Here is a 72,089-nt window from a genome sequence, read left to right as displayed (position 1 = left end):
CAACACTAGACGAACCTGGTAGGTGCATTATTACAGTTACTCCTGAAGAGAGTAAGTTTCATTCTCAAATAGTAATGCAGTTTCTCCACAAAATTTTAAAATTCACTTTCACTGACCATTTTCAAAATTTTTCATAATTCTTGAACAACGGCATCTTTTTTTAAGTAAATCTAAGTTTAGAATGAAAGTAATTTTATTATACAACGGTAAGAAACTACGATATCAATATTCAAAACAATAAAATACAAAGAAGTATTATATATAATGTAACGAACCGGAAGTTATTGCGTTACTCTTTGGTTTACGAAAGAACCGGTCATTGTGGCAAACATTAATTAAGATCGAGTTATTTAACATAAAACCTTGGATTTGTAAAAAGGAAATAGACAAAGATGGAACAGGAAAGACAAGATGATAGTGATTCCCGAAGGATGAACAGGGAATAAAGATTTATTTTAAAATTCTATTAATATATAAATTTATTTGAAATAATCGTACATCGATAAATTGTAACAAATTCTGATAAGAATTTTGACATTCATCATCTCAAAATTAGTTATAAAAATCACAATTTACAATTCGACGTACATAAAAAAATATATTTTTTGTTAATTACGCAGTAAGTAGATCTTAACTTTACATCCACAATTTTTATTATTATAATTTTTTTTAATATAAAAATATTACAGTTAATAAATTTTACTTGCCAAATCGGTGTAAAGTAATGAGATTGGTTTTTTTTTTTGGCAGCAAAATTGGCAAAACTGCAAATGAACAGCCGATGATTTAAATTAGGTATTAATATTTTTTTTTTGTCAGTCTATTGTTGCTAAAATGATTTGCAAAGAAATTTTTTTATGAAACAAGTTTTTCGTTGTTCGTTAACAAAAATGAGTGATATTCTAATTATGAGAAACGTGTTTTACAATCAAATTTTTTGGGTTAAACTCCATGAAAAATGCTATTGAAACTTTATCAAAATTGAAACAGTGAGGGGGTGAGAAAGAGTGTGTGAAAGAAGACACAACAGAGAGAGATTGAGACAGACAGACGGATTGAAAGAGAGAGGGTGAGAGACAGACGGACTGACAGAGAGAGGGATTGAGACTGACGGACAGAGAGAGAGAGAGAGAGAGAGAGAGACACACATACACACACACACACACACAGAGAGAGAGTGACAGAGTGAGAGAGAGTGAGTGTATGAAAGAGATACGACAGAGAGAGTTAGAGAGAGACAGACAGACGGACTGAGAGAGAGAGAGGGTGAGAGAGATAGACACACACACACACACAGAGATAGAGAGAGTGTGTGGGAGACAGACACACACAGAGAGAGAGAGAGAGAGAGCGAGAGAGAGAGAGACAAATATGTAGATGATGCTCTGTCACGAACCCAAGTTTGTAGGCGTTTTAAATAACTTTCAGATGATCGGGAATCAATTGCAGACGTTCCACGCTCTGGAAAAATTTATCTTAATAACTGATGACAATGCTAAGCGAATCAGAAACTTGATGTGATATGACCGGCCGGCAATTAAATGGCAAAATGATTGAAGAAAAATTGAATTGGAACACCGTATTTACTATACACAGTCCATCAAATTTTGACAAATAAATCGGATATGAAAAACGTTTGTACACAAATTTTATCCTAAAAAAATCTTACTGTTGAATAAAAAGATAACAGGATGGAAAAAGTGTACCGTGATCTTCCAGGGAAAATTGGTACTGATCTTGACTTTTTTTTTAAATTTTTTTACTGGGGATGAATGTTGGATATTTTATATGACCCAGATTAGTACAGTCAATTTGTATTTTTATTTGAAAATCCTTACCCTAACGATTTGTCCATGCGTTAGGGGTGATGAGGGAAACTTAAATCCAAATTTTTAACATCCCCCTTCCTATAGATTTTTGAAAAACTAAAAAAGTTTTTTTGAAATGCGTTTTTCTCTGAATCTATGCATTTTAGAGAAAAGTTATTCAAACAAAAAAAAATGTAGAGAACATTCTCCTGTACGTATTAATGTCTTTGAAGTTATGCCATATAATTTGAAATTGAAATACTAGTCCATAAGAAGTTTTCTCCTATAGGACAGACTGTAAATCGATATATTTAACCAGAAATTTTTGCGGGAAAGAATTCCCGGCCTGAGATTCGTCATCAAAGACAATGATTATTGCATCATGACAATGCACTCTCCATTTAAAAATTTATCGGTAAAGAAATTCATTCCTGTACATCCTGAACCACCTTATTCACCTGTCTTGTCCCTTCAATATTTTCCAGTTCCCGAAATAAAAAAAAAACCTCAAATAACACAATTTTAGAATAGTAGAAAATGTATACAACCATATGAACGATATTCCAGTTTCTAAGTTCCAACACTTCTATGAAGAATGGGAAAACCGTTTTTGGAAGCGTCCCGTTTCTTCCCGAGGGAATTATTTCATAACTGATACGAGTCCGTTGTATAATTGGATTATATATAAATAAAAAGATTTTCTGAACGCCAAGTCTCATTACTTTATTTACTTACTGGCATCGTATTCGATAACTGAAATAGCTGAAATTTCATACTAAAGCGTAAAAAAAAATTGATCGATTTAAATCATAAATATAGTTTAAATCGATTCAAAAATCGACTAAGCATTAGAAAAACAGCAAATTCAAATTCGGGTATAATGTGATCAGTTAATGCATCCATTTAATAATGTCTTTAGACAAAAATACCGTTGTAAAATTATTACAAAATTATTCTCGTGCATATGAAAACAGTTCATGGATAAGCCGAGATACTGCTGATTACCGGGCACACTAAAAAAAAAATGCATGTAGATTTTTCACATAGCAAAAACCTACGAGAAAAAATTAACAAAAGACCTAACTTTAACAAAAAAAATATATATATACGACGTGCGACAATAAAGAAATAAAACTGATTTTTCGTTCCAAGATGTGGCAACCCTGCAGCTTTCGTAGGCACACCATCTTTGACCTTGCGTTTATAAGCTACTTCTAGTCCAAGCGGCACATTGATGCAACAGCTCGGTCGTGAGTTGTGCTGTAATAAGTGAACACGTGTTTGTGTCTCTCGGCACAGAAATGAAACCGCAAAATATTGCGCGACGGTATGCCATTTCTTTTTGTGTTAAATCGGGTGAAAACGGGACGACAACTTACGGTAAGCTTCAGAAGGCTTTTGGTGAGGAGGTTATGTCAAGAGCTCAAAGGTTTTCGGTGGCATAAAATTTTTAGTTAAGGCAGAACCAATGTTGAAGATGAAAACCGCAGTGGACGACCATCAACCTCACGGACAGATGTCAACTTGACCAGGGTGCGTGAAATCGTACGATCTGATCGAAGATTATCCGTGAAAATGATCGCAGAAGAACTCAACATCGATCGAGAAACGGTTCGTCTAATATTAACAGAAAATCTTGATACGAGAAAGATTTGTGTAAAAATTGTCCCCAAAAATCTCAAACAACAACAGCGAGAAACACCCCGACGGGGAGTCTTATTCTTTAAGACTTTGGGGGTTGGCGTCCCCACGGGCCTAGCCTCTGCAGCTATTCTTCCCACTATACAGTGAGCTGCAGAACACTTTACATTATACACATATACTACACCAAGAACACTACATAAATTACAACATACACACTTACACAATTACACAACAACATCCTACACTGATATTTCTTACATTAACACTCGGTGGTGTTGCGACATCTTACGAAACGCAACCGTAACTCAAGGTGGGAACAAATCGTGCCGATGGGTGAATGGCTCTACGTAGTGAGTCCCGAACGATGTCCTCTGGGCACCAGGGCGAACCCAGTTGTATTTAGCTCTAACTCCAGTACGCGTGCGCTCTGCTGGAGTGGTCCATTTTTCGCCGGTACTCGTGGGACCAAAATTTCAGTTCCAACAATTAACACAATGATGGTTGGTGGTCCATCTGAAAAAACCACCAATTCAAGTCTTGCGAAGAGACCTCGATCAGCTTCGTCTGACGAGGATAAAAGTCCTACAAAAGAGAAAGAATCAAAATATAAAAATATTAGATTCGTTGTTCTCAGAAATAGTCAGGAAGGTGGCTCCCTTCAAAAGGTCTCACCGTTTTTAATAAACAAAACCATAACAGGTGCAAGTGGCTCCCCGAAGAATATCAAGAAATTACGCGACGGATCGATTCTGGTTGAAACATTCAACGATGAGCAGAGTCGATCTATCTTACGTCTCCGTAGTATGGGTGGCATAAATATAAGCGCAGAATGCCACAAAAAGCTAAATACGAGCCGGGGTGTAATTTTTTGTAGAGACCTTCTGGATATAGATATCTCTGAAATAGTTGACGAGCTGTGCCACCAAGATGTTGTTGAGGTGAAACGTATAATGAAACGGCAGAACGGAACAGAAGAACCGACACCGTCTCTTATATTAACATTCAGTCTCCCTGTTCCACCAGAAAAGATCAAAGTGGGTTACCTCTCGGTTCGGGTACGACCATTCATACCCAACCCACGGCGATGTTTCAGATGCCAAGGTTTTGGTCATACTACAACATCTTGCACGAAAACTGAGATCTGTGCTCGATGTGGTAAAGAAGGTCACAACGACACTAACTGCGAAGAAAGTGAAAAATGTGCAAACTGCAGTGGTCCACATACAGCCCGCTCCCGAGATTGCCCAACTTTTAAAGAAGAAAAGGCAATTCTCAAAATCTGTACGGAGCAAAAACTATCTTTTCCGGCTGCACGTAGAGAATATAAAAAGATAAACAACTCACGGAACCTGGTTAAACCAGACGTATCTTTTGCCACCGCTACAACTAAACAAATTCCTACAAATGCTAATAATCAGCAGTGCGGATCCTGCAATGAGCTTAAAAAACTTGTTCAGATGCTATCTGATCAAGTAGCTTCACTTACAGCCACTATCTCAGAGCTGACAAAAATGAATAAAAAGTCCTCCATCGCAGCTAGTGAATCAAACAGTATGATACATACGAAAGTTCCTATTCCCAAAATCGTACCGCCACGAATAGCGACTATCACAGCTGGCAGTAAGCCACCTAATAAGCTCCCCATAAAGGGAACCCACGTAACTATCTCTTCTGGGATGTCAACTACAGCATCCCATTCAAATAAATCTCCTCCACCATCTCCTCATATACTGGAGGATATGGTTGAAGAACCACCCGACCCTAGGGCATCGGAGTTCTTTAAAATAAAAAATTCAAAAAAGAAAAACCGAATCACGTACAACTAATTTTTATTTAGTTTCCGAAATTTATTTTTTTATTTGCTTTTTACACTTATGAACATTATTCAGTGGAATGTTAGAGGTATTCGGTCCCGCATTGAAGATATTAGAGTACTGCGCACACACATGATCCACTAATCATGTGTTTCCAGGAAACTCACCTCCTACAACATGACCGAATTACATTTAGAGGATACTTCTGCGAGAGATACGACTGCCTAGTAGACAGTAGGGAGAGTGGTGGAGTAGCGATTTTCATGAAGAATGGGGTGTCAGCTACAAGAATTCAACTAACCACTGTCATTCCTGCTATTGCAGTAAAGGTCACTATTCCCTTCAAATTGCATATCTGCAATCTGTATCTCTCACCGAACACTGTGCCAGGCGCCTCGCTTCGCCTGGTATGAGTTGGCGGGCACACGCCCGCTCATCGCGCTGTACTCGCTGCACACGCCCGCTCGCCGCGCTGTACTCGCTGCACACGCCCGCTCGCCGCGCTGTACTCGCTGCACACGCCCGCTCGCCCGCTCGCCGCACTGCACTCGTCAGCTCGCCTCGTTGCGTTGGCCAGCTCGCCTCGTTGCGTTGGCCAGCTCGCCTCGTTGCGTTGGCCAGCTCGCCTCGTTGCGTTGGCCAGCTCGGCTCGTTGCGTTGGCCAGCTCGCCTCGTTGCGTTGGCCAGCTCGCCTCGTTGCGTTGGCCAGCTCTCCTCGTTGCGTTGGCCAGCTCGCCTCGTTGCGTTGGCCAGCTCGCCTCGTTGCGTTGGCCAGCTCGCCTCGTTGCGTTGGCCAGCTCGCCTCGTTGCGTTGGCCAGCTCGCCTCGTTGCGTTGGCCAGCTCGCCTCGTTGCGTTGGCCAGCTCGCCTCGTTGCGTTGGCCAGCTCGCCTCGTAGCGTTGGCCAGCTCGCCTCGTTGCGTTGGCCAGCTCGCCTCGTTGCGTTGGCCAGCTCGCCTCGTTGCGTTGGCCAGCTCGCCTCGTTGCGTTGGCCAGCTCGCCTCGTTGCGTTGGCTAGCTCGCCGTTCAGCTCGCTGCACACGCCCGCTCGCCGCACTGTACTCGCTGCACACGCCCGCTCGCCGCGCTGTACTCGTTGCACACGCCCGCTCGCCGCGCTGTACTCGTTGCACACGCCCGCTCGCCGCGCTGCACTCGCTGCACACGCCCGTTCGCCCGCTCGCCGCACTGCACTCGCCATCTCGCCTCGCTTCGTTGGCCAGCTCGCCTCGCTTCGTTGGCCAGCTCGCCTCGCTTCGTTGGCCAGCCCGCCTCGCTTCGTTGGCCAGCTCGCCTCGCTTCGTTGTTTCACAATTGTTTCTTATGGTTTTTGAGCTGGGAAATTAAAAAAAATTGGTCCCAGAACGGTATATCTGTTAGTTTCTAAGATATACCATGTAAAACGCCTAAAATAGCGTGAACATATATATACATATATATATATATGTATATATATATATATATGTATATGTATATACATATATATATATATATATATATATATATATATATATATATATATGTATATATATATATATATATATATATACATATATATATATGTATATGTATATATATATGTGTATATGTATGTATATGTATATATGTATATATATATATATATATATATATATATATATATGTATATATATATATATATATATATATACATATATATATATGTATATGTATATATGCAGGGTGATTCAGAAGGATAGGGCAACAATACTTTGACAACTCATTCTAGAGGCAAAAAATTAGTAAAATGCTCAAAATAAAAAACGATTCGTTATCGAGTTATACAGAGTGAAAGATTTCGCCAGGGTTTCAGTTCCTCCGGGTAAATTAAGGGTTTCTGAAATTCTGGGAAACTCAATTAAGGGGCAAATTCAATTGTTTGTTATGGTTTTTGAGCTGGGAAATAGAACAAAATAGGTCCTAGAACTGTATTTTTCTTAGTTTGTAAGATATCCCATGTAAAACGACAAAAATATGGTAAAAAAACACACTTTTTTACGTTTGACATACAATAACATTGTTAAATATGCAATAAATCATACATTTTTTAAGCATATAACGGAGAGAGATCTAGGGATCTCAGTAGCCAATTAACCCTTTCATGGCTAAATTTGTGTAACCAAGTTACAAAACTGAAAGTCAGTGACATTTACAAATTTGGACCATAAAACATATTTATGAATGTAAAAAAAAATTTCTCACTGCAATTTTCCTGGAAAAAACCGTCGGGACCTTATGGTCACACTAGTCGAGTGGTTATTTATATATTTGTAGATCCACAAATGGGTCCTATAGTTCCTGGTGGGCTGCTGGATATGTAATGGCTTTATAAAATAAATAGTTAAATGAACATTTTAATAATTATTTATCTCTTAATTATTTTTTAAAACAAATATCCATACAAAGGGGCACTTTGCATATAATACGAATAAATATTGTTCTTATTTCTTTTTTTTTTTTTTTGTATTGCAAACACGGCACCGTTTTTTGGTATTTTCCTTTTTTGGCATAGCTTTTGCCGACACTTTGAAGACGCACATTATCTGGTACTCGTACAATTCCTTTCTTGCAGATGAGGTATGGGTATGGAGAGTTCTTTTTCCTGTTTAGCCTCCGGTAATTACCGTTTTAGATAATACTTCAGAGGATGATATGTATAAGAGTGTAAATGAAGTGTAGTCTTGTACATTCTCAGTTCGACCATTTCTGAGATTTGTGGTTAATTGAAACCCAACCACCAAAGAATACCGGTATCCACAATCTAGTTTTCAAATCCGTATAAAAATAATTGACTTTACTAGGATTTGAACGCTGGAACTCTCGACTTCCAAATCAGCTGATGTGGAAAGACGCGTTCACCACTAGACCAACCCGGTGGGATGAGGTATGGAGCTGGCTTTCCTTTCCATTTTCTACTTGTATATCCAGCGATCAGGTGTTCTGCTAGTCGTAACCTAAAGTCTTAATTGATCTCGATTTGGTTCGATTAGTTTTTTGTTTTTTTTTAATAAAACCATTTACAGTACAGACATCTAAAAACCAGTACAATAATCGGTGCCTCCATTTTAACAATCTTCTCCCAATATGTATCTTTCTTTGAGCTTTTTTTTTTTTTGACTCCTCCCCTGAGCCGGTCCGACTGGTTGGTATTGCGCCACCCAGGGAAGTGCCTGTTGTACTCAAATGGGCCTTCCCACCTACCGGCTGTATGTCCAGCATGGCAGGTCGGCCCACAGGTCAGTTCTTTTGAGTCTATTAATATGCCCATCTATATATATCGCTACGCTATACCATCCATGATTGTGTTGACGTGACGATTGGGTCTTTTCTTTGATCTTTCCTATCAAGAAAACCGTTGGAGTCCCCAGTGGCTCATCGAAACTGGCACACCTCAGCATGCCAGTCCTCACCACTGCAACTATCCGCCCATCCCTATACTAAGATCAGAACCCCAATCTCCTCTCTTCCAGGCATCTTCACTCTGCAACATGTGATTAATTAATCTGCCGTTACCATCAGATGATAGAACGATGTCTACTAATTCTTCTCTCCATTTATGGCAGTCAGTAAATGTGTGCTCAACATCATCTTTGGGATCGCAATACATACATTCCGTCGATGCTCTTCTACCGATTCTGTCCAAGTAAAAATTAAAGTTGTCATGCCCTGTAAAGTATTGTGACAGATGAAAATTCACTTCCCCATTCTTCCTATATATCCAGTTTTTAATATCGGGGATGAGTCTCTTTGTTCTACCTCCAGGACCATTCTCATTCCACTTGTCCTGCCACTTTGCCATTAGTCGCTGCCTGTTGTGAATTCCAACTCCCTGGTATCTTTTAACTCTTAAAAGTCCCAATTAATCAATCGGTGGGACTCCAGCGAGCACACACAAAGCCTCATAGGAGACCGTCCTATATCCAGAAATCACTCCCTCCTATGGGTCCTGATAATTCGTGCCAGGTTTTTCTTTACTTGCACTGAAATCCACCAAACCGGTACCGCATAAAGCATGGACGATATTACCGAAGATTCTTTGACGCCTTAGGCGCTCTTTGGTTCGTCATAATGATATTTAAAGATATTATCATTCTGTCAGCCCTGTTACAAACTTCGTTTATATGTTCAGTGAAGGAACCGTTCCTCTGAAAGGTAACGCCTAGGTACTTAAGCTTATCAGTTTCTGCTATTGCTTCACCATTGATTCTGATATCCAGCCGATCAATGATCCTTCTTCCAGTGAAAGTGATAAATTTGCATTTATCAATGTTCAGCACTAAATTTTTATTACATAGCCAGTTTTCTATCATCTATAGTGCCAAATTGGCCTTATTTTATACTTCCAGTGCATGACTATCACTCGCAAGGATCACCAGGTCATGTGTATAGGCAATGACCTCGACTCCTGCAGGATAATCCAAATTCAGGATTCCTTCAAAAGTTAAAACCCATAATAACAGAGCCCTGGGGAACTCCACCGTGTATGTTGACTTCCAAATCTCCACTTTGTGTTGCAATTCTGCACGATCTGTCAAGAGAGGTATCTCTTCACCTGTCTCCCTAAGATATGGGCTTACGTTCTTAGCCAATAATGCACTGTGAATATGGCTCCATTTGATGGAGCCATCTTTCTCTGAGCTGATCAAAATGATCAACACCTCCCATTATTTCATGTAGGTTTTAATTTCTATGGGACAAAACAAGTCAATTTGTGATTTATTTATCTTTGAGTCTTCTTTTTATTTCAGTCACATCCGTTGGACTATGAATTGAGGATAAAACCGTCACTGGTTTATTGTCCTTCCACTTTACGGCAGAAATGCCATTTTTTCACTAAAAACTTAAACTCTCCTCTTTTCAGTTCTGATTTTTCTTTTATAATGTCTGGGAGACCCTTTTTATTTTCTTTGAATGTTCCTACAGGATAAAAATTTAGCACTTTTAACGTTTCAAAGTTGTATAAAAATTGTTAAAAGCTACAAGATAAGGGACTTAATCCAATATTATCACACAAATTCATAACTATGTGCTCATACAATGAAACAGTTCTTGGCACATTCGAATTTTGATTTACTGACATATGTATCAAATTTCAAAATAAATCAAGATTTTGAGTCTGTAAGCACTCCCATATTTTATAATATCCTCTTTTGACTGGTTTTAATGGTTGGTATTGCTTTATAGAAGATCGCCCTTTGAATCCCATCATAGATTTATTAACAGATAATTTGGTTTGATGACACATAGTTGCAGTTAAATTTTGCATTCAAATGCCTAATAATTGGTCGTAGTTTATCATAGCCAGAAGAATTTTTATGCTGAGCAGTTTGATTGTCATTACAGTGAATATTTTCAATTATCTTTTTCAACCTAATTTTTGTAAAAATATTTGAAATAGTAGCCACACCTAAAACTGAATCAGTCGACCAATAATTATCTAGTCTGGGTCTGGATAATTGATGTATTTTCATCAATATTAGGACACCAATAAATTCCTTGTAATTCCTTGATATCGATATCAGTTCACTTTTCTTTCTTCTTCTTTTCTTTTTTTTCCCCTTCTCCACCAGACTGGTTATCCATTTAAATATACTCGGTCTGGAAGAGTGTCGTTATACCCTAAGAGGGCCTTCCCATCCACCGGCTATAATTCCGGAACGGCAGATCGGATCTTTTGTTACTTTAATTATTTGCCTGCCTCAAATCCCCCAGGTACGAATCCAGGTCCAGCAAAGCTGTCCCCAGCCCCACCCCAGGGACCGGGTCTGACTTTTTTATGCCTGCCTCAAACCTCGCAGCCCCGGCTATGCCATTACGGACCCCAACTACAAGGCCGGGTCTCGGTCTTAACTTTATTATTCTCCATAATTCTGATGTCCTATCCCGTTGAAGTCACAAATTGCTAGTATCCTATTCTACTACCTCCGGATATCCTCTTTCAGTTTCTCCGGGTAAATTAAGCCTTTTTGAAATTCTGGAAAAGTCAATTAAAGGGCAAATACAATTGTTTCTTATGGTTTTTGAGCTGGGAAATTGAAAAAAATAGGTCCCAGAACGGTATATCTGTTAGTTTCTAAGATATACCATGTAAAACGCCTAAAATAGCGTGAATATATAAATATATCCTGTACATATTAACGCTATTTTTGGCGTTTTACACGGTATATTTTAGAAACTAAGAGAGATACAGTTCTGGGACCTATTTTTTTCAATTTCCCAGCTCAAAAACCATAAGAAACAATTGTATTTGCCCCTTAATTGACCTTCTCAAAATTTCAGAAACCCGTAATTTACCCCGTGGAACTGAAACTCGGGCGAAATCTTCCAACCTGTATAACTCACTAACGAAACGTTTTTTTCGGATTTATGTTTATATGAACTTTTTTCTTATTTTTAGCCTCTAGAATGAGTTGTCCAAGTATTGCCCTATTCTTCTGAAATCTTCTGTATATATTAACGCTATTTTTGGCGTTTTACACGGTATATTTTAGAAACTAAGAGAGATACAGTTCTGGGACCAATTTTTTTCGATTTCCCAGCTCAAAACCCATAAGAAACAGTTGAATTTGCCCCTTTATTGATCTTCCCAGAAGTTCAGAAAACCTTAATTTACCCGGTGGAACTGAAACTCGGGCGAAATCTTCCATCCTGTATAACTCGCTAACGAAACGTTTTTTCGGATTTATGTTTATATGAATTTTTTCTTATTTTTAGCCTCTAGAATGAGTTGTCAAAGTAAATTGCCTTATCCTCCTGAATCACTTTGTATATAACCGATTTCTAAAATTAGGAAATGTTTTTTTTAAGTAAAATTACAATTATTTTACCGTTAGTATAATATTTGTTTCCTGTTTATCCTACAGGAATTACAATCAGATGATTATATATGTATGAGTGTAAATGTAATGTAGGAAGAAGTAAAACTTTCAGGTCGACTATTTCTAATATGTGTATCTTAATTGAAAAATCCAACCGTTAAAGAATATCACAATTTATTATTCAAATCCTGATTAAAAAAAATGGTTTTACAAAGATTTGATAACGTTGGAATTATCAACTTCAAAATCAGCTGATTTACGAAGACATTGGTCAACACTAGACGAACCTGGTAGGTGCATTATTACAGTTACTCCTGAAGAGAGTAAGTTTCATTCTCAAATAGTAATGCAGTTTCTCCACAAAATTTTAAAATTCACTTTCACTGACCATTTTCAAAATTTTTCATAATTCTTGAACAACGGCATCTTTTTTTAAGTAAATCTAAGTTTAGAATGAAAGTAATTTTATTATACAACGGTAAGAAACTACGATATCAATATTCAAAACAATAAAATACAAAGAAGTATTATATATAATGTAACGAACCGGAAGTTATTGCGTTACTCTTTGGTTTACGAAAGAACCGGTCATTGTGGCAAACATTAATTAAGATCGAGTTATTTAACATAAAACCTTGGATTTGTAAAAAGGAAATAGACAAAGATGGAACAGGAAAGACAAGATGATAGTGATTCCCGAAGGATGAACAGGGAATAAAGATTTATTTTAAAATTCTATTAATATATAAATTTATTTGAAATAATCGTACATCGATAAATTGTAACAAATTCTGATAAGAATTTTGACATTCATCATCTCAAAATTAGTTATAAAAATCACAATTTACAATTCGACGTACATAAAAAAATATATTTTTTGTTAATTACGCAGTAAGTAGATCTTAACTTTACATCCACAATTTTTATTATTATAATTTTTTTTAATATAAAAATATTACAGTTAATAAATTTTACTTGCCAAATCGGTGTAAAGTAATGAGATTGGTTTTTTTTTTTGGCAGCAAAATTGGCAAAACTGCAAATGAACAGCCGATGATTTAAATTAGGTATTAATATTTTTTTTTGTCAGTCTATTGTTGCTAAAATGATTTGCAAAGAAATTTTTTTATGAAACAAGTTTTTCGTTGTTCGTTAAAAAAAATGAGTGATATTCTAATTATGAGAAACGTGTTTTACAATCAAATTTTTTGGGTTAAACTCCATGAAAAATGCTATTGAAACTTTATCAAAATTGAAACAGTGAGGGGGTGAGAAAGAGTGTGTGAAAGAAGACACAACAGAGAGAGATTGAGACAGACAGACGGATTGAAAGAGAGAGGGTGAGAGACAGACGGACTGACAGAGAGAGGGATTGAGACTGACGGACAGAGAGAGAGAGAGAGAGAGAGAGAGACACACATACACACACACACACACACAGAGAGAGAGTGACAGAGTGAGAGAGAGTGAGTGTATGAAAGAGATACGACAGAGAGAGTTAGAGAGAGACAGACAGACGGACTGAGAGAGAATGAGGGTGAGAGAGATAGACACACACACACACACAGAGATAGAGTGAGTGTGTGGGAGACAGACACACACACAGAGAGAGAGAGAGAGCGAGAGAGAGAGACAAATATGGAGATGATGCTCTGTCACGAACCCAAGTTTGTAGGCGTTTTAAATAACTTTCAGATGATCGGGAATCAATTGCAGACGTTCCACGCTCTGGAAAAATTTATCTTAATAACTGATGACAATGCTAAGCGAATCAGAAACTTGATGTGATATGACCGGCCGGCAATTAAATGGCAAAATGATTGAAGAAAAATTGAATTGGAACACCGTATTTACTATACACAGTCCATCAAATTTTGACAAATAAATCGGATATGAAAAACGTTTGTACACAAATTTTATCCTAAAAAAATCTTACTGTTGAATAAAAAGATAACAGGATGGAAAAAGTGTACCGTGATCTTCCAGGGAAAATTGGTACTGATCTTGACTTTTTTTTTAAATTTTTTTACTGGGGATGAATGTTGGATATTTTATATGACCCAGATTAGTACAGTCAATTTGTATTTTTATTTGAAAATCCTTACCCTAACGATTTGTCCATGCGTTAGGGGTGATGAGGGAAACTTAAATCCAAATTTTTAACATCCCCCTTCCTATAGATTTTTGAAAAACTAAAAAAGTTTTTTTGAAATGCGTTTTTCTCTGAATCTATGCATTTTAGAGAAAAGTTATTCAAACAAAAAAAAATGTAGAGAACATTCTCCTGTACGTATTAATGTCTTTGAAGTTATGCCATATAATTTGAAATTGAAATACTAGTCCATAAGAAGTTTTCTCCTATAGGACAGACTGTAAATCGATATATTTAACCAGAAATTTTTGCGGGAAAGAATTCCCGGCCTGAGATTCGTCATCAAAGACAATGATTATTGCATCATGACAATGCACTCTCCATTTAAAAATTTATCGGTAAAGAAATTCATTCCTGTACATCCTGAACCACCTTATTCACCTGTCTTGTCCCTTCAATATTTTCCAGTTCCCGAAATAAAAAAAAAACCTCAAATAACACAATTTTAGAATAGTAGAAAATGTATACAACCATATGAACGATATTCCAGTTTCTAAGTTCCAACACTTCTATGAAGAATGGGAAAACCGTTTTTGGAAGCGTCCCGTTTCTTCCCGAGGGAATTATTTCATAACTGATACGAGTCCGTTGTATAATTGGATTATATATAAATAAAAAGATTTTCTGAACGCCAAGTCTCATTACTTTATTTACTTACTGGCATCGTATTCGATAACTGAAATAGCTGAAATTTCATACTAAAGCGTAAAAAAAAATTGATCGATTTAAATCATAAATATAGTTTAAATCGATTCAAAAATCGACTAAGCATTAGAAAAACAGCAAATTCAAATTCGGGTATAATGTGATCAGTTAATGCATCCATTTAATAATGTCTTTAGACAAAAATACCGTTGTAAAATTATTACAAAATTATTCTCGTGCATATGAAAACAGTTCATGGATAAGCCGAGATACTGCTGATTACCGGGCACACTAAAAAAAAATGCATGTAGATTTTTCACATAGCAAAAACCTACGAGAAAAAATTAACAAAAGACCTAACTTTAACAAAAAAAATATATATATACGACGTGCGACAATAAAGAAATAAAACTGATTTTTCGTTCCAAGATGTGGCAACCCTGCAGCTTTCGTAGGCACACCATCTTTGACCTTGCGTTTATAAGCTACTTCTAGTCCAAGCGGCACATTGATGCAACAGCTCGGTCGTGAGTTGTGCTGTAATAAGTGAACACGTGTTTGTGTCTCTCGGCACAGAAATGAAACCGCAAAATATTGCGCGACGGTATGCCATTTCTTTTTGTGTTAAATCGGGTGAAAACGGGACGACAACTTACGGTAAGCTTCAGAAGGCTTTTGGTGAGGAGGTTATGTCAAGAGCTCAAAGGTTTTCGGTGGCATAAAATTTTTAGTTAAGGCAGAACCAATGTAGAAGATGAAAACCGCAGTGGACGACCATCAACCTCACGGACAGATGTCAACTTGACCAGGGTGCGTGAAATCGTACGATCTGATCGAAGATTATCCGTGAAAATGATCGCAGAAGAACTCAACATCGATCGAGAAACGGTTCGTCTAATATTAACAGAAAATCTTGATACGAGAAAGATTTGTGTAAAAATTGTCCCCAAAAATCTCAAACAACAACAGCGAGAAACACCCCGACGGGGAGTCTTATTCTTTAAGACTTTGGGGGTTGGCGTCCCCACGGGCCTAGCCTCTGCAGCTATTCTTCCCACTATACAGTGAGCTGCAGAACACTTTACATTATACACATATACTACACCAAGAACACTACATAAATTACAACATACACACTTACACAATTACACAACAACATCCTACACTGATATTTCTTACATTAACACTCGGTGGTGTTGCGACATCTTACGAAACGCAACCGTAACCCAAGGTGGGAACAAATCGTGCCGATGGGTGAATGGCTCTACGTAGTGAGTCCCGAACGATGTCCTCTGGGCACCAGGGCGAACCCAGTTGTATTTAGCTCTAACTCCAGTACGCGTGCGCTCTGCTGGAGTGGTCCATTTTTCGCCGGTACTCGTGGGACCAAAATTTCAGTTCCAACAATTAACACAATGATGGTTGGTGGTCCATCTGAAAAAACCACCAATTCAAGTCTTGCGAAGAGACCTCGATCAGCTTCGTCTGACGAGGATAAAAGTCCTACAAAAGAGAAAGAATCAAAATATAAAAATATTAGATTCGTTGTTCTCAGAAATAGTCAGGAAGGTGGCTCCCTTCAAAAGGTCTCACCGTTTTTAATAAACAAAACCATAACAGGTGCAAGTGGCTCCCCGAAGAATATCAAGAAATTACGCGACGGATCGATTCTGGTTGAAACATTCAACGATGAGCAGAGTCGATCTATCTTACGTCTCCGTAATATGGGTGGTATAAATATAAGTACAGAATGCCACAAAACGTTAAATACGAGCCGGGGTGTAATTTTTTGTAGAGACCTTCTAGACATAGATATCTCGGAAATAGTTGATGAGCTTTGCCACCAAGATGTTGTTGAAGTGAAACGTATAATGAAACGGCAGAACGGAACAGAAGAACCGACACCGTCTCTTATATTAACATTCAATCTCCCTGTTCCACCAGAAAAGATCAAAGTGGGTTACCTCTCGGTTCGGGTACGACCATTCATACCCAACCCACGGCGATGTTTCAGATGCCAAGGTTTTGGTCATACTACAGGTAGGGTCATACTCGTAGACAGTAGGGAGAGTGGTGGAGTAGCGATTTTCATGAAGAATGGGGTGTCAGCTACAAGAATTCAACTAACCACTGTCATTCCTGCTATTGCAGTAAAGGTCACTATTCCCTTCAAATTGCATATCTGCAATCTGTATCTCTCACCGAACACTGTGTTCAGTGCTTTAGATGTCTCAAATCTCCTTACACAAATACCATCTCCATCGTTAATAGTAGGAGACTTCAATGCCCATCATATTTCCTGGGGCTCAACCTTCTGCTCCACTCGAGGAAATATGATAAACAGATTGAGACAAGATTTTGACCTTTGCCTACTGAATAATGGATCACACACATTTATGTCCTTATCAACTGGTGCTGCATCTAACCTTGATCTTTCCATATGCTCACCGAATGTACTCCCTCATTTTAATTGGTCGATTTGTGATGACTATCACGGCAGTGATCATAGACCAATTATTATTAGTTTCGGTGTAGACTGCGAGATTAAAAGAATGCCACGGAGATGGATTGTTGAAAAGGCAGATTGGAACGGATACTGTAAAGCATTCCAATCTCAGTATGACGATGGAGCGAACATCCTCGACCAATATTCTTCTTTTACGTCCATGATACTTAAGAATGCCAACAGGTATATCCCACAAACATCGGGTAATCCTAGACGTCCTTTCGTTCCATGGTGGAACGATCAATGCAAAATTGCTATTAGGAATCGACGGCAGGCACTACGTAAATTTAATCGTAGGCCCACAACAGAACATCTAAATTTATACCGCAGGGCTAGAGCGGTGTGCCGTCGAGTATTCTTGGACGCTAAGAGGAATTCATGGACGAAATACGTGAGCACTATCTCGCGCACTACTTCCACGTCTACTGTATGGAAGAAAATTCGTGCAATCTTCGGATCACCGAAACAATCTATTCTTGGTCTTATTGATGAAGGAGAACTCCTTTCATCATCCTCGGAAGTGGCAAATAGTCTAGCAAAATCTTTCCGCTCGGTGTCTCTCACCTCATCATATAATTACGATTTTCAACGGTACAAGATACAAATGGAGGTGTTGTCGTTAAACATTGGTGATTCGGTTGGTGAATTAAACACTCCATTCGTATTTAAAGAATTGTTACATGCACTTAAAAATTCACGGGACACTTCCCCTGGACCGGACAACATTCGCCTTTCCATGCTTTCACACCTTCCTAATTCGGCACTACAACAACTTTTGAATATTTTCAACGGTTTATTCTCCGAACAAGTCTTCCCACCCGGCTGGTCAGAAGCATTTATTATACCAGTACCAAAACCTGGTAAAGACCAGACGAACCCCTCAAGCTATCGCCCTATTTCATTAACAAGCGTTTTGTGTAAAATAATGGAGAGAATGGTAAATCGCAGACTTACATGGTACTTGGAGAAACATGGCTTTCTATCTCCAGAACAGTGTGGTTTTCGACAAGGACGATCTTCTATTGACCATTTAGTGTCACTAGAAACAGCCATACAAAACGCTTTCCTCAATCGGCAACACCTCGTCGCTATCTTCTTTGATATAAAAAAGGCGTATGACACAGCCTGGCGACGTGGTATTCTTAACACTCTCAAAAAATGGGGAATCAAGGGCAATATGCTTGCTTTTATCCGGGCATTCTTAAATCACCGAACGGCTCGTGTTCGTGTGGATGATTCGCTCTCAGATAGTGTCATCTTGGAGAATGGAGTGCCCCAAGGTAGTGTATTAAGTGCCACCTTATTTTCTGTAGCCATAAATGATATTACCAATTGTGTTCAGGCTCCTGTCTCATGCTCTGTATTTGCTGACGACTTTGCTATCTACATTGCAAGCCGTTCAGCACCTACAGCAGAGAGACTACTGCAGAACACTATATATCACCTTGAAGCTTGGTCCAGGATTACTGGTTTCACATTTTCATCCGAAAAAACAAAATGTGTAATTTTTTCTCGGCTACGAAACCCTTCTATTCCGCAAATTTTTCTAAACGGTGAGACTATTACTATCTCTAATTACGTTAAGTTTTTAGGTTTAATTTTTGATAGCCGTCTTACTTGGGTCAAACATTTAAAAGAATTGAAAACAAAATGTTCCAAAATTCTAGATATGATGCGAGTCCTTACTAACACCAACTGGGGAGCCGATAGATCATGTATGATACGTTTTTACTATTCCTTTGTTCGCTCCCGTTTAGATTACGGTTGTGTGGCCTACTCATCAGCTCGTCAAACCGTGCTTAAAATGCTGGATAGTGTACATCATGCTTTCCTTCGGCTTGCCACAGGCGCGTTTAGATCTAGTCCTGTCGCAAGCTTACTGGTAGACTGTGGTGAACCATCACTTTGGGATAGACGAGACCAGCTTTTATTATCGTATTTTGCTCGTCTCAGAGGACAACCGAATCACCCGGCTCTTGAGTCGGTCTTTGGAAATCCTAATCTAAGAAAGTATGATGACCATCCACGTCGTACGGCACCGGTAGGTATCCGTACCTGGCGTCTGCTGCAGCATATAAATGTTGACAAACCGTCATTCTTTCCTATATATCCTTGCTCATATCCTCCGTGGAGAATAAGCCTTATAAATTTTAATTTTGACCTGACCACTTACAATAAACAATCAACACCATCTATTGTCTTTCAGCAAATGTTTCAGTGTGTTCTCTCCAAGATGAAACCGGACGCGGTTGTTTACACTGATGGATCGAAACAAAACGATACGGTTGGGTGTGCTTTTGTTGTCAATGAGAGAACTTATATGTTTGGTCTCCCCAGTATTACGAGTGTGTTTACCGCTGAACTATATGCTATAAATAAGGCTCTAAACATCATTAACCCTAAATATAGAAAAATTCTTATTTGCAGTGACTCGTGTAGTGCTCTCCAAGCCTTAAAGAACTTTTATTCCAAACATCCTATCGTCATTGAAATTTACAACGCAATCGCTGAGTTGAATAATCGCAACACAGAATTATTTTAAGAACAAGGTGGCAAGGTGATTGGACAGCTACTGTCGATAATAAACTCCGTCAGATTAAAGATTCTGTGTTACCATGGAACTCCTCATACAGAAAACCCCGGCGTGAGGAAGTAGTTCTCTGTCGATTGCGGATAGGACACACGAGAGTCACACACGAGTACCTGTTTACAAGAGGACAACCACCTCTATGCGCAAGATGCAACTGCCGCGTGACTGTGCGCCACATACTCGTGGACTGCATATGTTATGCGGCATTGCGTCGTAAATTTAAATTACCTAGTAACATCCGTGGTATCTTGCGTGACGATAAGGAGGTTTTAAACCGGATGTTTATATTTTTACATAGTATAGGGTTAATGCAAAAAATTTAATAAGTATGTGTTCTTTCGTAATTGTATGTATTGTCCTATGTATTGTTTTTGTTATCCGAGTAGGGAGCCTTTTACACTCCCTATCGGATTTTTTTGTTTTTTTTTTGTATGTTTTTTAAATTCGTCTGTGATATTAGTTATAAGATTTTTGTGATATTAGTTTTAAGTTTTATCTCCTTTTTTAGTTTTAAGTTTTATTTATTTTTAATGTGATAGTTTTTAACAGAGTTTTAAGTTACATATTAGTGTTTTTGTTATCCGAGAATGGGCCTTTTACACCCATTCCGGATTTTGTTTCTGTGATAGTAGTTTTAAGTTTTAATTTTATCTAAAAACCTAAAATTATTTTTATTTATTTATTTATTTATCTATTTATTTATTTTCCGGGCGATGATAACGTTCAACCGTTTTTCGCCCTTAAAAAAAAAAAAAAAAAAAAAAAAAAAAAAAAAAATCTTGTGTTGTTTGAAAATGGTGTCCCTTGACCGCCATTTTGATTCTTGGAAATAGAAATAAGTCGCACGGAGCGATATCTGGTAAATAAGGTGGCTGTGGTAGTACTGAAATTTGTTTCCAAGTTAAAAATTGCTGTACTGACAGAGCAGTATGGGATGGCGCATTATCGTGATGCAGAATCCAATTATCAGCAAAGTTGGCACGGACACGAAGAACTCGTTTACCAAGTCTTTCTAAAATTTCTTTGTAGAAATATCGGTTAACTGTTTGTCCAGGAGGCACCCGCTCTATAGGAACAATTCCCTTGGAATCGAAGAAGCACACAAGCGTGCATTTCACTTCTGACATTGACATGCGAGCATTTTTTGGTCTGACCTTTGAGCACCGTTGCGAACTTTGGCGTTTTGTCTCTGGATCGTATTGAAAAAACCAACTTTCATCACACGGCTCAACAAATCTGGATTGATTTCCGTTTGCTCTAACAGATCGGCTGCCACATTTTTCCGTGTTTCTCGCTGTTGTGTGAGATTTTTGGGGACAATTTTTGCACAAATCTTTCTCGTACCAAGATCTTCAGTTAATATTAGACGAACCGTTCTCTATCGATGTTGAGTTCTTCTACAATCATTTTAACGGATAATCTTCGATCAGATCGTACGATTTCACGCACCCTGGTCAAGTTGACATCTGTCCGTGAGGTTGATGGTCGTCCACTTCGGTCTTCATCTTCAACATTGGTTCTGCCTTCACTAAAAATTTTATGCCACCGAAAAACTTGAGCTCTTGACATAACCTCCTATCCAAAAGCCTTCTGAAGCTTACCGTAAGTTGTCGTCGCGTTTTCACCCGATTTAACGCAAAAAGAAATGGCATACCGTTGCGCAATATTCATTTCTGTGACGAGACACACAAACACGTGTTCACTTTTTTTCTTTTTTTTTTTTCTACTCTCCCCGACCGGATATCCAATTAAGTATACTCAGTCGGGGAGAGTGTCCTTTTACTCTCAAAGGAGGCGTCCCCCACCCGCCGGCTATACGTCCGGCACGGCAGGTTGGCCTCCCCGGTCTCGGATCTTTTGTTTTACATTGCCTGCCTCTAATCCCCCGCTTTAGAGCCAAGGTCCGGCTATGCCGTCCCCCAGCGCCTCAGCAGGGAACCGGGACTCGGTCTTTACGCCTTTGGCCTCTAATCGACAGCGCAGACCCCACAAAGAGCCTAGACTCCCGCAGGGACGACCCCGCCGACCGGGACTTGGTCTTTTATTTTAACCCAAACTCAAACTCCCCTGGAGTTCACCCCCTTCTCAGGTACCCGCACACCAAGGCGTACAGGCCCTCCATGGAGTGACTGTCCGCCCTACCCTACTGTTTAAAAACAGTTCTTCTCCCGTTCTTCTGTCTTCATCCTCTTTGGCCCGCAGGACCTCCCCGGCGAACCTGCGGAACCATTCCCGGTTCTCATTGTTGTACCCCGACCAGTTTATGAGATTTTCTGGTGTAAGACCATTAATTACTATTTGACCTCCGTTAACGGCCCATCTTGGACATATGAACAACGTATGTTCGGCATCGTCGTTCTCTGGACAATAGATGCACTGCGGGGTGGCTCTCTTCCCGATCCTATACAGATACTGACCGAAAGAGCCGTGCCCCGACAGTAATTGTGTCATGTAAAAATTGACATCTCCGAGTCTATTGTTATTCCAGGTTTTAATATTAGGGATTAGGCGTCTGGTCCATTCTCCCACTCTGGACCCTGCCCGCTCTTCTTGCCATTCTTGTTCTATAATCCCTTCCATCTCTTCTTTCAACATACCGCTGTGTTTGATGGTTCTGGCTTTTATCTGAAGGTCTATGGGTAGGACCCCGGTCAGTACGCACAGCGCGTAATACGATACCGTACAGTAACTAGCAGCTACACGCAGCAATGCCAGTCAATGGACACTTCTCAACTTCTTTTTATTTCGCTGTATGTTCATTGCCGCCCCCCATATGGGAGCCGCATACAGTACCGCCGAAGTGATAGCCGCGGTTATCAATCTTCGAATACCCATTTTAGGTGTGCCGTGGTTTTGAAATAATCCTTTGTTCACTTATTAAAGCACAAACTCACGACCGAGCAGTTGCATTAATGTGCCGCTTGGACTAGAAGTAGCTTATAGACCAAGGTCAAAGATAGTGTGCCTACGCAAGGTTGCCACATCTTGCAAAGAAAAATCAGTTTCATTACTTTATTGTCGCACCTGGTGTATATATATATATATATATATTCACGCTATTTTTGGCGTTTTACATGGGATATCTTAGAAACTAACAGAGATAAAGTTCTGGGACCTATTTTTTTCGTTTTCCCAGCTCAAAAACAATAAGAAACAATTGAATTTGCCCCTTAATTGACCTTCCCAGAATTTCAAAAAGCCTTAATTTACCCGGAGGAACTAAAACTCGGGCGAAATCTTTCACCCTGTATAACTCACTAACGAATCGTTTTTTTCGAACCTATATTTATATGACCTTTTTTCTTATTTTTAGCCTCTAGAATGAGTTGTCAAAGTATTGCGCTATCCTTCTGAATCACTCTGTACATATATATATATATATTCACGCTATTATTATATAAAATCTAAATTTCAGTGCTTGGTTTTGCGTCCATGAAAACTATTACATATTACGCTACAATTGTAATTATAGAAGGTAAGAAATATTAACCTAAAAGTTAAATGTATAAATCAATATTTTCTATTATTATATACACTAACCTCTAAAAGTTCAAAATCAGATGGATTTGAAGTTTTTCCTTGCCCATTGCCCATATCTTTGACAATTTGACATGCTTTTTCACTGACTTCATGCATTACATTAAAAATATGATTAACAATTGCAGGATTATTAGATTTCAATTTAACGACTTTATTCACCAATTCTGCCGTATTCCTTAAAACACCTGTAATACGAATAAATAAAAATTAGAATGTATTTAAAATTATTGAATGCGTAGTGCGATGTCGCACCGTCATGTTGTAGCCGGCAGTGTCTGTCTTCCTCTTCCAAGACTGCGATGAACCGAAATAAAATATCCTGATATCGTTCTCCATTAATGGTGTACTCGAAAAAAATAGGACCGATTATTTTATTCCGCGATATCGCGCACCACACGCCCGACTTCTGCGGGTGTAATTGTTTTTCATGATAAACGCGGAGATTTTCAGCGCTCCAAATTCTACTGTTTTGGCTGTTTACGTAGCCGTTCAAATGAAACCGTGCTTCATCTGTGAAAAATAACGAATCCATAACGTTAACTCCCTCGCGCAGAAATCGAGGGAACCGTTGACAATATTGTAGCCGTTTTTCTTTGTCGGGCTCGAGAAGTCGATGAACCGTTTGAATGCGATAAGGTCGTAATTGTAATCGTTTGATCGCCCGATGAACAGTCGATTTAGACAAATTAATTTCAGCAGACAAACGTCTGATCGATTTATTTGGCGAGGCGAGTAATCGATCTTTGATTTCAGCGACTGTATTCAACACCGACGCAGATCTTTGTGTTTTGTGTTGTTGTTATTAATAGAACCGGTTTCTCTAAATTGTGCGACTAACCTTAATACTGATGTTTTGTTAGGAGCCGGTTTATCTGGGTACTTATGGCGAAACAAATCTTGCACTGCAACCGCTGATTTCGTACTGAAGTACGACTCGACAATGAAAACACGTTCATCTACCGAAAACACCATCTTGTTTCTAGCGATACACTGAACGTTATGATTGCATTGTTGTTACTATCGGTAGTTAATTTAAACAAACCCACCGGGTTAGCCTAGTGGTAAACGCGTCTTCCCAAATCAGCTGATTTGGAAGTCGTGAGTTCTAGCGTTCAAGTCCTAGTAAAGCCAGTTATTTTTACACGGATTTGAATATCAGATCGTGGATACCGGTGTTCATTGGTGGTTGGGTTTTTCAATTAACCACACATCTCAGGAATGGTCGAAATGAGACTGTACAAGACTACACTTCATTTACACTCATATATATCATCCTCTGAATTATTATCTAAACGGTAGTTACCGGAGGCTAAACAGGAAAAAGAAAGTTAATTGAAACAAAAAAAAACAAAAAAACAAAAAAAAATACTTAAGATTTGAACGCTGGACCACAAGATTTTAAAAATTAACTGAAACGGGAAGACGCGTTCACCCGGTAAGAATTCGTGAAACCCTAATCGAACATAATATGAATACAATACTGACACTAGGTCACAAATGATTTTCGAAGACTGTACATATAATCCAGTTGATTTCATAAATGGGATTTTATTTAAAAAATTCTCAAAGATTAAAGTGCATTTTTTTTGTCTTCAGTCATTTGACTGGTTTGATGCAGTTCTTCCCCCGACGGGGAGTCTTATTCTTTAAGACTTTGGGGGTTGGCGTCCCCACGGGCCTAGCCTCCGCAGCTTTTCTTCCCACTATACAATGAGCTGCGGAACACTTTACATTTTACACATATACTACACCAAGAACACTACATAAATTACAACATACAAACATACACAATTACACAACAACAACCTACACTGATATTTCTTACATTTACACTCGGTGGTGTTGCGACATCTTACGAAACGCAACCGTAACCCAAGGTGGGAACAAATCGTGCCGATGGGTGAATGGCTCTACGTAGTGAGTCTCGAACGATGTCCTCTGGGCACCAGGGCGAACCCAGTTGTATTTAGCTCTAACTCCAGTACGCGTGCGCTCTGCTGGAGTGGTCCATTTTTCGCCGGTACTCGCGGGACCAAAATTTCAGTTCCAATAACAAACACAATGATGGTTGGTGGTCCATCTGAAAAAACCACCAATTCAAGTCTTGCGAAGAGACCTCGATCAGCTTCGTCTGACGAGGATAAAAGTCCTACAAAAGAGAATTTCTTAGAATCAAAATATAAAAATATTAGATTCGTTGTTCTCAGAAATAGTCAGGAAGGTGGCTCCCTTCAAAAGGTCTCACCGTTTTTAATAAAGAAAACCTTAACAGGTGCAAGTGGCTCCCCGAAGAATATCAGGAAATTACGCGACGGATCGATTCTGGTTGAAACATTCAACGATGAGCAGAGTCGATCTATCTTACGGCTCCGTAATATGGGTGGTATAAATATAAGTACAGAATGCCACAAAACGTTAAATACGAGCCGGGGTGTAATTTTTTGTAGAGACCTTCTAGATATAGATATCTCGGAAATAGTTGATGAGCTTTGCCACCAAGATGTTGTTGAAGTGAAACGTATAATGAAACGGCAGAACGGAACAGAAGAACCGACACCGTCTCTTATATTAACATTCAATCTCCCTGTTCCACCAGAGAAGATTAAAGTGGGTTACCTCTCGGTTCGGGTACGACCATTCATACCCAACCCACAGCGATGTTTCAGATGCCAAGGTTTTGGTCATACTACAACATCTTGTACAAAAACCGAGATCTGTGCTCGATGTTCTAAAGAAGGTCACAATGACACTAACTGCGAAGAAAGTGAAAATGCGCAAACTGCAGTGGTCCACATACAGCTCGCTCCCGAGATTGCCCAACGTTTGAAGAAGAAAAGGCAATTCTCAAAATCTGTACGAAGCAAAAACTATCTTTTCCGGCTGCACGTAGAGAATATAAAAAGATAAACAATTCACGGAACCTGGTTAAACCAGACGTATCTTTTGCCACCGCTACATCTAAACAAATTCCTACAAATGCTAATAATCAGCAGTGCGGATCCTGCAATGACCTTAAAAAACTTGTTCAGATGCTATCTGATCAAGTAGCTTCACTTACAGCCACTATCTCAGAGCTGACAAAAACGAATAAAAAGTCCTCCGTCGTAGCTAGTGAATCAAACAGTGTTATGCATACGAAAGTTCCTATTCCCAAAGTCGTACCGCCACGAATAGCGACTATCACAGCTGGCAGCAAGCCACCTAATAAGCTCCCCATAAAGGGAACCAATATAACTATCTCCTCTGGGATGTCAACTACAACATCCCATTCAAATAAATCTCCTCCACCATCACCTCATATACTGGAGGATATGGTTGAAGAACCACCCGACCCTAGGGCATCGGAGTTCTTTAAAATAAAAAAAACAAAAAAGAAAAACCGAATCACATACAACTAATTTTTATATAATTTCCGAAATTTATTTTTTTATTTATTTTTTACACTTATGAACATTATTCAGTGGAATGTTAGAGGTATTCGGTCCCGCATTGAAGATATTACAGTACTGGCGCACACACATGATCCACTAATCATGTGTTTCCAAGAAACTCACCTTCTACAACATGACCGAATTACACTTAGAGGATACTTCTGCGAGAGATATGACTGCCTAGTAGACAGTAGGGAAAGTGGTGGAGTAGCGATTTTCATGAAGAATGGGGTATCAGCTACAAGAATTCAACTAACCACTGTCATTCCTGCTATTGCAGTAAAGATCTCTATTCCCTTCAAATTGCATATCTGCAATCTGTATCTCTCACCGAACACTGAGTTCAGTGTTTTAGATGTCTCAAATCTCCTCACACAAATACCATCACCATAGTTAATAGTAGGAGACTTCAATGCCCATCATATTTCCTGGGGCTCAACCTTCTGCTCCACTCGGGGAAATACGATAAACAGATTGAGACAAGATTTTGACCTTTGCCTACTGAATAATGGATCACATACATTTATGTCCTTATCAACTGGTACTGTATCTAACTTGGATCTTTCCATATGCTCACCGAATGTACTCCCTCATTTTAATTGGTCGATTTGTGATGACTTTCACGGCAGTGATCATAGACCAATTATTATTAGTTTCGGTGTAGACTGCGAGATTAAAAGAAGGCCACGGAGATGGATTGTTGAAAAGGCAGATTGGAACGGATACTGTAAAGCATTCCAATCTCAGTATGACGATGAAGCGAACATCCTCGACCAATATTCTTCTTTTACGTCCATGATACTTAAAAATGCCAACAGATATATCCCACAAACATCGGGTAATCCTAGACGTCCTTTCGTCCCATGGTGGAACGATGAATGCAAAAATGCTATTAAGAATCGACGGCAGGCATTACGTAAATTTAATCGTAGGCCTACAACGGAACATCTAAATTTATACCGCAGGGCTAGAGCGGTGTGCCGTCGAGTATTCTTGGACGCTAAGAGGAATTCATGGACGAAATACGTGAGCACTATCTCGCGCACTACTTCCACGTCTACTGTATGGAAGAAAATTCGTGCAATCTTCGGATCACCGAAACAATCTATTCTTGGTTTTATTGATGAAGGAGAACTCCTTTCATCATCCTCGGAAGTGGCAAATAGTCTAGCAAAATCTTTCCGCTCGGTGTCTCTCACCTCATCATATAATTACGATTTTCAACGGTACAAGATACAAATGGAGGTGTTGTCGTTAAACATTGGTGATTCGGTTGGTGAATTAAACACTCCATTCGTATTTAAAGAATTGTTACATGCACTTAAAAATTCACGGGACACTTCCCCTGGACCGGACAACATTCGCCTTTCCATGCTTTCACACCTTCCTAATTCGGCACTACAACAACTTTTGAATATTTTCAACGGTTTATTCTCCGAACAAGTCTTCCCACCCGGCTGGTCAGAAGCATTTATTATACCAGTACCAAAACCTGGTAAAGACCAGACGAACCCCTCAAGCTATCGCCCTATTTCATTAACAAGCGTTTTGTGTAAAATAATGGAGAGAATGGTAAATCGCAGACTTACATGGTACTTGGAGAAACATGGCTTTCTATCTCCAGAACAGTGTGGTTTTCGACAAGGACGATCTTCCATTGACCATTTAGTGTCACTAGAAACAGCCATACAAAACGCTTTCCTCAATCGGCAACACCTCGTCGCTATCTTCTTTGATATAAAAAAGGCGTATGACACAGCCTGGCGACGTGGTATTCTTAACACTCTCAAAAAATGGGGAATCAAGGGCAATATGCTTGCTTTTATCCGGGCATTCTTAAATCACCGAACGGCTCGTGTTCGTGTGGATGATTCGCTCTCAGATAGTGTCATCTTGGAGAATGGAGTGCCCCACGGTAGTGTATTAAGTGCCACCTTATTTTCTGTAGCCATAAATGATATTACCAAATGTGTTCAGGCTCCTGTCTCATGCTCTGTATTTGCTGACGACTTTGCTATCTACATTGCAAGCCGTTCAGCACCTACAGCAGAGAGACAACTGCAGAACACTATATATCACCTTGAAGCTTGGTCCAGGATTACTGGTTTCACATTTTCATCCGAAAAAACAAAATGTGTAGTTTTTTCTCGGCTACGAAAACCTTCTATTCCGCAAATTTTTCTGAACGGTGAGACTATTACTATCTCTAATTACGTTAAGTTTTTAGGTTTAATTTTTGATAGTCGTCTTACTTGGGTCAAACATTTAAAAGAATTGAAATAAAAATGTTCCAAAATTTTAGATATGATGCGAGTCCTTACTAACACCAACTGGGGAGCCGATAGATCATGTATGATACGTTTTTACTATTCCTTTGTTCGCTCCCGTTTAGATTACGGTTGTGTGGCCTACTCATCAGCTCGTCAAACCGTGCTTAAAATGCTGGATAGTGTACATCATGCTTTCCTTCGGCTTGCCACAGGCGCGTTTAGATCAAGTCCTGTCGCAAGCTTACTTGTAGACTGTGGTGAACCATCACTTTGGGATAGACGATACCAGCTTTTATTATCGTATTTTGCTCGTCTCAGAGGACAGCCAAATCACCCGGCTCTTGAGTCAGTCTTTAAAAATCCTAATCTAGGAAAGTATGAGGATCATCCACGTCGTACTGCACCTGTAGGTGTCCGTACCTGGCGTCTGCTGCAGCATATAAATGTTGACACACCGTCATTCTTTCCTATGTACCCTTGCTCATATCCTCCATGGAGAATAAGCCTTATAAATTTTAATTTTGACCTGACTACATGTAATAAACAATCAACACCATCTATCGTCTTTCAGCAGATGTTTCAGTGTGTTCTCTCCAAGACGAAACCAGACGCGGTTGTATACACTGATGGATCGAAACAAAACGATACGGTTGGGTGTGCTTTTGTTGTCAATGAGAGAACTTATATGTTTGGTCTCCCCAGTATTACGAGTGTGTTTACCGCTGAACTATATGCTATAAATAAGGCTCTAAACATCATTAACCCTAAATATAGAAAAATTCTTATTTGCAGTGACTCGTGTAGTGCTCTCCAAGCCTTAAAGAACTTTTATTCCAAACATCCTATCGTCATTGAAATTTACAACGCAATCGCTGAGTTGAATAATCGCAACACAGAATTAAGTTTTTGCTGGGTCCCTAGCCACGTAGGGATTCCAGGTAATGAACATGCAGATTCCGCTGCCAAAGAAGCATGTAACCAGCCTCCTTTCACCACCCGAGTTGCTACTTCTGATTTCATTAACTATGTAAAACAATTATTAAGAACAAGGTGGCAAGGTGATTGGACAGCTACTGTCGATAATAAACTCCGTCAGATTAAAGATTCTGTGTTACCATGGAACTCCTCATACAGAAAACTCCGGCGTGAGGAAGTAGTTCTCTGTCGATTGCGGATAGGACACACGAGAGTCACACACGAGTACCTGTTTACAAGAGGACAACCACCTCTATGCGCAAGATGCAAGTGCCGCGTGACTGTGCGCCACATACTCGTGGACTGCATATGTTATGCGGCATTGCGTCGTAAATTTAAATTACCTAGTAACATCCGTGGTATCTTGCGTGATGATAAGGAGGTTTTAAACCGGACGTTTATGGTTTTACGTAGTATAGGGTTAACACAAAAAATTTAATACTGTTGCGTATATTTTTTAATACTTTTAGTTTTTTAATAAGTTTATTATTTTTATTATATTTATTTATTTATTTTTTTTTTCTCTGTATGTTTGATATTTTTATCCGATTAGGAGCCTTTTACACTCCTTATCGGAATTTGTTAAATTTTATAAGTTATTTTTTAATATTTTAAAGACTGGCTGTGATATTAGTTGTAAGATTTTTGTGATATTAGTTGTAAGTTTTATCTCCTTTTTTAATTTTAATTTTTATTTAGTTTTAAGTTACATGTTAGTATTTTTGTTATCCGAGAATGGGCCTTTTACACCCATTCCGGAATTGATTTCCTGTGATAGTAGTTTTAAGTTTTAATTACTTTTATTTTTTTATCGATTCTCCGGGCGATGATAACGACCATTCGTTTTTCGCCCAAAAAAAAAAAAAAAAAAAAAAAAAAAAAAATGACTAGGATGCATGGGCATGCTCACCCACAAGAACGGGCATGTCTGTGTATTTACGATGATGTCAAGGGAGACCCTCAAGGTATGAGCGGGAGGGGGCGCTGTGAAGGCCATATGGAATATATGTCCGGTACATCAGGATAGGGCCGGGAAGGGCAGCTCCTACATTGAGGGAACCTCCCGAATGGGAGGTTCAGTTATCTCGGAGATATGTAGGAGACCCCGATGGGTGAGTTCCACAGTGGACGAAGACAGGATTGGTGGGGGTAATCATCCGCCATTACATATGGGGGCCGACTAACGAGATGCCTAACGGCGATTCCTGGTTGCCCCTGTATGTTAAAAGATGGAAAAAAAAAAAGGTTAGGGAAGGGACCTCAGCGAGGAGGACCAGCATGCCGAGGTGTGTCGGTTCCAATGAGCCGCTGGGGATTCCTGGGGATATAGTTTAGGGAATAATAAAACACAAAAGACCATGACACCACATCACGACACTCCAGGTATGGCGTGGTGTCTGAAAGGGGCATATAAAATAAAAGATTACTCTTAAAAAGAGCTACCGGTAGGCCGACCTGCCGTGCCAGTATATAGCTGGTAGGCGGGAAGGCCTATTTGGGTATAAAGACCGTCCCCTGGGTGGCGTAATACCAACAAGTCGGGTCGGTCCGGTCCAGGGGAGCTGAGATAAAAAAAAATTCTCTAGTATGATCTTCAATCATTTCGTTTAGTTCTGAACACGTAAACATGTCTACAACAATATCATCTCACGCCGAGTGTAAATTGCGTGTGGTAATTCGATTTCTTCATGCTGAGAGGTGTAATGCAACTGAAATTCATCGACGAATTAGTAATGTGTATGGTGAAACTTCAATGAGTGGCAAAAAAACAAAATGCGACAATGGTGTACGAACTTTAAATCATGACGTACAGATGTTCATGATGCAGACGGTCAGGGAAGGAAGCGAGGCGATTCGAGAAAATCGTCGGTTCACAATTACCGTATCGAGCGATTCGTTTCCTGAAATTTCAAGGTCATCTCTCTACACCATTGTGAACGAAAGTCTTCAGTATTGCAAACTGTGTACGAGATGGGTTCCCAAGATGCTGTCCGACGATCAAAAAACAATGAGAATGGACGCCTCCCTATCTTTTCTCCAGTGCTCCAGTGTCTCTGTCTTTGTCACTGTCTCTCTCTCTGTCTCTCTCTCTCTACGTCTCTCTCTCTCTCTCTCTGTCTCTCTCTGTCTCTGTCTCTGTCTCTCTCTCTCTCACTCTCTCAAACTCTCTCTCTCTCTCTCTCTCTCTCCCTCTCTCTCTTTCTCTCTCTCTCTCTCTCTGTCTGTCTCTCTGACTCTGTCTCTCTCAGTCTGTCACTGTCACTCTCTCTCTCTCTGCATAATGAAGGAGAAGATTTTTTCAACAAAACTGTCACAGGGGACGAGACACGGGTCAATTTTGAAACTGAAGAAACAAAATAACAATCCAAACAGCGGACGCATTCTTCCAGTAAACCGAACAAGTTCAGGCGAACCTTCTCTAACAGAATGGCTACTGTGTTCATGGGACCGGAAAGGAGTTCTCTTAGTGGAATTCATGGAACATCGCACGACCTCATATTGCGTGACTCTTCAACGTCTACGAAGAACGATTCAGAATAAGAGGAGATGAATGTTGTCATCAGGCATTGTCTTTCTCCATGACACTGCAGCTGTAACGAAAAAGCTCCTGTACCGTTTTCATCGGGAAGCGTTTCATCACCCACCGTTCACCCCGGAGTTGGCTCCATCCGATTTTCACCTCTTTGCTCGCATGAAACGCCGGCTAGGAGGACAACATTTTGATACAGACATCGAGCTGCTGGCCGGCGTAGAAACAAGGCTGAAAACCACTGGCGGCTCCGTTCTATAACGAGGGTATTGGAAATTTGGTACCACGCTACGACAAATTTCTAAATCAAAGTGTCGACTATGTAGAGAAATAGCGTAACTATATAATAAGTTGTTACAAATAAAAAATTTTTTATTTTCACTGTGGTTTTAATTTCGTGACCGATCGGACTTTGAAAAAAAATAATAACCCTCGTACAAAATGTGTACAAAACGGGGAAAAAATGTGTTATTTGATCCAATTTTTGGGGTTTTACATGAGATATCTTAGAAACTAACAGAGATACAGTTTTTGGACCTATTTTTTCGATTTCCCAACTGCTCAAAAACAATAAGAAACAATTGAATTATGAAACAAGTGAATATATATATATATATATTCACGCTATTTTTGGCGTTTTACATGGGATATCATAGAAATTAAGAGAGATGCAGTTCTGGGACCTATTTTTTTCGATGTCCCAGCCCAAAAAGTATAAGAAATAATTGAATTTGTGCCTTAATTGAACTACCCAGAATTTCAGTAAACCTTAATTTACCCGGAAGGAACTGAAACATTTTTCTTATTTTTACCCTCTACAATGAGTTGTCAAAGTATTGCCCTATCCTTCTGAATCATTCTGTACATATATATATATATATATATATATACGAGGTGCGTCAATAAAGTAATGAGACTGATGTGAAAAAAAATCTTGCTTACCGTTTTAGTCATGTTTAGTGTTGTCTCCTTCAAAGTAGTTCACCTCTGATTGCACACACTTATTCCAGCGCTTCTCCCATTGATGGAAACATTTCTGGAACTCATCTTCTGTAATATCCTCCAAGACCCTCGTCACAGCTTTTTGGACATCTTGTGTTGTTTGAAAATGGTGTCCCTTGACCGCCATTTTGATTCTTGGAAATAGAAATAAGTCGCACGGAGCGATATCTGGTAAATAAGGTGGCTGTGGTAGTACTGAAATTTGTTTCCAAGTTAAAAATTGCTGTACTGACAGAGCAGTATGGGATGGCGCATTATCGTGATGCAGAATCCAATTATCAGCAAAGTTGGCACGGACACGAAGAACTCGTTTACCAAGTCTTTCTAAAATTTCTTTGTAGAAATATCGGTTAACTGTTTGTCCAGGAGGCACCCGCTCTTTAGGAACAATTCCCTTGGAATCGAAGAAGCACACAAGCGTGCATTTCACTTCTGACATTGACATGCGAGCATTTTTTGGTCTGACCTTTGAGCACCGTTGCGAACTTTGGCGTTTTGTCTCTGGATCGTATTGAAAAAACCAACTTTCATCACACGGCTCAACAAATCTGGATTGATTTCCGTTTGCTCTAACAGATCGGCTGCCACATTTTTCCGTGTTTCTCGCTGTTGTGTGAGATTTTTGGGGACAATTTTTGCACAAATCTTTCTCGTACCAAGATCTTCAGTTAATATTAGACGAACCGTTCTCTATCGATGTTGAGTTCTTCTACAATCATTTTAACGGATAATCTTCGATCAGATCGTACGATTTCACGCACCCTGGTCAAGTTGACATCTGTCCGTGAGGTTGATGGTCGTCCACTTCGGTCTTCATCTTCAACATTGGTTCTGCCTTCACTAAAAATTTTATGCCACCGAAAAACTTGAGCTCTTGACATAACCTCCTATCCAAAAGCCTTCTGAAGCTTACCGTAAGTTGTCGTCGCGTTTTCACCCGATTTAACGCAAAAAGAAATGGCATACCGTTGCGCAATATTCATTTCTGTGACGAGACACACAAACACGTGTTCACTTTTTTTCTTTTTTTTTTTTCTACTCTCCCCGACCGGATATCCAATTAAGTATACTCAGTCGGGGAGAGTGTCCTTTTACTCTCAAAGGAGGCGTCCCCCACCCGCCGGCTATACGTCCGGCACGGCAGGTTGGCCTCCCCGGTCTCGGATCTTTTGTTTTACATTGCCTGCCTCTAATCCCCCGCTTTAGAGCCAAGGTCCGGCTATGCCGTCCCCCAGCGCCTCAGCAGGGAACCGGGACTCGGTCTTTACGCCTTTGGCCTCTAATCGACAGCGCAGACCCCACAAAGAGCCTAGACTCCCGCAGGGACGACCCCGCCGACCGGGACTTGGTCTTTTATTTTAACCCAAACTCAAACTCCCCTGGAGTTCACCCCCTTCTCAGGTACCCGCACACCAAGGCGTACAGGCCCTCCATGGAGTGACTGTCCGCCCTACCCTACTGTTTAAAAACAGTTCTTATCCCGTTCTTCTGTCTTCATCCTCTTTGGCCCGCAGGACCTCCCCGGCGAACCTGCGGAACCATTCCCGGTTCTCATTGTTGTACCCCGACCAGTTTATGAGATTTTCTGGTGTAAGACCATTAATTACTATTTGACCTCCGTTAACGGCCCATCTTGGACATATGAACAACGTATGTTCGGCATCGTCGTTCTCTGGACAATAGATGCACTGCGGGGTGGCTCTCTTCCCGATCCTATACAGATACTGACCGAAAGAGCCGTGCCCCGACAGTAATTGTGTCATGTAAAAATTGACATCTCCGAGTCTATTGTTATTCCAGGTTTTAATATTAGGGATTAGGCGTCTGGTCCATTCTCCCACTCTGGACCCTGCCCGCTCTTCTTGCCATTCTTGTTCTATAATCCCTTCCATCTCTTCTTTCAACATACCGCTGTGTTTGATGGTTCTGGCTTTTATCTGAAGGTCTATGGGTAGGACCCCGGTCAGTACGCACAGCGCGTAATACGATACCGTACAGTAACTAGCAGCTACACGCAGCAATGCCAGTCAATGGACACTTCTCAACTTCTTTTTATTTCGCTGTATGTTCATTGCCGCCCCCCATATGGGAGCCGCATACAGTACCGCCGAAGTGATAGCCGCGGTTATCAATCTTCGAATACCCATTTTAGGTGTGCCGTGGTTTTGAAATAATCCTTTGTTCACTTATTAAAGCACAAACTCACGACCGAGCAGTTGCATTAATGTGCCGCTTGGACTAGAAGTAGCTTATAGACCAAGGTCAAAGATAGTGTGCCTACGCAAGGTTGCCACATCTTGCAAAGAAAAATCAGTTTCATTACTTTATTGTCGCACCTGGTGTATATATATATATATATATATTCACGCTATTTTTGGCGTTTTACATGGGATATCTTAGAAACTAACAGAGATAAAGTTCTGGGACCTATTTTTTTCGTTTTCCCAGCTCAAAAACAATAAGAAACAATTGAATTTGCCCCTTAATTGACCTTCCCAGAATTTCAAAAAGCCTTAATTTACCCGGAGGAACTAAAACTCGGGCGAAATCTTTCACCCTGTATAACTCACTAACGAATCGTTTTTTTCGAACCTATATTTATATGACCTTTTTTCTTATTTTTAGCCTCTAGAATGAGTTGTCAAAGTATTGCGCTATCCTTCTGAATCACTCTGTACATATATATATATATATTCACGCTATTATTATATAAAATCTAAATTTCAGTGCTTGGTTTTGCGTCCATGAAAACTATTACATATTACGCTACAATTGTAATTATAGAAGGTAAGAAATATTAACCTAAAAGTTAAATGTATAAATCAATATTTTCTATTATTATATACACTAACCTCTAAAAGTTCAAAATCAGATGGATTTGAAGTTTTTCCTTGCCCATTGCCCATATCTTTGACAATTTGACATGCTTTTTCACTGACTTCATGCATTACATTAAAAATATGATTAACAATTGCAGGATTATTAGATTTCAATTTAACGACTTTATTCACCAATTCTGCCGTATTCCTTAAAACACCTGTAATACGAATAAATAAAAATTAGAATGTATTTAAAATTATTGAATGCGTAGTGCGATGTCGCACCGTCATGTTGTAGCCGGCAGTGTCTGTCTTCCTCTTCCAAGACTGCGATGAACCGAAATAAAATATCCTGATATCGTTCTCCATTAATGGTGTACTCGAAAAAAATAGGACCGATTATTTTATTCCGCGATATCGCGCACCACACGCCCGACTTCTGCGGGTGTAATTGTTTTTCATGATAAACGCGGAGATTTTCAGCGCTCCAAATTCTACTGTTTTGGCTGTTTACGTAGCCGTTCAAATGAAACCGTGCTTCATCTGTGAAAAATAACGAATCCATAACGTTAACTCCCTCGCGCAGAAATCGAGGGAACCGTTGACAATATTGTAGCCGTTTTTCTTTGTCGGGCTCGAGAAGTCGATGAACCGTTTGAATGCGATAAGGTCGTAATTGTAATCGTTTGATCGCCCGATGAACAGTCGATTTAGACAAATTAATTTCAGCAGACAAACGTCTGATCGATTTATTTGGCGAGGCGAGTAATCGATCTTTGATTTCAGCGACTGTATTCAACACCGACGCAGATCTTTGTGTTTTGTGTTGTTGTTATTAATAGAACCGGTTTCTCTAAATTGTGCGACTAACCTTAATACTGATGTTTTGTTAGGAGCCGGTTTATCTGGGTACTTATGGCGAAACAAATCTTGCACTGCAACCGCTGATTTCGTACTGAAGTACGACTCGACAATGAAAACACGTTCATCTACCGAAAACACCATCTTGTTTCTAGCGATACACTGAACGTTATGATTGCATTGTTGTTACTATCGGTAGTTAATTTAAACAAACCCACCGGGTTAGCCTAGTGGTAAACGCGTCTTCCCAAATCAGCTGATTTGGAAGTCGAGAGTTCTAGCGTTCAAGTCCTAGTAAAGCCAGTTATTTTTACACGGATTTGAATATCAGATCGTGGATACCGGTGTTCATTGGTGGTTGGGTTTTTCAATTAACCACACATCTCAGGAATGGTCGAAATGAGACTGTACAAGACTACACTTCATTTACACTCATATATATCATCCTCTGAATTATTATCTAAACGGTAGTTACCGGAGGCTAAACAGGAAAAAGAAAGTTAATTGAAACAAAAAAAAACAAAAAAACAAAAAAAATACTTAAGATTTGAACGCTGGACCACAAGATTTTAAAAATTAACTGAAACGGGAAGACGCGTTCACCCGGTAAGAATTCGTGAAACCCTAATCGAACATAATATGAATACAATACTGACACTAGGTCACAAATGATTTTCGAAGACTGTACATATAATCCAGTTGATTTCATAAATGGGATTTTAATTAAAAAATTCTCAAAGATTAAAGTGCATTTTTTTTGTCTTCAGTCATTTGACTGGTTTGATGCAGTTCTTCCCCCGACGGGGAGTCTTATTCTTTAAGACTTTGGGGGTTGGCGTCCCCACGGGCCTAGCCTCTGCAGCTATTCTTCCCACTATACAGTGAGCTGCAGAACACTTTACATTATACACATATACTACACCAAGAACACTACATAAATTACAACATACACACTTACACAATTACACAACAACATCCTACACTGATATTTCTTACATTAACACTCGGTGGTGTTGCGACATCTTACGAAACGCAACCGTAACCCAAGGTGGGAACAAATCGTGCCGATGGGTGAATGGCTCTACGTAGTGAGTCCCGAACGATGTCCTCTGGGCACCAGGGCGAACCCAGTTGTATTTAGCTCTAACTCCAGTACGCGTGCGCTCTGCTGGAGTGGTCCATTTTTCGCCGGTACTCGTGGGACCAAAATTTCAGTTCCAACAATTAACACAATGATGGTTGGTGGTCCATCTGAAAAAACCACCAATTCAAGTCTTGCGAAGAGACCTCGATCAGCTTCGTCTGACGAGGATAAATGTCCTACAAAAGAGAAAGAATCAAAATATAAAAATATTAGATTCGTTGTTCTCAGAAATAGTCAGGAAGGTGGCTCCCTTCAAAAGGTCTCACCGTTTTTAATAAAGAAAACCTTAACAGGTGCAAGTGGCTCCCCGAAGAATATCAGGAAATTACGCGACGGATCGATTCTGGTTGAAACATTCAACGATGAACAGAGTCGATCTATCTTACGTCTCCGTAATATGGGTGGTATAAATATAAGTGCAGAATGCCACAAAACATTAAATACGAGCCGGGGTGTAATTTTTTGTAGAGACCTTTCAGATATAGATATCTCGGAAATAGTTGATGAGCTTTGCCACCAAGATGTTGTTGAAGTGAAACGTATAATGAAACGGCAGAACGGAACAGAAGAACCGACACCGTCTCTTATATTAACATTCAATCTCCCTGTTCCACCAGAGAAGATTAAAGTGGGTTACCTCTCGGTTCGGGTACGACCATTCATACCCAACCCACGGCGATGTTTCAGATGCCAAGGTTTTGGTCATACTACAACATCTTGTACAAAAACCGAGATCTGTGCTCGATGTTCTAAAGAAGGTCACAATGACACTAACTGCGAAGAAAGTGAAAATGCGCAAACTGCAGTGGTCCACATACAGCTCGCTCCCGAGATTGCCCAACGTTTGAAGAAGAAAAGGCAATTCTCAAAATCTGTACGAAGCAAAAACTATCTTTTCCGGCTGCACGTAGAGAATATAAAAAGATAAACAATTCACGGAACCTGGTTAAACCAGACGTATCTTTTGCCACCGCTACATCTAAACAAATTCCTACAAATGCTAATAATCAGCAGTGCGGATCCTGCAATGACCTTAAAAAACTTGTTCAGATGCTATCTGATCAAGTAGCTTCACTTACAGCCACTATCTCAGAGCTGACAAAAACGAATAAAAAGTCCTCCGTCGCAGCTAGTGAATCAAACAGTAGGATACATACGAAAGTTCCTATTCCCAAAGCCGTACCGCCACGAATAGCGACTATCACAGCTGGCAGTAAGCCACCTAATAAGCTCCCCATAAAGGGAACCCACATAACTATCTCTTCTGGGATGTCAACTACAGCATCCCAGTCAAATAAATCTCCTCCACCATCACCTCATATACTGGAGGATTTGATTGAAGAACCACCCGACCCTAGGGCATCGGAGTTCTTTAAAATAAAAAATACAAAAAAGAAAAACCGAATCACGTACAACTAATATTTATATAGTTTCTGAAATTTATTTATTTTTTTTATTTGTTTTTTTACACTTATGAACATTATTCAGTGGAATGTTAGAGGTATTCGGTCCCGCATTGAAGATATCAGAGTACTAGCGCACACACATGATCCACTAATCATGTGTTTCCAAGAAACTCACCTACTACAACATGACCGAATTACACTTAGAGGATACATCTGCGAGAGATACGACTGCCTAGTAGACAGTAGGGAGAGTGGTGGAGTAGCGATTTTCATGAAGAATGGGGTGTCAGCTACAAGAATTCAACTAACCACTGTCATTCCTGCTATTGCAGTAAAGGTCTCTATTCCCTTCAAATTGCATATCTGCAATCTGTATCTCTCACCGAACACTGAGTTCAGTGCTTTAGATGTCTCAAATCTCCTCACACAAATACCATCTCCATCGTTAATAGTAGGAGACTTTAATGCCCATCATATTTCCTGGGGCTCAACCTTCTGCTCCACTCGGGGAAATACGATAAACAGATTGAGACAAGATTTTGACCTTTGCCTACTGAATAATGGATCACATACATTTATGTCCTTATCAACTGGTACTGTATCTAACTTGGATCTTTCCATATGCTCACCGAATGTACTCCCTCATTTTAATTGGTCGATTTGTGATGACTTTCACGGCAGTGATCATAGACCAATTATTATTAGTTTCGGTGTAGACTGCGAGATTAAAAGAAGGCCACGGAGATGGATTGTTGAAAAGGCAGATTGGAACGGATACTGTAAAGCATTCCAATCTCAGTATGACGATGAAGCGAACATCCTCGACCAATATTCTTCTTTTACGTCCATGATACTTAAAAATGCCAACAGATATATCCCACAAACATCGGGTAATCCTAGACGTCCTTTCGTCCCATGGTGGAACGATGAATGCAAAAATGCTATTAAGAATCGACGGCAGGCATTACGTAAATTTAATCGTAGGCCTACAACGGAACATCTAAATTTATACCGCAGGGCTAGAGCGGTGTGCCGTCGAGTATTCTTGGACGCTAAGAGGAATTCATGGACGAAATACGTGAGCACTATCTCGCGCACTACTTCCACGTCTACTGTATGGAAGAAAATTCGTGCAATCTTCGGATCACCGAAACAATCTATTCTTGGTCTTATTGATGAAGGAGAACTCCTTTCATCATCCTCGGAAGTGGCAAATAGTCTAGCAAAATCTTTCCGCTCGGTGTCTCTCACCTCATCATATAATTACGATTTTCAACGGTACAAGATACAAATGGAGGTGTTGTCGTTAAACATTGGTGATTCGGTTGGTGAATTAAACACTCCATTCGTATTTAAAGAATTGTTACATGCACTTAAAAATTCACGGGACACTTCCCCTGGACCGGACAACATTCGCCTTTCCATGCTTTCACACCTTCCTAATTCGGCACTACAACAACTTTTGAATATTTTCAACGGTTTATTCTCCGAACAAGTCTTCCCACCCGGCTGGTCAGAAGCATTTATTATACCAGTACCAAAACCTGGTAAATACCAGACGAACCCCTCAAGCTATCGCCCTATTTCATTAACAAGCGTTTTGTGTAAAATAATGGAGAGAATGGTAAATCGCAGACTTACATGGTACTTGGAGAAACATGGCTTTCTATCTCCAGAACAGTGTGGTTTTCGACAAGGACGATCTTCTATTGACCATTTAGTGTCACTAGAAACAGCCATACAAAACGCTTTCCTCAATCGGCAACACCTCGTCGCTATCTTCTTTGATATAAAAAAGGCGTATGACACAGCCTGGCGACGTGGTATTCTTAACACTCTCAAAAAATGGGGAATCAAGGGCAATATGCTTGCTTTTATCCGGGCATTCTTAAATCACCGAACGGCTCGTGTTCGTGTGGATGATTCGCTCTCAGATAGTGTCATCTTGGAGAATGGAGTGCCCCAAGGTAGTGTATTAAGTGCCACCTTATTTTCTGTAGCCATAAATGATTTTACCAAATGTGTTCAGGCTCCTGTCTCATGCTCTGTATTTGCTGACGACTATGTTATCTACATTGCAAGCCGTTCAGCACCTACAGCAGAGAGACTACTGCAGAACACTATATATCACCTTGAAGCTTGGTCCAGGATTACTGGTTTCACATTTTCATTCGAAAAAACAAAATGTGTAGTTTTTTCTCGGCTACGAAACCCTTCTATTCCGCAAATTTTTCTGAACGGTGAGACTATTACTATCTCTAATTACGTTAAGTTTTTAGGTTTAATTTTTGATAGTCGTCTTACTTGGGTCAAACATTTAAAAGAATTGAAAACAAAATGTTCCAAAATTTTAGATATGATGCGAGTCCTTACTAACACCAACTGGGGAGCCGATAGATCATGTATGATACGTTTTTACTATTCCTTTGTTCGCTCCCGTTTAGATTACGGTTGTGTGGCCTACTCATCAGCTCTTCAAACCGTGCTTAAAATGCTGGATAGTGTACATCATGCTTTCCTTCGGCTTGCCACAGGCGCGTTTAGATCAAGTCCTGTCGCAAGCTTACTTGTAGACTGTGGTGAACCATCACTTTGGGATAGACGAGACCAGCTTTTATTATCGTATTTTGCTCGTCTCAGAGGACAGCCAAATCACCCGGCTCTTGAGTCAGTCTTTAAAAATCCTAATCTAGGAAAGTATGAGGATCATCCACGTCGTACTGCACCAGTAGGTGTCCGTACCTGGCGTCTGCTGCAGCATATAAATGTTGACACACCGTCATTCTATCCAATGTACCCTTGCTCATATCCTCCATGGAGAATAAGCCTTATAAATTTTAATTTTGACCTGACTACATGTAATAAACAATCAACACCATCTATCGTCTTTCAGCAGATGTTTCAGTGTGTTCTCTCCAAGACGAAACCAGACGCGGTTGTATACACTGATGGATCGAAACAAAACGATACGGTTGGGTGTGCTTTTGTTGTCAATGAGAGAACTTATATGTTTGGTCTCCCCAGTATTACGAGTGTGTTTACCGCTGAACTATATGCTATAAATAAGGCTCTAAACATCATTAACCCTAAATATAGAAAAATTCTTATTTGTAGTGACTCGTGTAGTGCTCTCCAAGCCTTAAAAAACTTTTATTCCAAACATCCTATCGTCATTGAAATTTACAACGCAATCGCCGAGTTGAATAATCGCAACACAGAATTAAGTTTTTGCTGGGTCCCTAGCCACGTAGGGATTCCAGGTAATGAACATGCAGATTCCGCTGCCAAAGAAGCATGTAACCAGCCTCCTTTCACCGCCCGAGTTGCTACTTCTGATTTCATTAACTATGTAAAACAATTATTAAGAGCAAGGTGGCAAGGTGATTGGACAGCTACCGTTGATAATAAACTCCGTCAGATTAAAGATTCTGTGTTACCATGGAACTCCTCATACAGAAAACCCCGGCGTGAGGAAGTAGTTCTCTGTCGATTGCGGATAGGACACACGAGAGCCACACACGAGTACCTGTTTACAAGAGGACAACCACCTCTATGCGCAAGATGCAACTGCCGCGTGACTGTGCGCCACATACTCGTGGACTGCATATGTTATGCGGCATTGCGTCGTAAATTTAAATTACCTAGTAACATCCGTGGTATCTTGCGTGACGATAAGGAGGTTTTAAACCGGATGTTTATATTTTTACATAGTATAGGGTTAATGCAAAAAATTTAATAAGTATGTGTTCTTTCGTAATTGTATGTATTGTCCTATGTATTGTTTTTGTTATCCGAGTAGGGAGCCTTTTACACTCCCTATCGGATTTTTTTGTTTTTTTTGTATGTTTTTTAAATTCGTCTGTGATATTAGTTATAAGATTTTTGTGATATTAGTTTTAAGTTTTATCTCCTTTTTTAGTTTTAAGTTTTATTTATTTTTAATGTGATAGTTTTTAACATAGTTTTAAGTTTTATTTATTTTCAATGTGATAGTTTTTAACAGAGTTTTAAGTTACATATTAGTGTTTTTGTTATCCGAGAATGGGCCTTTTACACCCATTCCGGATTTTGTTTCTGTGATAGTAGTTTTAAGTTTTAATTTTATCTAAAAACCTAAAATTATTTTTATTTATTTATCTATTTATTTATTTTCCGGGCGATGATAACGTTCAACCGTTCTTCGCCCTTAAAAAAAAAAAAAAAAAAAAAAAAAAAAAAAAAAAAAAAAAAAAAACCGTCATTCTTTCCTATGTACCCTTGCTCATATCCTCCATGGAGAATAAACTTCATAAATTTTAATTTTGACCTGACTACATATAATAAACAATCAACACCATCTATTGTCTTTCAGCAGATGTTTCAGTGTGTTCTCTCCAAGACGAAACCAGATGCGGTTGTATACACTGATGGATCGAAACAAAACGATACAGTTGGGTGTGCTTTTGTTGTCAATGAGAGAACTTATATGTTTGGTCTCCCCAGTATTACGAGTGTGTTTACCGCTGAACTATATGCTATAAATAAGGCTCTAAACATCATTAACCCTAAATATAGAAAAATTCTTATTTGTAGTGACTCGTGTAGTGCTCTCCAAGCCTTAAAAAACTTTTATTCCAAACATCCTATCGTCATTGAAATTTACAACGCAATCGCCGAGTTGAATAATCGCAACACAGAATTAAGTTTTTGCTGGGTCCCTAGCCACGTAGGGATTCCAGGTAATGAACATGCAGATTCCGCTGCCAAAGAAGCATGTAACCAGCCTCCTTTCACCGCCCGAGTTGCTACTTCTGATTTCATTAACTATGTAAAACAATTATTAAGAGCAAGGTGGCAAGGTGATTGGACAGCTACCGTTGATAATAAACTCCGTCAGATTAAAGATTCTGTGTTACCATGGAACTCCTCATACAGAAAACCCCGGCGTGAGGAAGTAGTTCTCTGTCGATTGCGGATAGGACACACGAGAGCCACACACGAGTACCTGTTTACAAGAGGACAACCACCTCTATGCGCAAGATGCAAGTGCCGCGTGACTGTGCGCCACATACTCGTGGACTGCATATGTTATGCGGCATTGCGTCGTAAATTTAAATTACCTAGTAACATCCGTGGTATCTTGCGTGATGATAAGGAGGTTTTAAACCGGACGTTTATGGTTTTACGTAGTATAGGGTTAACACAAAAAATTTAATACTGTTGCGTATATTTTTTAATACTTTTAGTTTTTTAATAAGTTTATTTTTTTTATTATATTTATTTATTTTTTTTTTTTTCTCTGAATGTTTGATATTTTTATCCGATTAGGAGCCTTTTACACTCCTTATCGGAATTTGTTAAATTTTATAAGTTATTTTTTAATATTTTAAAGACTGGCTGTGATATTAGTTGTAAGATTTTTGTGATATTAGTTGTAAGTTTTATCTCCTTTTTTAATTTTAATTTTTATTTAGTTTTAAGTTACATGTTAGTATTTTTGTTATCCGAGAATGGGCCTTTTACACCCATTCGGGAATTGATTTCCTGTGATGGTAGTTTTAAGTTTTAATTACTTTTATTTTTTTATCGATTCTCCGGGCGATGATAACGACCATTCGTTTTTCGCCCAAAAAAAAAAAAAAAAAAAAAAAAAAAAAATGACTAGGATGCATGGGCATGCTCACCCACAAGAACGGGCATGTCTGTGTATTTACGATGATGTCAAGGGAGACCCTGAACGTATGAGCGGGAGGGGGCGCTGTGAAGGCCATATGGAATACATGTCCGGTACATCAGGATAGGGCCGGGAAGGGCAGCTCCTACATTGAGGGAACCTCCCGAATGGGAGGTTCAGTTATCTCGGAGATATGTAGGAGACCCCGATGGGTGAGTTCCACAGTGGACGAAGACAGGATGGGTGGGGGTAATCATCCGCCATTACATGTGGGGGCCGACTAACGAGATGCCTAACGGCGATTCCTGGTTGCCCCTGTATGTTAAAAGATGGAAAAAAAAAAGGTTAGGGAAGGGACCTCAGCGAGGAGGACCAGCATGCTGAGGTGTGTCGGTTCCAATGAGCCGCTGGGGATTCCTGGGGATATAGTTTAGGGAATAATAAAACACAAAAGACCATGACACCACATCACGACACTCCAGGTATGGCGTGGTGTCTGAAAGGGGCATATAAAATAAAAGATTACTCTTAAAAAGAGCTACCGGTAGGCCGACCTGCCGTGCCAGTATATAGCTGGTAGGCGGGAAGGCCTATTTGGGTATAAAGACCGTCCCCTGGGTGGCGTAATACCAACAAGTCGGGTCGGTCCGGTCCAGGGGAGCTGAGATAAAAAAAAATTCTCTAGTATGATCTTCAATCATTTCGTTTAGTTCCCCGACGGGGAGTCTTATTCTTTAAGACTTTGGGGGTTGGCGTCCCCACGGGCCTAGCCTCCGCAGCTTTTCTTCCCACTATACAATGAGCTGCGGAACACTTTACATTTTACACATATACTACACCAAGAACACTACATAAATTACAACATACACACATACACAATTACACAACAACAACCTACACTGATATTTCTTCCATTTACACTCGGTGGTGTTGCGACATCTTACGAAACGCAACCGTAACCCAAGGTGGGAACAAATCGTGCCGATGGATGAATGGCTCTACGTAGTGAGTCTCGAACGATGTCCTCTGGGCACCAGGGCGAACCCAGTTGTATTTAGCTCTAGCTCCAGTACGCGTGCGCTCTGCTGGAGTGGTCCATTTTTCGCCGGTACTCGTGGGACCAAAATTTCAGTTCCAATAATAAATACTATGATGGTTGGTGGTCCATCTGAAAAAACCACCAATTTAAGTCTTGCGAAGAGACCTCGATCAGCTTCGTCTGACGAGGATAAAAGTCCTACTGAACAGAATTTCTTAAAATCAAAATATAAAAATATCAGATTCATTGTACTCAGAAATAGTCAGGAAGGTGGCACCCTTCAAAAGGTTTCACCTTTCTTAATTAACAAAACCATAACAGGTGTAAGTGGCTCCCCTAAGAATATCAGGAAATTACGGGACGGATCGATTCTGGTTGAAACATTCAACGATGAACAGAGTCGATCTATCTTACGGCTCCGTAAAATGGGTGGCATAAATATAAGTGCAGAATGCCACAAAACGTTAAATACGAGCCGGGGTGTAATCTTTTGTAGAGACCTTCTAGATATAGATATCTCTGAAATAGTTGATGAGCTTTGCCACCAAGATGTTGTTGAAGTGAAACGTATAATGAAACGGCAGAACGGAACAGAAGAACCGACACCGTCTCTTATATTAACATTCAATCTCCCTGTTCCACCAGAGAAGATTAAAGTGGGTTACCTCTCGGTTCGGGTACGACCATTCATACCCAACCCACGGCGATGTTTTAGATGCCAAGGTTTTGGTCATACCACAACATCTTGTACAAAAACAGAGATCTGTGCTCGATGTTCTAAAGAAGGTCACAATGACACTAACTGCGAAGAAAGTGAAAAATGCGCAAACTGCAGTGGTCCACACACAGCCCGCTCCCGAGATTGCCCAACTTTTAAAGAAGAAAAGGCAATTCTCAAAATCTGTACGGAGCAAAAACTATCTTTTCCGGCTGCACGTAGAGAATATAAAAAGATAAACAACTCACGGAACCTGGTTAAACCAGACGTATCTTTTGCCACCGCTACAACTAAACAAATTCCTATAAATGCTAATAATCAGCAGTGCGGATCCTGCAATGAGCTTAAAAAACTTGTTCAGATGCTATCTGATCAAGTAGCTTCACTTACAGCCACTATCTCAGAGCTGACAAAAATGAATAAAAAGTCCTCCGTCGCAGCTAGTGAATCAAACAGTAGGATACATACGAAAGTTCCTATTCCCAAAGCCGTACCGCCACGAATAGCGACTATCACAGCTGGCAGTAAGCCACCTAATAAGCTCCCCATAAAGGGAACCCACATAACTATCTCTTCTGGGATGTCAACTACAGCATCCCAGTCAAATAAATCTCCTCCACCATCACCTCATATACTGGAGGATATGATTGAAGAACCACCCGACCCTAGGGCATCGGAGTTCTTTAAAATAAAAAATACAAAAAAGAAAAACCGAATCACGTACAACTAATATTTATATAGTTTCTGAAATTTATTTTTTTTATTTGTTTTTTTACACTTATGAACATTATTCAGTGGAATGTTAGAGGTATTCGGTCCCGCATTGAAGATATCAGAGTACTAGCGCACACACATGATCCAGTAATCATGTGTTTCCAAGAAACTCACCTTCTACAACATGACCGAATTACACTTAGAGGATACTTCTGCGAGAGATACGACTGCCTGGTAGACAGTAGGGAGAGTGGTGGAGTAGCGATTTTCATGAAGAATGGGGTGTCAGCTAAAAGAATTCAACTAACCACTGTCATTCCTGCTATTGCAGTAAAGGTCTCTATTCCCTTCAAATTGCATATCTGCAATCTGTATCTCTCACCGAACACTGAGTTCAGTGCTTTAGATGTCTCAAATCTCCTCACACAAATACCATCTCCATCGTTAATAGTAGGAGACTTTAATGCCCATCATATTTCCTGGGGCTCAACCTTCTGCTCCACTTGAGGAAATACGATAAATAAATTGAGACAAGATTTTGACCTTTGCCTACTGAATAATGGATCACATACATTCATGTCCTTATCAACTGGTACTGTATCTAACCTGGATCTATCCATATGCTCACCGAATGTACTCCCTCATTTTAATTGGTCGATTTGTGATGACTTTCACGGCAGTGATCATAGACCAATTATTATTAGTTTCGGTGTAGACTGCGAGATTAAAAGAAGGCCACGGAGATGGATTGTTGAAAAGGCAGATTGGAACGGATACTGTAAAGCATTCCAATCTCAGTATGACGATGGAGCGAACATCCTCGACCAATATTCTTCTTTTACGTCCATGATACTTAAGAATGCCAACAGATATATCCCACAAACATCGGGTAATCCTGGACGTCCTTTCGTCCCATGGTGGAACGATGAATGCAAAAATGCTATTAAGAATCGACGGCAGGCACTACGTAAATTTAATCGTAGGCCTACAACGGAACATCTAAATTTATACCGCAAGGCTAGAGCGGTGTGCCGTCGAGTATTCTTGGACGCTAAGAGGAATTCATGGACGAAATACGTGAGCACTATCTCACGCACTACCTCCACGTCTACTGTATGGAAGAAAATTCGTGCAATCTTCGGATCACCAAAACAATCTATTCTTGGTCTTATTGATGAAGGAGAACTCCTTTCATCATCATCGGAAGTGGCAAATAGTCTGGCAAAATCTTTCCGCTCGGTGTCTCTCACCTCATCATATAATTACGATTTTCAACGGTACAAAATACAAATGGAGGTGTTGTCGTTAAACATTGGTGATTCGGTTGGTGAATTAAACACTCCATTCGTATTTAAAGAATTGTTACATGCACTTAAAAATTCACGGGACACTTCCCCTGGACCGGACAACATTCGCCTTTCCATGCTTTCACACCTTCCTAATTCGGCACTACAACAACTTTTGAATATTTTCAACGGTTTATTCTCCGAACAAGTCTTCCCACCCGGCTGGTCAGAAGCATTTATTATACCAGTACCAAAACCTGGTAAAGACCAGACGAACCCCTCAAGCTATCGCCCTATTTCATTAACAAGCGTTTTGTGTAAAATAATGGAGAGAATGGTAAACCGCAGACTTACATGGTACTTGGAGAAACATGGCTTTCTATCTCCAGAACAGTGTGGTTTTCGACAAGGACGATCTTCCATTGACCATTTAGTGTCACTAGAAACAGCCATACAAAACGCTTTCCTCAATCGGCAACACCTCGTCGCTATCTTCTTTGATATAAAAAAGGCGTATGACACAGCCTGGCGACGTGGTATTCTTAACACTCTCAAAAAATGGGGAATCAAGGGCAATATGCTTGCTTTTATCCGGGGATTCTTAAATCACCGAACGGCTCGTGTTCGTGTGGATGATTCGCTCTCAGATAGTGTCATCTTAGAGAATGGAGTGCCCCAAGGTAGTGTATTAAGTGCCACCTTATTTTCTGTAGCCATAAATGATATTACCAAATGTGTTCAGGCTCCTGTCTCATGCTCTCTATTTGCTGACGACTTTGCTATCTACATTGCAAGCCGTTCGGTACCTACAGCAGAGAGACTACTGCAGAATACTATACATCACCTTGAAGCTTGGTCCAGGATTACTGGTTTCACATTTTCACCCGAAAAAACAAAATGTGTAGTTTTTTCTCGGCTACGAAACCCTTCTATTCCGCAAATTTTTCTGAACGGTGAGACTATTACTATCTCTACTTACGTTAAGTTTTTAGGTTTAATTTTTGATAGCCGTCTTACTTGGGTCAAACACTTAAAAGAATTGAAAACAAAATGTTCCAAAATTCTAGATATGATGCGAGTCCTTACTAACACCAACTGGGGAGCCGATAGATCATGTATGATACGTTTTTACTATTCCTTTGTTCGCTCCCGTTTAGATTACGGTTGTGTGGCCTACTCATCAGCTCGTCAAACCGTGCTTAAAATGCTGGATAGAGTACATCATGCTTTCCTTCGGCTTGCCACAGGCGCGTTTAGATCTAGTCCTATTGCAAGCTTACTGGTAGACTGTGGTGAACCATCACTTTGGGATAGACGAGACCAGCTTTTATTATCGTATTTTGCTCGTCTCAGAGGACAACCAAATCACCCGGCTCTTGAGTCTGTCTTTAGAAATCCTAATCTAGGAAAGTATGAGGACCATCCACGTCGTACTGCACCGGTAGGTATCCGTACCTGGCGTCTGCTGCAGCATATAAATGTTGACAAACCGTCATTCTTTGCTATATATCCTTGCTCATATCCTCCGTGGAGAATAAACCTTATAAATTTTAATTTTGACCTTACCACATGCAATAAACAATCAACACCATCTATTGTCTTTCAGCAAATGTTTCAGTGTGTTCTCTCCAAGATGCAACCAGACGCGGTTGCATACACTGATGGATCGAAACAAAACGATACGGTTGGGTGTGCTTTTGTTGTCAATGAGAGAACTTATATGTTTGGTCTCCCCAGTATTACGAGTGTGTTTACCGCTGAACTATATGCTATAAATAAGGCTCTAAACATCATTAACCCTAAATATAGAAAACTTCTTATTTGCAGTGACTCGTGTAGTGCTCTCCAAGCCTTAAAGAACTTTTATTCCAAACATCCTATCGTCATTGAAATTTACAACGCAATCGCTGAGTTGAATAATCGCAACACAGAATTAAGTTTTTGCTGGGTCCCTAGCCACGTAGGGATTCCAGGTAATGAACATGCAGATTCCGCTGCCAAAGAAGCATGTAACCAGCCTCCTTTCACCACCCGAGTTGCTACTTCTGATTTCATTAACTATGTAAAACAATTATTAAGAACAAGGTGGCAAGGTGATTGGACAGCTACCGTTGATAATAAACTCCGTCAGATTAAAGATTCTGTGTTACCATGGAACTCCTCATACAGAAAACCCCGGCGTGAGGAAGTAGTTCTCTGTCGATTGCGGATAGGACACACGAGAGTCACACACGAGTACCTGTTTACAAGAGGACAACCACCTCTATGCACAAGATGCAACTGCCGCGTGACTGTGCGCCACATACTCGTGGACTGCATATGTTATGCGGCATTGCGTCGTAAATTTAAAATTCCTAGTAACATCCGTGGTATCTTGCGTGACGATAAGGAGGTTTTAAACCGGATGTTTATATTTTTACGTAGTATAGGGTTAATGCAAAAAATTTAATAAGTATGTATTCTTTCATAATTGTATGTATTGTCCTATGTATTGTTTTTGTTATCCGAGTAGGGAGCCTTTTACACTCCCTATCGGATTTTTTTTGTTTTTTTTGTTCGTTTTTTAAATTCGTCTGTGATATTAGTTGTAAGATTTTTGTGATATTAGTTTTAAGTTTTATCTCCTTTTTTAGTTTTAAGTTTTATTTATTTTTAATGTGATAGATTTTAACATAGTTTTAAGTTTTATTTATTTTTAATGTGATAGTTTTTAACATAGCTTTAAGTTTTATTTATTTTTAATGTGATAGTTTTTAACAGAGTTTTAAGTTACATATTAGTGTTTTTGTTATCCGAGAATGGGCCTTTTACACCCATTCCGGATTTTGTTTCTGTGATAGTAGTTTTAAGTTTTAATTTTATCTAAAAACCTAAAATTATTTTTATTTATTTATTTATTTATCTATTTATTTATTTTCCGGGCGATGATAACGTTCAACCGTTTTTCGCCCTTAAAAAAAAAAAAAAAAAAAAAAAAAAATTTCGTTTAGTTCTGAACACGTAAACATGTCTACAACAATATCATCTCACGCCGAGTGTAAATTGCGTGTGGTAATTCGATTTCTTCATGCTGAGAGGTGTAATGCAACTGAAATTCATCGACGAATTAGTAATGTGTATGGTGAAACTTCAATGAGTGGCAAAAAAACAAAATGCGACAATGGTGTACGAACTTTAAATCATGACGTACAGATGTTCATGATGCAGACGGTCAGGGAAGGAAGCGAGGCGATTCGAGAAAATCGTCGGTTCACAATTACCGTATCGAGCGATTCGTTTCCTGAAATTTCAAGGTCATCTCTCTACACCATTGTGAACGAAAGTCTTCAGTATTGCAAACTGTGTACGAGATGGGTTCCCAAGATGCTGTCCGACGATCAAAAAACAATGAGAATGGACGCCTCCCTATCTTTTCTCCAGTGCTCCAGTGTCTCTGTCTTTGTCACTGTCTCTCTCTCTGTCTCTCTCTCTCTCTACGTCTCTCTCTCTCTCTCTCTCACACTCTCTCTCTCACTCTCTGTCTCTCTCTGTCTCTCTCTCTCTCTCTCTCTCTCTCTCTCTCTCTCTCTCTCTCTCTCTCTCTCTCTCTCTCTCTCTCTCTCTCTCTCTCTCTCTGTCTGTCTCTCTGACTCTGTCTCTCTCAGTCTGTCACTGTCACTCTCTCTCTCTCTGCATAATGAAGGAGAAGATTTTTTCAACAAAACTGTCACAGGGGACGAGACACGGGTCAATTTTGAAACTGAAGAAACAAAATAACAATCCAAACAGCGGACGCATTCTTCCAGTAAACCGAACAAGTTCAGGCGAACCTTCTCTAACAGAATGGCTACTGTGTTCATGGGACCGGAAAGGAGTTCTCTTGGTGGAATTCATGGAACATCGCACGACCTCATATTGCGTGACTCTTCAACGTCTACGAAGAACGATTCAGAATAAGAGGAGATGAATGTTGTCATCAGGCATTGTCTTTCTCCATGACACTGCAGCTGTAACGAAAAAGCTCCTGTACCGTTTTCATCGGGAAGCGTTTCATCACCCACCGTTCACCCCGGAGTTGGCTCCATCCGATTTTCACCTCTTTGCTCGCATGAAACGCCGGCTAGGAGGACAACATTTTGGGACAGACATCGAGCTGCTGGCCGGCGTAGAAACAAGGCTGAAAACCACTGGCGGCTCCGTTCTATAACGAGGGTATTGGAAATTTGGTACCACGCTACGACAAATTTCTAAATCAAAGTGTCGACTATGTAGAGAAATAGCGTAACTATATAATAAGTTGTTACAAATAAAAAATTTTTTATTTTCACTGTGGTTTTAATTTCGTGACCGATCGGACTTTGAAAAAAAATAATAACCCTCGTACAAAATGTGTACAAAACGGGGAAAAAATGTGTTTTTTGATCCAATTTTTGGGGTTTTACATGAGATATCTTAGAAACTAACAGAGATACAGTTTTTGGACCTATTTTTTCGATTTCCCAACTGCTCAAAAACAATAAGAAACAATTGAATTTGCCCCTTAATTGACCTTCCCAGAATTTCAGAAAACCTTAATTTACCCGGAGGAACTGAAACTCGGGCGAAATATTTCACTCTGTATAACTCGCTAACGAAGCCTTTTTTTCGGACCTATATTTATATGAACTTTTTTGTTATTTTAAACCTCTAGAATGAATTGTAAAATTATTGCCCAGTCCTTCTGAATCACTCTGTACATATATATATATATATATATATATATATATATATATATATATATATATATTCACGCTATTTTTGGCGTTTTACATGGGATATCATAGAAATTAAGAGAGATGCAGTTCTGGGACCTATTTTTTTCGATGTCCCAGCCCAAAAAGTATAAGAAATAATTGAATTTGTGCCTTAATTGAACTACCCAGAATTTCAGTAAACCTTAATTTACCCGGAAGGAACTGAAAAATTTTTCTTATTTTTACCCTCTACAATGAGTTGTCAAAGTATTGCCCTATCCTTCTGAATCATTCTGTACATATATATATATATATATATATATACGAGGTGCGTCAATAAAGTAATGAGACTGATGTGAAAAAAAATCTTGCTTACCGTTTTAGTCATGTTTAGTGTTGTCTCCTTCAAAGTAGTTCACCTCTGATTGCACACACTTATTCCAGCGCTTCTCCCATTGATGGAAACATTTCTGGAACTCATCTTCTGTAATATCCTCCAAGACCCTCGTCACAGCTTTTTGGACATCTTGTGTTGTTTGAAAATGGTGTCCCTTGACCGCCATTTTGATTCTTGGAAATAGAAATAAGTCGCACGGAGCGATATCTGGTAAATAAGGTGGCTGTGGTAGTACTGAAATTTGTTTCCAAGTTAAAAATTGCTGTACTGACAGAGCAGTATGGGATGGCGCATTATCGTGATGCAGAATCCAATTATCAGCAAAGTTGGCACGGACACGAAGAACTCGTTTACCAAGTCTTTCTAAAATTTCTTTGTAGAAATATCGGTTAACTGTTTGTCCAGGAGGCACCCGCTCTTTAGGAACAATTCCCTTGGAATCGAAGAAGCACACAAGCGTGCATTTCACTTCTGACATTGACATGCGAGCATTTTTTGGTCTGACCTTTGAGCACCGTTGCGAACTTTGGCGTTTTGTCTCTGGATCGTATTGAAAAAACCAACTTTCATCACACGGCTCAACAAATCTGGATTGATTTCCGTTTGCTCTAACAGATCGGCTGCCACATTTTTCCGTGTTTCTCGCTGTTGTGTGAGATTTTTGGGGACAATTTTTGCACAAATCTTTCTCGTACCAAGATCTTCAGTTAATATTAGACGAACCGTTCTCTATCGATGTTGAGTTCTTCTACAATCATTTTAACGGATAATCTTCGATCAGATCGTACGATTTCACGCACCCTGGTCAAGTTGACATCTGTCCGTGAGGTTGATGGTCGTCCACTTCGGTCTTCATCTTCAACATTGGTTCTGCCTTCACTAAAAATTTTATGCCACCGAAAAACTTGAGCTCTTGACATAACCTCCTCTCCAAAAGCCTTCTGAAGCTTACCGTAAGTTGTCGTCGCGTTTTCACCCGATTTAACGCAAAAAGAAATGGCATACCGTTGCGCAATATTCATTTCTGTGACGAGACACACAAACACGTGTTCACTTTTTTTCTTTTTTTTTTTTCTACTCTCCCCGACCGGATATCCAATTAAGTATACTCAGTCGGGGAGAGTGTCCTTTTACTCTCAAAGGAGGCGTCCCCCACCCGCCGGCTATACGTCCGGCACGGCAGGTTGGCCTCCCCGGTCTCGGATCTTTTGTTTTACATTGCCTGCCTCTAATCCCCCGCTTTAAAGCCAAGGTCCGGCTATGCCGTCCCCCAGCGCCTCAGCAGGGAACCGGGACTCGGTCTTTACGCCTTTGGCCTCTAACAGTTCTTCTCCCGTTCTTCTGTCTTCATCCTCTTTGGCCCGCAGGACCTCCCCGGCGAACCTGCGGAACCATTCCCGGTTCTCATTGTTGTACCCCGACCAGTTTATGAGATTTTCTGGTGTAAGACCATTAATTACTATTTGACCTCCGTTAACGGCCCATCTTGGACATATGAACAACGTATGTTCGGCATCGTCGTTCTCTGGACAATAGATGCACTGCGGGGTGGCTCTCTTCCCGATCCTATACAGATACTGACCGAAAAAGCCGTGCCCCGACAGTAATTGTGTCATGTAAAAATTGACATCTCCGAGCCTATTGTTATTCCAGGTTTTAATATTAGGGATTAGGCGTCTGGTCCATTCTCGCACTCTGGACCCTGCCCGCTCTTCTTGTCATTCTTGTTCTATAATCCCTTCCATCTCTTCTTTCAACATACCGCTGTGTTTGAGGGTTCTGGCTTTTATCTGAAGGTCTATGGGTAGGACCCCGGTCAGTACGCACAGCGCGTAATACGATACCGTACAGTAACTAGCAGCTACACGCAGCAATGCCAGTCAATGGACACTTCTCAACTTCTTTTTATTTCGCTGTATGTTCATTGCCGCCCCCCATATGGGAGCCGCATACAGTACCGCCGAAGTGATAGCCGCGGTTATCAATCTTCGAATACCCATTTTAGGTGTGCCGTGGTTTTGAAATAATCCTTTGTTCACTTATTAAAGCACAAACTCACGACCGAGCAGTTGCATTAATGTGCCGCTTGGACTAGAAGTAGCTTATAGACCAAGGTCAAAGATAGTGTGCCTACGCAAGCTGCAGGGTTGCCACATCTTGCAAAGAAAAATCAGTTTCATTACTTTATTGTCGCACCTGGTGTATATATATATTCACGCTATTTTTGGCGTTTTACATGGGATATCTTAGAAACTAACAGAGATAAAGTTCTGGGACCTATTTTTTTCGTTTTCCCAGCTCAAAAACAATAAGAAACAATTGAATTTGCCCCTTAATTGACCTTTTCAATTAAAAACATTTCATTTCAAAAAGCCTTAGTTTACCCGGAGGAACTAAAACTCGGGCGAAATCTTTCACCCTGTGTAACTCACTAACGAATCGTTTTTTTCGAACCTATATTTTTATGACCTTTTTTCTTATTTTTAGCCTCTAGAATGAGTTGTTAAAGTATTGCGCTATCCTTCTGAATCACTCTGTACATATATATATATATATATATTCACGCTATTATTATATAAAATCTAAATTTCAGTGCTTGGTTTTGCGTCCATGAAAACTACTACATATTACGCTACAATTGTAATTATAGAAGGTAAGAAATATTAACCTAAAAGTTAAATGTATGAATCAATATTTTCTATTATTATATACACTAACCTCTAAAAGTTCAAAATCAGATGGATTTGAAGTTTTTCCTTGCCCATTGCCCATATCTTTGACAATTTGACATGCTTTTTCACTGACTTCATGCATTACATTAAAAATATGATTAACAATTGCAGGATTATTAGATTTCAATTTAACGACTTTATTCACCAATTCTGCCGTATTCCTTAAAACACCTGTAATACGAATAAATAAAAATTAGAATGTATTTAAAATTATTGAATGCGTAGTGCGATGTCGCACCGTCATGTTGTAGCCGGCAGTGTCTGTCTTCCTCTTCCAAGACTGCGATGAACCGAAATAAAATATCCTGATATCGTTCTCCATTAATGGTGTACTCGAAAAAAATAGGACCGATTATTTTATTCCGCGATATCGCGCACCACACGCCCGACTTCTGCGGGTGTAATTGTTTTTCATGATAAACGCGGAGATTTTCAGCGCTCCAAATTCTACTGTTTTGGCTGTTTACGTAGCCGTTCAAATGAAACCGTGCTTCATCTGTGAAAAATAACGAATCCATAACGTTAACTCCCTCGCGCAGAAATCGAGGGAACCGTTGACAATATTGTAGCCGTTTTTCTTTGTCGGGCTCGAGAAGTCGATGAACCGTTTGAATGCGATAAGGTCGTAATTGTAATCGTTTGATCGCCCGATGAACAGTCGATTTAGACAAATTAATTTCAGCAGACAAACGTCTGATCGATTTATTTGGCGAGGCGAGTAATCGATCTTTGATTTCAGCGACTGTATTCAACACCGACGCAGATCTTTGTGTTTTGTGTTGTTGTTATTAATAGAACCGGTTTCTCTAAATTGTGCGACTAACCTTAATACTGATGTTTTGTTAGGAGCCGGTTTATCTGGGTACTTTTGGCGAAACAAAGCTTGCACTGCAACCGCTGATTTCATACTGAAGTACGACTCGACAATGAAAACACGTTCATCTACCGAAAACACCATCTTGTTTCTAGCGATACACTGAACGTTATGATTGTATTGTTGTTACTATCGGTAGTGTTCTACTGCGTCACCGCGATGTTCAGATGTTGGACGAGTTCATTTCAGTAACGAGTAAGGGAGTAAGCTTGACTTTTGAAATTTCATGGATGAGTGATTGATGGGTTGCGTTTTATATGGGACACCCTGTATAATGGCCTCTTGATTATAGTTACAATACGACTCTACTTAGCGGTAAATATTTTACTTGTGAAACCCTTTCTTTTTCCTGTTTATCCTGTGGGAATTATCGTTCAAATAATACTTCAGAGGATGATATATATGAGTGTAAATGAAGTTTAGTCTTGTACAGTTAATTTAAACAAACCCAGTGGTAAACGCGGGGGGTTTACCCTAGTGGTAAACGCGTCTTCCCAAATCAGCTGATTTGGAAGTCGAGAGTTCTAGCGTTCAAGTCCTAGTAAAGCCAGTTATTTCTACACGGATTTGAATATCAGATCGTGGATACCGGTGTTCATTGGTGGTTGGGTTTTTCAATTAACCACACATCTCAGGAATGGTCGAAATGAGACTGTACAAGAGTACACTTCATTTACACTCATATATATCATCCTCTGAATTATTATCTAAACGGTAGTTACCGGAGGCTAAACAGGAAAAAGAAAGTTAATTGAAACAAAAAAAAAAAAACAAAAAAATACTTAAGATTTGAACGCTGGACCACACGATTTTAAAAATTAACTGAAACGAGAAGACGCGTTCACCCGGTAAGAATTCGTGAAACCCTAATCGAATATAATATGAATACAATACTGACACTAGGTCACAAATGATTTTCGAAGACTGTACATATAATCCAGTTGATTTCATAAATGGGATTTTATTTAAAAAATTCTCAAAGATTAAAGTGCATTTTTTTTGTCTTCAGTCATTTGACTGGTTTGATGCAGTTCTTCAAGATTCCCTATCTAGTGCTAGTCGTTTCATTTCAGTATACCCTCTACATCCTACATCCCTAACAATTTGTTTTACATATTCCAAACGTGGCCTCACTTCACAATTTTTTCCTTCTACCTGTCCTTCCAATATTAAAGCGACTATTCCAGGATGTGGCCTATAAGTCCGTCTCTTCTTTTAACTATATTTTTCCAAAGGCTTCTTTCTTCATCTATTTTTCGCAATTCCTCTTCATTTGTCACTTTATCCACCCATCTGATTTTTAACATTCTGCTATAGCAACGCATTTCAAAATCTTCTAATCTTGTTGTCAGGTACAGCGATCGTCCAAGTTTCACTTCCATATAAAACTACGCTCCAAATATATACTTTCCTGACATTTAAATTAATTTTTGATGAAAAGGAATTATACTTCTGATTCGCCTGTGCTATTCGGCATTTTATATCGCTTGTGCTTCGTCCATCTTTAGTAATTCCACTACCCAAATAACGAAATTCTTCTACCTCCATAATCTTTTCTCTTCCTATTTTCACATTCAGACATCCATCTTCGTTATTTCTACTACATTTCATTACTTTCGTTTTGTTCTTGTATATTTTCTTGCGTAGGACTCCATCTATGTCTTTCATTGTTCTTCCCAAATCTCTTTTACCCTCATCTAGGATTACTATATCATCAGCAAATCGTAGCATCTTTATCTTTTCACCTTGTACTGTTACTCCGAATCTAAATTGTTCCTTTACATCATTAACTGTTAGTTCCATGTAAAGATTAAAAAGTAACGGAGATAGGGAACATCCTTGTCGGACTCCCTTTCTTATTAGGGCTTCTTTCTTATGTTCTTCAATTGTTATTTTTGCTGTTTGGTTCCTGTACATGTTAGCAATTGTTCTTCTATCTCTGTATTTGAACCCTAATTTTTTTAAAATGCTGAACATTTTATTCCAGTCTACGTTATCGAAACCCTCTTCTAGGTCTATAAACGCCAAGTATGTTGGTTTGTTTTTCTTTAATCTTCTTTCTACTATTAATCTGAGGCCTAAAATTGCTTCCCATGTCCCTATACTTTTCCTGAAACCAAACCGGTCTTCTCCTAACACTTCCTCCACTCTGTGTCATTCTCTCACTCTCTCTCTCTTTCTCTCTCTCTCTCTCTTTCAGTCTCTCTCTCTTTATCTCTTTCAGTCTCTCTCTCTTTATCTCTTTCAGTCTCTCTCTCTCTTTATCTCTTTCAGTCTCTCTCTCTTTATCTCTCACTCTCTCTCTCTCTTTCTCTCTCTCTTTCAGTCTCTTTCTCTCTCTCTCTTTCAGTCTCTCTCTCAGTCTCTCTCTCTCTCTCTCTTTCAGTCTCTCTCTCTCTCTCTCAGTCTCACTCTCTCACTCTTTCTCTCTCTCTGTCTCTCTCTCTCTCACTCTTTCTCTCTCTCTGTCTCTCTCTCTTTCAGTCTCTCTCTCTTTATCTCTTTCAGTCTCTCTCTCTCTCAGTCTCTCTCTCTCTCTCTCTCTCGCTCTCTCTCCGTATTTTGAACGGGATATTCAAAATATTTTCTGGAACGCCCAAAACTTGTAAAATACAAACCTAGTAATTGAATTAATAAAAACTCTTTTCTTCAAAACGTACATAAGTGAAACAATCAAATTATTATATATTTTGTTTAATGGAATATGACATCGTAAAAATAGATATGATTAAATCAAACGTATAAGTTATAACTAAATTTGTGATATTTAATAAAATAATAAAAATGATATCTACCAGTGTTGATGAGAATGATATTAATAACAGGAGGATGGTCTAATTTCAGAAATTGTTTAACTGTAATGTTTGTAGAAATATCGACGATGTTTGAAACTTCAATAAATGAACCAAATGTAGCAACTGTGTTGTCGATACCAGACGGTTTACCGTGCATAACAGTTTCACCCTTAAAAGCCCATTTTGAAATCGATTTTAAACCCTGGAAAAAAAAATTTCAACTATAATAATCGAATACATTCAACTTATATATACAGATTATCATAAAAGAATGGTACGATTTTGAACATGGTTGTAATTAAAACAGAATTGCTTAACAGTTTATGTTTTTTTTATTTTTCAAATTTGTCAGTCTCAAATATTTTTTTTTACATAATAAATTTAATGGTGTTATAGAGGAAGAAGAGGAAGTTGAGGAGGATGAAATGGGGGAAACAATACTGAGATCTGAATTTAAGAGAGCATTAAAAGATTTAAATGGCAGAAAGGCTCCTGGAATAGACGGAATACCTGTAGAATTACTGCGCAGTGCAGGTGAGGAAGAGATTAAGAGACTATACAAACTGGTGTGTAATATTTATGAAAAAGGGGAAGTTCCGTCAGACTTCAAAAAAATCGTTATAGTAATGATACCAAAGAAAGCAGGGGCAGATAAATGTGAAGAATACAGAACAATTAGTTTAACAAGTCACGCATCAAAAATCTTAACTAGAATTACAGAAGAATTGAGAGGAGAGTGGAAGAAGTGTTAGGAGAAGACCAATTTGGTTTCAGGAAAAGTATAGGGACAAGGGAAGATATTTTAGGGCTCAGATTAATAGTAGAAGGAAGATTTAAAAAAAAAACAAATCAACATACTTGGCGTTTATAGACCTAGAAAAGGCATTCGATAACGTAGACTGGAATAAAATGTTCAGCATTTAAAAAAAATTAGGGTTCAAATACAGAGATAGAAGAATAATTGCTAACATTTACAGGAACAGTAATAATTGAAGAACATAAGAAAGGGAGTCCGACAAGGATGTTCCCTATCTCCGTTACTTTTTAATCTTTACATGGAACTAACAGTTAATGATGTTAAAGAACAATTTAGATTCAGAGTAACAGTACAAGGTGAAAAGATGATAAAGATGCTACGATTTGCTGATGATATAGTAATTCTAGCCGAGAAAGAGATTTGGGAAGAACAATGAACGGCATTGAAGAACTCCTACGCAAGAAAATAAACAAGAACGAAACGAAAGTAATGAAATGTAGTAGAAATAACAAAGATGGACCACTGAATGTGAAAATAGGAAGAGAAAAGATTATGGAGGTAGAAGAATTTTGTTATTTGGGAAGTAGAATTACTAAAGATGGACGAAGCAGGTGCGATATAAAATGCCGAATAGCACAAGCTAAACGAGCCTTCAGTAAGAAATATAATTTGTTTACGTCAAAAATTAATTTAAATATCAGGAAAAGATTTTTGAAAGTATATTTTTGGAGTGTCGCTTTATCTGGAAGTGAAACTTGGACGATCGGAGTATCTGACAAGAAAAGATTAGAAGATTTTGTAATGCGGTGCTATAGTAGAATGTTAAAAATCAGATGGGTGGATAAAGTGACAAATGAAGATGTATTGCTGCAAATAGATGAAGAAAGAAGCGTTTGGAAAAATATAGTTAAAAGAAGAGACAGACTTATAGGCCACATACTAAGGCGTCCTGGAATAGTCGCTTTAATATTGGAAGGACAGGCAGAAGGAAAAAATTGTGTAGGCAGGCCACGTTTGAAATATGTAAAACAAATTGTTAGGGATGTAGGATGTAGGGAGTATACTGAAATGAAACGACTAGCACCAGATAGGGAATCTTGGAGAGTTGCATCAAACCAGTCAAATGACTGACGACAAAAAAAAGTACGATATGCCATTCTCCTCATGATTTCTGGTCGTTTTGAAAACTTATTAAAATGTCACCGAAGCTAAATCACACACTCGGTATTTTTTTCACAGCCTACGACGAGATACTTTTACATAATACATTAAAAGCTTCTTTAAAAAACTATTGTACGTGACACTTTTGTCACGTACAATGTCTTTTCTATGAGTTAATTTTTAAAAAAGTCATGTGTTTGTATATTTTAAACTGTTTAAAACAACTAAATTTTGTCTTTTATGATTTAAACGAGGTGGTATCCCAAAAGTTCCGGGAATTTTACCATAAAAATAAAATAGTTTACCATAACTTATAATTTCAACTGTCTCCTTTAATCCCCTTGAGAATTGATAGAGTGATCCCAGCCTTTTTTCCCATGATTCCATGGAACCCTGGAAATCTGCAGGTGTAATTGTTCGAAGCACTTTCTACGTTTCTTCCTAAATCTCCTCAATTGTGTTAAAACGACGTCCTTTCGATTGAAATTTTATTTTCCGAAAGAGAAAAAAGTCGCACGGGGCAAGGTCAGGCGAATAAGAGTGGGTGGGGAATCACGACCGTCTTTTTAGAAGCCAAGAAATTCCAAACGGCTAGCGATAAGTGTGCGGGCGCGTTGTCATGGTGCCGAACCCGGCTGTTGTAACCCCACAGATCTGAACGTTTGCTTTTTAATGCTTTAATGCTTTTTAATGCTTTTTCACGTAACCGCTTCAAAAACTTCACAATAGAACATCCCGTTGACAGTTTGACCAAGAGGAATAAATTCCTTATGGATGTCGAAAAAAACAATCGTCACAGGACTTCACGTTGCCGCAAACTTGGCATGCTTTTTCTCTCTCTTACACTGTATGTCTGTCTGTCTCACACACTCTCTCTCTCTCTCCCCTCTGTCACTCTGTCTATTTCTGTCTCTCTCTCTCTCTCTCTCTCTCTCTGTCCAACCTTTCTGTCTCTCACACCCACTTTTTCTTCCCTTCCTCTGTCTCTCTTGTCTTCCTCTCTCATTCTGTTTGTCTGTCAGTCTTTTTCTCTCTCACTCTCTCTCTCTCTCTCTCTCTCTCTCAAACTGTATGTCTGTCTGTCTCTATCTTTCTGTCGGTCTGTCTCCTCTCTCTCTGTGTAACATTCACCTCTCAGTGTGTCTAACTGTCTGTCTGTCAGTCTCTCTCACTACTCTCTCGCCCCCCGACGGGGAGTCTTATTCTTTAAGACTTTGGGGGTTGGCGTCCCCACGGGCCTAGCCTCCGCAGCTTTTCTTCCCACTATACAATGAGCTGCGGAACACTTTACATTTTACACATATACTACACCAAGAACACTACATAAATTACAACATACACACATACACAATTACACAACAACAACCTACACTGATATTTCTTACATTTACACTCGGTGGTGTTGCGACATCTTACGAAACGCAACCGTAACCCAAGGTGGGAACAAATCGTGCCGATGGGTGAATGGCTCTACGTAGTGAGTCTCGAACGATGTCCTCTGGGCACCAGGGCGAACCCAGTTGTATTTAGCTCTAGCTCCAGTACGCGTGCGCTCTGCTGGAGTGGTCCATTTTTCGCCGGTACTCGTGGGACCAAAATTTCAGTTCCAATAATAAACACTATGATGGTTGGTGGTCCATCTGAAAAAACCACCATTTTAAGTCTTGCGAAGAGACCTCGATCAGCTTCGTCTGACGAGGATAAAAGTCCTACTGAACAGAATTTCTTAAAATCAAAATATAAAAATATCAGATTCATTGTACTCAGAAATAGTCAGGAAGGTGGCTCCCTTCAAAAGGTTTCACCTTTCTTAATTAACAAAACCATAACAGGTGTAAGTGGCTCCCCTAAGAATATCAGGAAATTACGTGACGGATCGATTCTGGTTGAAACATTCAACGATGAACAGAGTCGATCTATCTTACGGCTCCGTAATATGGGTGGCATAAATATAAGTGCAGAATGCCACAAAACGTTAAATACGAGCCGGGGTGTAATCTTTTGTAGAGACCTTATAGATATAGATATCTCTGAAATAGTTGACGAGCTTTGCCACCAAGATGTTGTTGAAGTAAAACGTATAATGAAACGGCAGAACGGAACAGAAGAACCGACACCGTCTCTTATATTAACATTCAATCTTCCTGTTCCACCAGAGAAGATTAAAGTGGGTTACCTCTCGGTTCGGGTACGACCATTCATACCCAACCCACGGCGATGTTTTAGATGCCAAGGTTTTGGTCATACCACAACATCTTGTACAAAAACAGAGATCTGTGCTCGATGTTCTAAAGAAGGTCACAATGACACTAACTGCGAAGAAAGTGAAAAATGCGCAAACTGCAGTGGTCCACACACAGCCCGCTCCCGAGATTGCCCAACTTTTAAAGAAGAAAAGGCAATTCTCAAAATCTGTACGGAGCAAAAACTATCTTTTCCGGCTGCACGTAGAGAATATAAAAAGATAAACAACTCACGGAACCTGGTTAAACCAGACGTATCTTTTGCCACCGCTACAACTAAACAAATTCCTATAAATGCTAATAATCAGCAGTGTGGATCCTGCAATGAGCTTAAAAAACTTGTTCAGATGCTATCTGATCAAGTAGCTTCACTTACAGCCACTATCTCAGAGCTGACAAAAACGAATAAAAAGTCCTCCGTCGCAGCTAGTGAATCAAACAGTAGGATACATACGAAAGTTCCTATTCCCAAAGCCGTACCGCCACGAATAGCGACTATCACAGCTGGCAGTAAGCCACCTAATAAGCTCCCCATAAAGGGAACCCACATAACTATCTCTTCTGGGATGTCAACTACAGCATCCCAGTCAAATAAATCTCCTCCACCATCACCTCATATACTGGAGGATATGATTGAAGAACCACCCGACCCTAGGGCATCGGAGTTCTTTAAAATAAAAAATACAAAAAATAAAAACCGAATCACGTACAACTAATTTTTATATAGTCTCCGAAATTTATTTTTTTATTTGTTTCTTACACTTATGAACATTATTCAGTGGAATGTTAGAGGTATTCGGTCCCGCATTGAAGATATTAGAGTACTGGCGCACACACATGATCCACTAATCATGTGTTTCCAGGAAACTCACCTTCTACAACATGACCGAATTACTCTTAGAGGATACTTCTGCGAGAGATACGACTGCCTAGTAGACAGTAGGGAGAGTGGTGGAGTAGCGATTTTCATGAAGAATGGGGTGTCAGCTACAAGAATTCAACTAACCACTGTCATTCCTGCTATTGCAGTAAAGGTCACTATTCCCTTCAAATTGCATATCTGCAATCTGTATCTCTCACCGAACACTGTGTTCAGTGCTTTAGATGTCTCAAATCTCCTTACACAAATACCATCTCCATCGTTAATAGTAGGAGACTTCAATGCCCATCATATTTCCTGGGGCTCAACCTTCTGCTCCACTCGAGGAAATATGATAAACCGATTGAGACAAGATTTTGACCTTTGCCTACTGAATAATGGATCACACACATTTATGTCCTTATCAACTGGTGCTGCATCTAACCTTGATCTTTCTATATGATCACCGAATGTACTCCCTCATTTTAATTGGTCGATTTGTGATGACTATCACGGCAGTGATCATAGACCAATTATTATTAGTTTCGGTGTAGACTGCGAGATTAAAAGAATGCCACGGAGATGGATTGTTGAAAAGGCAGATTGGAACGGATACTGTAAATCATTCCAATCTCAGTATGACGATGGAGCGAACATCCTCGACCAATATTCTTCTTTTACGTCCATGATACTTAAGAATGCCAACAGGTATATCCCACAAACATCGGGTAATCCTAGACGTCCTTTCGTTCCATGGTGGAACGATGAATGCAAAATTGCTATTAAGAATCGACGGCAGGCATTACGTAAATTTAATCGTAGGCCTACAACGGAACATCTAAATTTATACCGCAAGGCTAGAGCGGTGTGCCGTCGAGTATTCTTGGACGCTAAGAGGAATTCATGGACGAAATACGTGAGCACTATCTCACGCACTACCTCCACGTCTACTGTATGGAAGAAAATTCGTGCAATCTTCGGATCACCGAAACAATCTATTCTTGGTCTTATTGATGAAGGAGAGCTCCTTTCATCATCCTCGGAAGTGGCAAATAGTCTGGCAAAATCTTTCCGCTCGGTGTCTCTCACCTCATCATATAATAACGATTTTCAACGGTACAAGATACAAATGGAGGTGTTGTCGTTAAACATTGGTGATTCGGTTGGTGAATTAAACACTCCATTCGTATTTAAAGAATTGTTACATGCACTTAAAAATTCACGGGACACTTCCCCTGGACCGGACAACATTCGCCTTTCCATGCTTTCACACCTTCCTAATTCGGCACTACAACAACTTTTGAATATTTTCAACGGTTTATTCTCCGAACAAGTCTTCCCACCCGGCTGGTCAGAAGCATTTATTATACCAGTACTAAAACCTGGTAAAGACCAGAAGAACCCCTCAAGCTATCGCCCTATTTCATTAACAAGCGTTTTGTGTAAAATAATGGAGAGAATGGTAAACCGCAGACTTACATGGTACTTGGAGAAACATGGCTTTCTATCTCCAGAACAGTGTGGTTTTCGACAAGGACGATCTTCCATTGACCATTTAGTGTCACTAGAAACAGCCATACAAAACGCTTTCCTCAATCGGCAACACCTCGTCGCTATCTTCTTTGATATAAAAAAGGCGTATGACACAGCCTGGCGACGTGGTATCCTTAACACTCTCAAAAAATGGGGAATCAAGGGCAATATGCTTGCTTTTATCCGGGGATTCTTAAATCACCGAACGGCTCGTGTTCGTGTGGATGATTCGCTCTCAGATAGTGTCATCTTGGAGAATGGAGTGCCCCAAGGTAGTGTATTAAGTGCCACCTTATTTTCTGTAGCCATAAATGATATTACCAAATGTGTTCAGGCTCCTGTCTCATGCTCTCTATTTGCTGACGACTTTGCTATCTACATTGCAAGCCGTTCGGCACCTACAGCAGAGAGACTACTGCAGAACACTGTATCTCACCTTGAAACTTGGTCCAGGATTACTGGTTTCACATTTTCATCCGAAAAAACAAAATGTGTAGTTTTTTCTCGGCTACGAAACCCTTCTATTCCGCAAATTTTTCTGAACGGTGAGACTATTACTACCTCTACTTACATTAAGTTTTTAGGTTTAATTTTTGATAGCCGTCTTACTTGGGTCGAACATTTAAAAGAATTGAAAACAAAATGTTCCAAAATTCTAGATATGATGCGAGTCCTTACTAACACCAACTGGGGAGCCGATAGATCATGTATGATACATTTTTACTATTCCTTTGTTCGCTCCCGTTTAGATTACGGTTGTGTGGCCTACTCATCAGCTCGTCAAACCGTGCTTAAAATGCTGGATAGTGTACATCATGCTTTCCTTCGGCTTGCCACAGGCGCGTTTAGATCTAGTCCTGTGGCAAGCTTACTGGTAGACTGTGGTGAACCATCACTTTGGGATAGACGAGACCAGCTTTTATTATCGTATTTTGCTCGTCTCAAAGGACAACCAAATCACCCGGCTCTTGAGTCAGTCTTTAGAAATCCTAATCTAAGAAAGTATGAGGACCATCCACGTCGTACTGCACCGGTAGGTATCCGTACCTGGCGTCTGCTGCAGCATATAAATGTTGACAAACCGTCATTCTTTTCTATATATCCTTGCTCATATCCTCCGTGGAGAATAAGCCTTATAAATTTTAATTTTGACCTGGCCACATACAATAAGCAATCAACACCATCTATTGTCTTTCAGCAAATGTTTCAGTGTGTTCTCTCCAAGATGAAACCAGATGCGGTTGTATACACTGATGGATCGAAACAAAATGATTCAGTTGGGTGTGCATTTGTTGTTAATGAGAGAACTTATATGTTTGGTCTACCCGGTATTACGAGTGTGTTTACCGCTGAACTATACGCTATAAATAAGGCTCTAAACATCATTAACCCTAAATATAGAAAAATTCTTATTTGCAGTGACTCGTGTAGTGCTCTCCAAGCCTTAAAAAACTTTTATTCCAAACATCCTATCGTCATTGAAATTTACAACGCAATCGCTGAGTTGAATAATCACAACACAGAATTAAGTTTTTGCTGGGTCCCTAGCCACGTAGGGATTCCAGGTAATGAACATGCAGATTCCGCTGCCAAAGAAGCATGTAACCAGCCTCCTTTCACCACCCGAGTTGCTACTTCTGATTTCATTAACTATGTAAAACAATTATTAAGAACAAGGTGGCAAGGTGATTGGACAGCTACCGTTGATAATAAACTCCGTCACATTAAAGATTCTGTGTTACCATGGAACTCCTCATACAGAAAACCCCGGCGTGAGGAAGTAGTTCTCTGTCGATTGCGGATAGGACACACGAGAGTTACACACGAGTACCTCTTTACAAGAGGACAACCACCTCTATGCGCAAGATGCAACTGCCGCGTGACTGTGCGCCACATACTCGTGGACTGCATATGTTATGCGGCATTGCGTCATAAATTTAAAATTCCTAGTAACATCCGTGGTATCTTGCGTGACGATAAGGAGGTTTTAAACCGGATGTTTATATTTTTACGTAGTATAGGGTTAATGAAAAAAATTTAATAAGTATGTATTCTTTCATAATTGTATGTATTGTCCTATGTATTGTTTTTGTTATCCGAGTAGGGAGCCTTTTACACTCCCTATCGGATTTTTTTTTTTTTTTTTTTTTTTTTTTTGTTCGTTTTTAATAAATTCGTCTGTGATATTAGTTGTAAGATTTTTGTGATATTAGTTTTAAGTTTTATCTCCTTTTTTAGTTTTAAGTTTTATTTATTTTTAATGTGATAGATTTTAACATAGTTTTAAGTTTTATTTATTTTTAATGCGATAGTTTTTAACATAGTTTTAAGTTACATATTAGTGTTTTTATTATCCGAGAATGGGCCTTTTACACCCATTCCGGATTTTGTTTCTGTGATAGTAGTTTTAAGTTTTAATTTTATCTAAAAAACTTAAATTATTTTTATTTTTATTTTTATTTTTATTTATTTATCTATTTATTTATTTTCCGGGCGATGATAACGTTCAACCGTTTTTCGCCCTAAAAAAAAAAAAAAATAAAAAAAAATAAACTACTCTCTCGCACACTGTCTGTCTCTCTCACTCTCTCTCTCTGTCACTCTGTCTTTATTTCTGTCTCTCTCTCCAACCTTTTTGTCTCTCACACTTTCTCTCTGCTCTCTCTTTCTCACTCTTTTTCTGTCTCTCCGTTTGTCTTTATCTATCTTTCTGTACGCTCCGTTTATTTTAGCAACGTTCATTTCAGTTTCCAATAGACTTTCTAATTATATATAAAAAATTATTTAATTAATGTAATATATATATATATATATATATATATATATATATATAAAAAAATAAAACACTTACCTCTTCAGAAAAAGTAATCTTTTCAGCCGAAATTAATCTATATTTTTTAATATTATTATAATGTATTAATGCAGCCGCTATACAAACACAAAATGCAGCAGAACTACCAGCACCTGAACCGATTGATAACTCTGTTGTAATATCTATATTTATAGGAGATAAAATTGATAAACCTGGCTCCGTGATTGAATCTAAATCTTTATAATATATACCGTGTAATAAATAGAAACATACGATTAAAGATGATTTCTGTTCTTTAGTTATGTTAGTTAAATTATCCCCGATTAATTTTTTTATATTTTCTTCAACAATACTGAGAAATTCATCGTGATTTATTTCGTTTACATCAACGTTCGTTTTGTTAAAATCTTCATATTATTATCAGGAATATCTTCATTAATTATTTTATTAATATATTTAAACAGAAACGAATAATCAAAATTAATTTCTTTCACATTTAATCGAAACATTTCATTATCTGCTTCAGTTAATTTTAAATACATACGTTTATTAATACTTGCTGCTAATGCAGATTTACCATAGACTACGCTATGTTCACCGAATAAAATTAATTTTCCCGGTGCAGATAGGGTAAATGTTATTGGAGATAGAATTTCAGAATTACCGCTTCTTTCCATTATTGTTTCTTATTCTTCTTTATTATTTTTCATTATATATAAAACCTGGTTGTTACACCTTGAAAATAACCAAAACAGAAACAAAATTAATAATTATAATTAAATTTATATAAAATTCATGGAGGTGCAATCATTATATCAATAACTTAGAAGGATTTACGTTTCGAATCAGTCATACAAGGTGCGACAATAAAGTAATAAGACGGATTTTTCTTTGTAAGATGTGGCAACCCTGCAGCTTGAATAGGCACACCAACTTTGACCTTGATCTATCAGCTACTTCTAGTCCAAGCGGCACATTGATGCAACAGCTCGGTCGTGAGTTGTGCTGTAATAAGTGAACACGTGTTTGTGTCTCTCGTCACAGAAATGAAACCGGAAAATATTGCGCGACGGTATGTCATTTCTTTTTACGTTATATCGGGTGAAAACGCAACGACAACTTACGGTAAGCTTCAGAAGGTTTTTGTAGAGGAGGTTATGTCACTTGACCAGGGTGTATGAAATCGTACGATCTGATCGAAGATTATCCGTTAAAATGATCGCAGAAGAACTCGATCGAGAAACGGTTCGTCTAATATTAACTGAAGATCTTGGTACGAGAAAGATTTGTGCATAAATGGTCCCCAAAAATTTCACCACAACAAAATCTCACAGCGAGAAACACGGAAAAATGTGGCAGCCGATCTGTTAGAGCAAACGGAAATCGATCCAGATTTCTTGAGCCGTGTTATCACCGGTGATGAAGGTTAGTTTTTTCAATACGATCCAGAGACAAAACGCCAAAGTTCGCAAAGGAATCACCCAGACCAAATAAAGCTCGCATGTCAAAGTCAAAAGTAAAACGCATGCTTGTATGCTGTACTGCTCTATAAGTACAGCGATTTTTAACCAAACAAATGAAACAAATTTCAGTACTACCACAGCCAAATTATTCACCAGATATCGCTCCGTGCAACTTATTTCTATTTCCAAGAATCAAAATGGCGGTCAAGGGACACCATTTTCAAACAACACAAGATGTCCAAAAGAGGGTCTTGGAGGATATTACAGAAGATGAGTTCCAGAAATGTTACCATCAATGGCAAAACCGCTGGAATAAGTGTGTGCAATCAGAGGGGAACTACTTTGAAGGAGACAACACCAAGCATGTCT

At 39.3% G+C, this 72,089-nt stretch overlaps 1 pseudogene; it reads right to left on the bottom strand.

Annotated features, from left to right (window-relative positions):
* Nucleotides 1–23,504: 23,504 nt before the first annotated feature.
* Nucleotides 23,505–70,975, bottom strand: LOC142324665 (uncharacterized; annotated as a pseudogene).
* Between the last annotated feature and the right edge of the window lie 1,114 nt (nucleotides 70,976–72,089).

Source organism: Lycorma delicatula, chromosome 5, assembly GCF_047948215.1.
Source record: "Lycorma delicatula isolate Av1 chromosome 5, ASM4794821v1, whole genome shotgun sequence".
Lineage (NCBI taxonomy): Eukaryota > Metazoa > Arthropoda > Insecta > Hemiptera > Fulgoridae > Lycorma > Lycorma delicatula.
This window is presented reverse-complemented; position numbering and strand designations above follow the sequence as displayed.